The sequence below is a fragment of the Natrix helvetica genome, assembly GCF_964273705.1.
Source record: "Natrix helvetica genome assembly, chromosome: 5".
NCBI lineage: Eukaryota > Metazoa > Chordata > Lepidosauria > Squamata > Natricidae > Natrix > Natrix helvetica.
In genome coordinates this window covers 17,903,408-17,975,496 of record NC_138551.1, presented here as the reverse complement: position 1 = coordinate 17,975,496, position 72,089 = coordinate 17,903,408, and the positions used below count along the sequence as shown (strand labels likewise).

Here is a 72,089-nt window from a genome sequence, read left to right as displayed (position 1 = left end):
CAAAATAATGTCTATTTGAAAGACATTTCCTTTTAAAAACCCGATTGTCAACAAAGCCACTTTTTTGGCTTTCTCCACCATCCAGCTCTGAATACCCCTTATGCAAATTCAGTTTTTCTCTCATTTGGTGACTCACATGCCATTGAATCGTAATTTCCCTGTTTGTTTAGTCTGAACTGTTGAAATCCCAGCCACAACTAATATGAGGATTTTTTAAAAAAAATGATGGTATAGGTCAGTGAAAACTAACCTTTTCGGCACCGAGTGCGTGTGCGCATATGGGTGCACCGGAAAGCAGAAGAGCAGTTCCCTGGCACACATGCATGCACCAGAAACCAGCAACTCGGTTTCCCAGCATGCACATGCGCTCCGGGGTGCTGCTCTTGTAGTTTCCGGTGCTCCTGTGGGTGCAAAGACAAGTTGGGCCATGCGCATGCACGCACTGGAATCTGGAAGAGCAATAGGCAACGGCTGGTGTGTCCAGAGAGATGGCTCTGCGTGCCACATCCGGCACGTGTGCCATAGGTTTGCCATCACGGGTATAGGTAAATCTCTTAAGGGAGATGGACGATTTAGAAATATCGAATATACATAAATAAAAATAAAATGAAAAAACGCATCATGAAATTTTCTCATCATTGTTTCCTTAACTGGCTATGGACATAAGAAGCCATCTGTTCTCAGTAATTTTTGAATAAAAGGAGCAATTTATCCATTACATTAATACCCGATTTTCAAATTTGAGGCATATTAAATATGCATTTAGGGTATTCATCTTTGTAATTATGGCAATTTATGGATTACACATGCAAATTTCTAATTATTTGACTGCAGGGTGCTTATCTTATTTGAAGCATAAAACTATTATAATAGGATATGAGAGGAAAAGATCTAATAGTTTTGCTTTAGAGTCCCTATTTGTGATGTTGTGTTGTGTAGCTTAGAGCTGACAATTGTTTAATCACAGCAGACTAATGGAAAAAGATACTTTGTTCCGTTCTGTGCCAGAGTTTGATCACCATTATTGGACAATAATCTTTCCATCTGGCACAAAATAATTGACTCGCCTTTTGAAGTGTTTATTCTTTCTTCAGTACATTTCCACTATCACATTTTTACTTCAAACTTAAATGGTCGCTCCTGGGAGGTAGTCTTGGTTAAAATAAATTATTGGGTGCAGCACCCATAGCTTGGCTGCCAAAATTCAGAAGACCACTTGATGGCAGTTAAGAGTTAGGTTTTTCTATGTATCTCTCCTGCCACCTGGTGGTCATCCAGGTTTTGCACCCCAGTTCTGTCGGGTTGGGTTTGCAATGACAGAATCTTGGGTTTTAATTTTTATTTGCATTTCCAAGTGTATGTAAAATGTAAGTAGAATATAAAAAAGAGTGTTTGGTTCATAGCTAGGATGTAGAAAGAATGGTATTTATATGTATACTTTTTGCCTAATTTTATATTAGCTACATGTATTCAGGCAATTCATAATATGGAGCAGTGGTAGAAAACATACATCGCATTCCCATCTTACAAATGTTCCTCACTACTTAAGGAAAAAGAAATAGATGACAGTTTGGGATGTTATGTTGAGTAGTGACCTAGGCTGCATGCTGTATTGGAATTGTACTAACAAAAATTGCAATGGTATGTGGGAATGACCTTGGAAGACGGGGATGGGGTACACAGCCCACAACTACATAATGGTCAGAGAAAGAGACTTTGAAATGAACTTCCCTAACTTTTCATGCTGGGAAAAAAAGACAGTGGAAGATTTGCGCTATCATACTTGCAAGATTCTGTTAATCTAACCTTGAATATAGTTTAAATTACCATGTTTCCCCAAAAATAAGACAGGGTCTTATTTTCTTTTGACCCCCAAAATAAGCACTTGGCCTTATTTTTGGGGAGGTCTTATTATTTTTGAGGTGCAGGAGGCAGCGAGCGTGATCACCTCATGGCTGCTGCTGTGTTGTAATATTTTTGGGGAGGGCTTATTTTCAGGGAGGGTTTATTTTAGCGCATGCACTCAAAAGCCCTGGGCTTATTATCCAGGGAGGGCTTATTTTCAGGGAAACAGGGTACATGAAGTAAAATTTGCCCAACCGGTTGTATTTTCTGTCTACCAGGGAAAACTGTGATATTTGTATGGATACTATGATAGGATCAAACAATATTTAATAATTGTTACATTATACACTGCTTTGTCTTTGTTTTGTTTTGTTTTACTTGGAAATGGGAAGTTAAAATGTTTACAAATCTATGAAGATGGCAGAAATTATGTATTTTGCATTATATTTATTGCTTGTGTTTGTGTATAGAAAAATGCATATATTGTGTAATGTATGTGTAGAGAACAAGATAGTTGGAGTGAATATAGTCAGATCAAGAAACAATTAAGAATAATTAATTCTAAACAATTAAGAATAAAAGAGGGAAAGTGAAAATGAAGATGATGGAGATGACAATCAGAATAACAGAATTGGAAGGGACCTTGGAGGTCATCTAGTCCAACCCCCTGCTCAAGCAGAAAACCATTTTCAGACAAATGGCTGTCCAATCTCTTCTTTAAAATCTCCAATGTTGGAGTACCCACATTTTCATTTTGTCATGAAGCTAAACAAGGGGCCAGCAGCAGAGAAGTTAAAAATAGAAGTAATGACCAGATTTAGGATGCAAATGCTAGAAGGATAAGCTTTGTGAAAATGGTAACACTTAAATGGCAATGATCATGGTATGTTGAATTAAATTCTATATATCTTGGTGTCAAAGAAAAAAAATGAATGAGAAGAAAAGAATAAATGTTGAAAAATGGCAAGGCTGCAGGTGTAGCTGGTGTAGCTGGAGAAATGTTGAAATATGTACTGTGTGTATTTTTCTTTTCGAGTGGTTGTTCAGCAATGTGTGCAAAGAGTACCACCTACTACAACTTCTTCTGGAACAGGAGGCTCTCCTGAGAGTCATTCATGCCCTCTTGTTTGGAATATTGCAATGGGGCTGACCTTGAAGAGGTCATTTGGAAGATTAACCACTACATGATCTTTTAGTCCCAATTGTTGATACCTTTCCAACAAGTTCAAATAGTGCAGACTACTCTGTATTCCTTCTCTTAGGAAATGTCATCCCAGGACGAGGGAAGTAGGTCATCTCAGTAGCTGCCTCCCATGTCCCAAGAATCTCAATAGCTCCTACCCTGTTGGTTTTTAGGAAGATCGTAAAAACTTGGCAATAAAGCACTTCTCATGACTAGGACTACTCTGTCCGGTTATCAAATTCATTTTCCTGAAATGTTAACTTTTCTCTACAGATGTCTATGGACCTTCTCAGTCATCCAGGTCATGGTTGTCCCAAAGATGCTTTTCCAAAAGGCAACTGGACTTCCTTCGTTTTTCCTTGAAAACGTTTTTTTCTTCTCCCTTCAAGAAATTCGAAGCTGAAGAAGCTTCTTGGATGAGAAGCAAAACCTTATCAAGGAAAAACCAAGAAAGTCCATTTGCCTTTTGGAAAAAGCACCCTTGGGATTTTCTCTCTAGATGTTCTCTCTCTCTCCAGGTCACTTGGCAAACGTTGAGACAATGTGTGCTGCAATTTTAAGCAAAGCTCCTTCCCTTTTTGAAGAGTTTGACTTAAAGCTTCATAACAATTTCTTGTGCAACCTCTTAAGTTTTCTTTCCTTGCTTTTTGTTCCTTCAAGGTGTACAAGGGAGACGAGACAACGTACCAAATCTCAGGCCTTCAGGTGAATACAGATTATCGATTCCGAGTGTGTGTTTGCCGCCGATGCTTGGATACCTCACAAGAACTCAATGGACCTTTCAGCACTTCTGTTGCCTTTATTCTCCAGCGGAGTGAGCTCATGCTTACTGGGGAACTGGGAAGAACCGATGACCCCAAGACTAAATGTATGATGCCTTCTGATGAACAGTTTGCAGCCCTCTTAGTCCTTGGCTTTGCAAGCGTCTCCATCTTATTTGCTTTTATACTACAGTATTTGTTTATGAAGTAGAGAGTTCAACACAAGTATTTGAGGTATCGTTTTAATTAATGCTTCATACTATAATCAATATGTTTTATTCAGATAGTCCTCTTTATTTTTTCAGTGCATTTGTTTCTGGTTTATCGTTGTTTTTTTTTTAAAGGGTGACGGGGGATGGGAGGGAATGACAGTCCTATTTAGAAAATAAAAATCGACGTTCAGGTGCACCTTTTGGACATTCAAGGTTAGGAAATGGTTCAATATATCTAAGCCAGAGACCAAAACAAATATTTTAACATTTGGATGTTCTGTTCCCTGCTCCTATGATTTTATTCACTTACTCGTTTTTATTTTTAATTTTCGGAATGTAGAAATGTAACCAGTTTGCCTTCACGTTTTTGACTTAGTGCTAAACTTGTTGCAGTCTTTAAGTTGCAAGTTTATTACATTAGAGTAACCGCTTTAAGCTCCTCTGAATCTGCAAGATTTAACCATCATTATGTAGTAGCATTGCAGCTAAGCATTCCTCAATGCATTTGTTGCACAAGTCATTAATTATAAATATCACATACAATATTCACTACATGTATTTTCTCCTCAACCCTCATACCGCCAGTTTTGCATTGTTTTTGCGTTATCCCCATATGGGGAGGGGGAAAATTAATCTCAATTATGTAATCAACTATATTTTTAGCACATTTCAATCCCGATAATTTATCTTGCAACCTAAAGTCTTCTTTGAATTGTAAATGTTTTATTCAAGCTGTTTGCGCACTATAAATTCCTGTATATCAAATCTGATAGCCAGATAGCTTTTATCGATGGAAAAGCATTACCGTTTCTACCATTTTCTTTATTTTATAGCAGTAATTTTAAGAGGGCATTGTGCAATAGTTATTCCCCGTGTCCAGCTGTTTTTATTTTGTTTAAAGAAAAGCTGCTTTTAACTAGTTTGTTTGCCTTTGTATATAAACTTACTTTTTAATCCAATCACTAGATTTGTTATATTCATCGTGATCTTATGTGATTATAACTGGCAAAAGCTTGCTTGCCTTTGCTATTTAAATTAGAGTATTACCTTTTACCATAAGCAAACACTCAATCAGCCTTGTTAAGAAAAGGGTCCAACTGCATTTCAGTTTTGGAAAAAACATAGTAAACTCATACAGGCATCTCAGATGCTAAATACTGTAATTAGAGCTGATATGAAAAGGTGCCATTTCTTCCATCTCCTCCTCCTCCTCCTCCTCCTCCTTTCTTCTTAATGGCATCTCCTATTACAAACCATGTCATGTAATATCCATTCATTTCCCTCTTCAACTTCATTAGCTGCTGCCTTCAGAAGTGACGGTGGGAGGGAGACCATAGTTCACATGACAACACACTACGTGTACTGTCCTAACAAAGCAAAAGAAGCATAACGGTGCTGTGTTGCAAAGCATCAACCGCAAGCATTATTGATATTTCCAGCAATGCCTCTGAGACGTTCTCCAGAACTCCATTGACTGGCTGGTGGCTACTGTTGGCTTTATCTTCTGGCAATTGGACGTGTGTGAATGCCTTTTATTACACACTCAAAATTCCAGAAATGCTCACTAGCCCTCAAATTTTGGAGATTCCTGTCGTAGCCATAGCCAAAGGGGAAAAGACAAGGAGGAGATGTGGAGCAGCTGGTTTCAGCAGCAGCTGCAGTCTTGACAACCAGCTCTAGATTCAACTGTGTTCAGATCATAAGGGTAGGGTGGGGTCCATTGCAAACTTAGTGTTCTTCCTGAATGGGACGTTGCATGTGCTTTTACATCGATTGCCAAGGCACATTCATTCAGTCCATCAAAACCCTTGGTGGTTCTTGTTGATTTAAGGGGGAAAAAAACACCTTTGAATCATTGGGTTATTTTTATGACGTCTAAGTGCCTCAGGGATGTTGAGCAGGAGGTGTAAAGTAAATTCTACATAGAAATGCATAGAGCTGTAATCCACTAGGAATCTCTCCAAAATAGTGTTGTTACAATTGGTGAAGCATTGCTACATAACTCTGTTCACTTCAATCAAACAGAGGTGCACAACAATACGTTCCCAACCCACAAAGACTCATAAAAGCCCCCCCCCCCCTCCCCGGCAGATATTTTCAATGTTATTTTTTTAAGTACCAGAATGGGGAGGGACTGGGGAGTCGTCATATCAGCTCTATTTAATTTTTAAGTCAATTGAAATAAACCGTGCAGCCTTTCCTTAAAAGCCTGTGCAGGAAAAACAAAAATGCGAATCCATCGGTTCCTATTCTAGCTCTGCGTGAATTGGAAGAGTTCTCGTGAATTGTGTCCCAGACTTTGTGTACTCTTGCATTCAAACAAACAAATAGTTCTGTATATATTTTTTTAATCTTCTTTGGGTTTGGCTTGCATTGAACTTTTTTTTTTGGTCTTCTCTTTTGCTATGACACAAGGCAGCGCGATGGCTCAGTGGTTAAGATGCCGGGTTTGTTGGCTGGAAAGCCAACATTCCGGGTTTGAGACCCGAGCATCCCGCAACGGGGTGAGTACCCATCTTTGCCTGGCTCCTGCCCACCTAGCAGTTCGAAAGCCTGCAAATGCAAGTAGATAAATGGGTACCACTTCGGTGGGGAGGAAACGGTGCTCTGCGACGTCATGCTAACCGCATGACCGCGGAAATGTCTTCGGACAGCGCTGGCTCAACAGCCTTGAAACGGAGATAAGTACCACCCCCTATAGTTGGCAACAACTAGCAGAGTTAAAATCTGCAGGGACTGCTTTCCTTCCTTTCTTTGCTATGAGACAGTGTCCTGTATTATTCATTCATTCCCATAGCCAAAGTAATGGGGAAACCAATATTATTTTTGTTTTAGGATTATTTATACTATATACTGCATTCAGTACTTTAAAATGCCAATTAAAGTGCAATCTCATTATTTATTGTAAAATAAAAAATAAAAAGTGTACTTATGTACTAAATCTCTCCCCTTATCCCCCCTCTGACCCCCTAGCAGCATACTATTTTTTTTTTCCTATTTTGTTTTATGTAAGTATAATTTAGGTAAAATATTTTCATTCCCCAGCACCATTCCTAGTATTAACCTTCTTATAGTATATTGTATGTTTAAAAACGGGAGGTTTTATGAATTGCCAAAAAAGAAGAAGAAGAAATAAATGTACCCATTATTTCCTCCACGCAAATAAACAACCTTGCGGGGACCATATCCATTCCATCTACGGTACATTAAAAACAATCATCTTCAAAGTTTACATGTAGCCAAAAATAAATAAATCATAAGCATCTTTTGAAATAATAGTTTGAAACTGATTATTCTGTGTGCCTCCCTTGATGTAGCAAACTAGTACAAAGGTTCTCTTTTTTTTTTTTTTTTCCTAATGTTAGTATGCATATTTGCCTAGCAAACAAATGATATTGAGCTATTTTCTTCTTTTTTAAATCTCCTCTTCACGTTTTGGCTCCAGTTTTGGCCTTGACAAATGTGGTATTGTTGTCGTTGTTTAATTCAACTGTATTCCTTTTTATATAATACTTGGTTGACTTTAAATATAAAATTATTTTTTAAAAAACGCTGGCAAAATTTTAAAGAATGTAGATAGCATTAACTGGGCTTTGATCTCATTTCAATCATCGGGAACAATTAACTAGGAGTCATTGGAAACCTGTTAGTTGTCGTGGCTCTGAAATCCTTTTCATTTTTCTGGATTGGGGGCAATCCGTTTAGAAAGCCACACCTTTGTGAAACAGTTGTTGTCATTTGTACGGTGCCTTGTGATTATCAGCCGTCATAACAATTCCTACCATTTTTGACTTGAGCAGAAACTTACCGTATTTTTCGGACTATAAGACGCACCCTTTTCCCTCAAAAAAGAGGGTGAAAATCTTATACACTGAATACAGCATTTTTGCCTCCCCAAAACCTGCCCCCTTCACCAAAATGGCTGTGCATAGCTTTTAGGAGGCTTCCAGGGAGCTGGGGAAGGCAGAAATGAGCAAAAAACAGGCCGGTTTTTTTGCTCGTTTTTCCCCCCCAGCCTCGAGGAGCACTCTTCAAGCCTCCTAAAAGCTATTTGTGCCCCTTTTTTTGGGGAAAAAAAAAAAACGGGCCGGTTTTTGCAAAACATGGACCATTTTTGGGAGGTCTGCAGAGTGCAAAAACTTTTTTTTAATTTGCCTCTTCAAAATCTTGGTGCATCTTATACTCCGAAAAATACAGTACTTACTGCATATGCTCTCAAAGTTTGCAGGCAAAGTCAATCATGTTGACTGGTTGTTGAGCTCGTTAGTTGGAAGTTTTCCCACTGATTTCAGTCGGGCTAATAAGAGTTGAACATAAGTCTGTCTGCAGGAAATGGAGGGAGATCCCCATCAGAGCAAATTGGCTCCCCTCAACACTTTGGTTTCAAGATCAATATTTTCTCTCCCTTATTTTTAAGGGAGGGAGTTAATTACACCAGCTGATCACGGTTGGGTTTCAAAAAATTTTACTACCGGTTCTGTGGGCATGACTTATTTTAATGGCCGTGGCTTGGGAAATTTATGTTTCAGATTGGAGATGGGAAATAAAATATGCTGTAAAACTTTTGTTTTTTTAAAGGCCAAAGAAAGCAGCAACCCGAGCCACGCCGAGCTGAACGCAGGAGAGCGGGAGGGTCCGAAGAGTGCATGGTTTTGTTTACTGCCTGTGAACTCCAGGGAGGGAGGCAGCAGCCGAGTGAGGAAACCAGGAATCTGCTGGCTTCTGAGCACCATGCTCATGAGTAAACTGCAGAGTAGAGGCAGCCGGCAGATCATTGCATGCCTACTTGCCTGCTTGCTCCCTCCCTCCAGCTCACAGGCAGCAAACAAAACTGCCACCTCCTGCTTCCATGCATTGAGGAGGCAGGGAGGCTCGATCCCACTTAGGAGGTGGTAGTTGCAAAGCCTCGGGGCTCCCTGAGCAGCCCATGCTGCTTACCTGTGTGTAGGCTCTAGGAGGTAGCTGTGTGGATACATGTGGTAAAGACGCGGCAGGGCGAATGTCAGACAAGCTGGTTCGGGGGCGTGGCCAGCCAGCCATCACTACCGGTACGGCGACCCCTGCCTAATCACCACTAGCCATTCTCCCGAACCGGGAGCAACCCACTTCTGCAGCTGATGGATTAGAATAATTTCCTCTTTTGAGGTAAAGTGTAGTCCTGTTGGGCTTTCACTAGGTGATGAAGGCATAGGGAGAGGGGGTATTTGTTGGGAGCTCCCCCGTGGATGCATATGTCTAACAGGTTGTGTTTTTGTTGAGTCTCAACGTAGTTTAAGTTGACTTTGTTTTAATGTCATTTTTTTTTCACTGCCCAGAGTTCCTCAGATAGATGGATAGCTATATAAATCCAATGGATAAATAAAGGTGAGGGTGATCAGGTGTGACATCTGTCACCCCATTGATTAGCCGGTTTCATTTGGCTGATCTGTCTGGCTAGGTGAGTGTCCCCTTCCTTCCTCATCATTCCATGCCTCTCTTTCCTGAAGCTGTGCTGGGTGGAACAGGACAACCATCCAAGATAGGAGCGTATCATCTTCAGCCAATAAACAAGCAAGGAGAAGGCTAGGGACATGGAGACCTCCCTCATTGTGGTCTCAGGTTTTGGCAGGCACCAATCTTGGGGGGATCATTTTGATCCTACCCAGAGTAAATTTCTCTTAAAGGACATCACTCTCCCCAGCAATAAGAAAGTTCACCCAATTTCTAGTGCTGTTGTGAACAGTTGTGAGGAGAACATAGGATAGCTTGTTTAATCCAGAGCCAATTATTTGTGTGTTTAGACAAAGAATGTCATTTTTGTGCAAGATTGAAGAAAAGTGATCTGAAGAAAGGTCAGATGTGTTTCATATTTTTATTGTAGTTTCCACATCTCCCCCATTTGTGCATACTTACCCTACACATGCCAAGGCATTTTAATTGCCAAGTTAGATTGATATCAGATATCATTGGTTATCTTGTAGTTCCTTTCCATACAGGACAATTTCTAATGCAGCCATTCTGTAAAAGAGATAATTCCACTCATTCCTGTTTCAATTTACATAACTGTCCATTTATGGAAAGAAAGAAAAATGCTTTCTATTATCTTGTATGTCTTTTCTGGCCCAGCCCCAGTCAGTATCGGCTGTGTGAAATCAACTTCCCTTATCCCCAGTTTTGTGTAAAGAAATTGTAAAAAAAAAAATACAATATGGGGAAAGTATTTTAAGAAGTTATTTAAGAAGAAAAAGAAACATTTTTATATTATCTGCCTTTGTCCTTTATGAACTTGAAATGTTGTAGTTTTCTAATCATGTTTTGTCAGCAACAATAGATGAGTACTCTCTGTTAATCATTGAAAAGTGCCCTAAAATTGAATGTTTCTGAACATTATTCTTGCACAAGTTAAATTGAAAAAGAAAATTAAAAGTTGTTTTTTTCTTTTTGTTTTGTTTTTTACCTCACTTGTAGGACATACATTCCAAGCTTTTCAACTTTGAAATAAATAATCATAAGTTTTCTTGTAAATTTTAACTATTTCATACGCATTGTATTAAAACTGCCATATCAATTTTAATGTATAGATTTTTGCAGATATTACGCTATGTATGTAAACTGTTATCTGTAGTGTATATGTAATATATTTATGCCCAATAAATGTTTTAATTCTTTCTTGATGGCCGAAGTTCTTTCCATGAAAATCTTTGCCCCTATAGAGGCTCAATTGGAGGATGTGTAAGAATTGCAAATATCAAAATTCCTAGCTAGCAGGATAGCAATATTAGGCAAGGTTATAAGTAATTATTTTCTCTGTGTAATGGTTATGCCAAAACCCACTCACAGTTTTATCACAAGCACAACTGGGACCAGAATTTCCATTGCTAAGCAAAATGGTTGTTAAGTGAGTTGCACCCAATTTTATGACCTCTTTTCTTTCATTGTTAAGTGAATCACTTCAACTGTTAAGTGAGTCACGTGATCTTTAATTAAATCCAACTTCCTCCCTTGATTTTGCTTGTTGGGAAGGTTGCAAATGGCAGATATGTGACCCTAAGATGCCACATCTATTACAATGCAACTGTTTGGATGCCGTGCATCCAAATTTTGATGATGGAATTGTGGGGATGCTGCAACAGTTGTTAAGTGTGAGGATCAATCATAAGTTTTTTTCATTGCTTGTTGTAATTTTAAAACAGTTGTTAAAGAGATGGTTATAAGTCGAGGGCTACTTGTATTCATATTGCTTTTAGCTTCTCTTGTGGGTCAAAATTTCTTATGGCTTTTCTTTTCTTTCTGCAGATGTGAGGCAGATGCAGGCAAATTTCTCTTTATAAAGACTCCACAGTCCCATTTTTATTAATCTGTGAGGTTTATGACAGATGTTTTCACCCATGAATATCTGTGGAGAGGACTTGGAGTCTAGTTTTCTAGGTCTGATAGACGTGGGTCCTTGTGTCACATTCATCCGTCTCTCCATCTACTTCCATCTTCTGAGAGGATTTTTAGTGCTGCTGGCACCAAATCAAGAAGTTTTGCTTTTTTCTCTACCCAAGAATTGCAATTGAAGGTGTTATACTGGTGGCATTTCACCCCACCATTTGAAGCAATGGTGGGATTCAATTTTTTTTACTACCGGTTCTGTTGGTGTGGCTTTGTGGGTGTGGCATGGCTTTGTGGGCATGGCAGGGGAAGGACACTGTAAAATCTCCATTCTCTCTCTACTCCAGGGGAAGGTTACTGCAAAATCCCCATTTCCTCCCGATCAGCTGGGACTCGGGAGGCAGAGAATAGATGTGGGCGGGGCCAGCCAGAGGTGGTATTTACCGGTTCTCTGAACTACTCAAAATTTCTGCTACTGGTTCTCCAGAACTGGTCAGAACCTGCTGAATACCACTTGGCAATTAAGTCAAATGTATGACAGTTGCAGTGCCCTGGGGTTTGTGAGATCATTTTTGTGACCTTCTGACAAGTAAAGCCAATAAAGAAGCCAGATTCACTTAACAACCATGTTACTAACTTAACAACTGCAAGTGATTCTCTTAACAACTTTGGCAGGAAAGGTCTTCAGGCAAAAAGGCAAAACTCTCTTAACTGTCTTTCTTAGACACAGAAATTTTGGGCTCATTTGTGGTCATAAGTTGAGAACCATCTGTATTTTATACTATACTAGCTGATAACCTGGCGTTGCCTGGGTATTTATAGATGTCAAAGCATTTGTCTGACAGGGAGCCATTGCGAGGGGCCTTTCTTTCCCCCCCCCGCCCCCACCCCTCCGTGATCATCATCCCTGCTCTCTCCCTTTCCCCTCCCATGCGCTGTTTCCCGTCCTGTCTACAATCCTGGCACTTTGCCCCAAATCCATCAGGTGCTTCCCCATTGGTCCACTGGAGGGCGAATGTTACGACTGGATTTCCAGAGGAAGCTGCAAAGGAACTGACATCACAAACAATTGCCACTCTAGGATGCCGCAGTCGCTCTCCTTAACGGCCCAGGTGTTCCAGAGTTATGCTGGAACACACATACATACATACATACATACATACATACATACATACATACATACATACATACATACATACATACATCCTTTTCATTATACATAGATAGAAGAAAGATGGAAATTCTAAACAACTTTTAGACCATTTACTTTTTCCAACAAAAGGAAATGTCTATAGCTCAGGGTTGAACTGTAGCATTCTTGGTGTTTGGTCACAATATTATCTGGCTGAATAATGAAATGTCTACAAGCAAGCAACTATGCTAAGGGAGCACAAAGAAACTCCATGTTTGTATTTAAGTGCATTGCTTTTTGTACAATGCTCTTATATTGTTTACTTGGATTTCTTTCTTTCTTTGTGTAAACACTGTGTTCAATTATTATTTTTTTAAACCATTTCTAGGGCAAGAAAAGCTGATCTATTGTAATGCTTTCCCTTCCTAATCATCCATTTAAAGTCTATACAAAGTCTTCACCAAACGCACAATAGGGACTTGAGAATAAATGAGAATAAATTCCAATGCAACAATGCAGAAGCAGCCCAAAGTTTAATGTTTTGAAGAGCAGCAGATCATAGCAAACAAAAGCAAACCACAAATCGTATCCAGAATAAATCGAGCACAGTACTTGTCTTGAACAGTCTCGTCTTCTCAAATTTGACCCAACCAATTCTGTTGAACAGAAAAAAATCATAGTGATACGATTTACAGAGTAGACCCATGGATTTTACAAAAGAAAAACGGTATGAAAGTACCAGATTTTACAAATGCATCAAATGCTGATTTCATATTTTAAAGCCCTGAGATCATGTACATCATGGCATAACAGCTGGAAATATAAGTCACGTTGAGTAAATAATTTAAACAAAACCAAATACTTGTATCTCCGTGTGCTTGAAAGGATTAAATTTTGTGGACCTTGCTGTGCCTGTACAAACGTAAACACTAAGATGATTCTTGACTTGCGACCACAGTTCAAAGCAGAATTTCCACCACTAAGCAATGCAATGATAAGGAGAGATTTCACATCACTTAGTGACAGCATTTCTGGCACTTTGCTATTGTTAACTGGATATCCCCATTGCTATCGTTAACTGGATATCCCCATTGCTATCGTTAACTGGATATCCCATTGTTATTGTTAACTGGATATCGCAGGTCATTTTGCAAGTAATGACTTTTGTGAAGGAGACAATGGTTTTAGAATATGATACATAAAGAATAAAAATAAAGTGCCCACTCCAATCCAAGCTTTAGTAACTGGTTTCAACTCACTCCGCCCACCTTTTTCGTCCATCTATGTTCTTTTGGCCAATGCCACCCTGTGCTCTGTAGATCATCCTTGTCTTCTTGCTCCCATTGCTGATGAGACATGCCCAGCCTAGCCCTCACACCTGGATGCCCAGCTCCAGCTCAGAGCACCATAAGAATCAGAAGCAAGCAAGAAAGAAGTAACTCCAACTCTGTAGCCTATTAAGAAGAGCATCCACAGATCCATGGTGTACCAAGATGTCCAGTCCAAGCTCAATCCAGCAATGCAGCCCAAAGGGGCTTCTTGATGCAATGGGTCAGACCACATTTGCTTGGTCAATTGAAGCAAGAAGACACTGAAGGTCATCTGGGACCAAAAGGACATAGATAGAGACAATAGGCCCTAGATGGAGCCGAGTTGAAGCACCTGTGGGGACACTGCAATGGTTATAATTTTGGACATGGGTCAGGTCATTTTGTTCATTGACACTGTGACATTCAATCACCGAACAAACAGCCATAAGTCCAGGACTATTTGTATACCCCGTTAAAGATAGGTTGAAGTCAAGGATTTACTGCTTAACCTTTTCCTAAGATTCCATTTCAAATACCCAACCAGGACATCTGGACATAAATTAGGACTCCCACATTGGGGCTGCAAAATGTAGACCAGGGGTGTCAAACTCAAGGTCTGGAAGCTGGATCCGGCCCATGGGGTACTTAGATCTGGCCTGTGTGGCCACTCTGGAAACAGCAAAGGAGCTCTGCCAATGAAAACGGAACTCGAGAGGGAGATGCGTGGCCCTCCTGAGCTCCGTTTTCTCTAGCAGAGGGTTGCAGGAGGCCATCCCAGCCAAAAACGGAGCTTGCAAGTGTTTGTGGCCCTCCACGAGCTCCATTTTCATTGGCAGAGGGTTGCAGGAGATCATTGAAGCTGAAAACGGAGCTCAGGAGAGTTTTTGCTGGCAGGGCACTCAGGCCGCCAAAGGCGCACACACACCCCGACACAAGTGACCTGCTGGCCACACCCACCCCGGCCCCCTGAGGTCAAACCCAACCCTGATGCTGCCCTCAATGAAATTAAGCTTGACACCCCTGATCTAGACAACCATTAGATAGCAGCAAAGCCATACAACTCCCCAAACCATGTTATCATCTAATTGCCCTCTGATTAAACATAGTTTGAACATCAGAGTAAATGCCTACTCAGAGGCAAAGATATTTTCAAGGTAATTTAATGAAGACATTCCTTTGGACAGAAATCTGCATCTAATTTTAAGAACTCAAACTTTACCTCAGATGGTAGACCCAACTGGCAATAAGCACCATATTCTATGCTCCCATTAATTAAGCCTTGATGTAGTGAGTTTGTAGAGAATCATTCTCTTATGCTTCTGTATAGCATTGATGATCATAATAGTATCATTCTGTTCCATATCTTACCTCAGACATCCTCTTGAAGCTTAGATTTCTGCTAGATTTTGAGAACTGAAATGTTTAGCCGTGCCACGTTCTTTTAGAAAAATGAACTTCTCAAATGATGTTTGGTAGAGTTGATCTCATATTGAACAGCAAAAATAACAACTCAGTCCCACTCTTGTTATTAAGCTCTTGTACTCCACGCTTATAAGGCAGCTTCATCCCAAACTTTATAAGTAAGGCTGAATTGTTGTCTTAATTCTAGCTTGTAGATTCAACCAAGCATCCTATATCTGAGGTGACCCAAATTAACATTGTTATCCTTGATTGCAAGGGATTTATCTGGTTTTATCCCAGCAACATAAATTATTGATCCTGTCCCTGCACAAGTACAGTATATCTAATAATAAATTCCAACCACCACATTAATATATAAGAAGCCATTGCCATAGGAAAATTCATCAGAGTAACGTATTGCCTGAAACATCTACCAGTTTGTTTGTTTTTTAAAAAATAAATTGCATTTTTTTTGCATTCACATTTTTTAAAAAGCAAACTAGTAGATATCTTACTGATGCAACTAAATTAAAGTAAATTTCCAGTGTTTGATGAAAGCTATTTCACAATGAATCATAAGTCCATGTACTTGTGTTTATTTATCAGGAATACCCATGGTTTTTTTTTTTAATTGAGCAAGTGGATCTGACTATCAATATAATTAAATGTTGCAGGATCCAACTTGGGTCGGTCACTGGGACCAGAGGTTTAGGCTTCACAGTTTTGGGACTCGTGCTGGAGCCTGTTCTCAGGGAACTGCTCTCTAGCAGATACACTCACACACTACTAGACCAGGAGTGAGATTGAAAAATGTTAGCAACCGGTCCTTTCCCCGGTTGCTGGGTGGGCGTGGCCATGGAGGATGTGCCTACTCAGCCTCCTGCACCGTGGCAGGCAGGGGGGTATTTTCACCCTCTCCAAACTCCAGAGGCTTTCCTCAAGCCTCCAAGAGGGCGAAAATGGGCCCATTTCCAGACATCCGGGAGCCCTCCCCTCCCCCGAGCCTCCGCACAGACCTTGAACTTACCTGGCATGATGAACGGGCCATGTGGAGACTCCTGGGAGGGGCGGTGTGGGATGGGCGGGGCCAGGCAGTCCTTGCAACAACTGATTCGGTGAACCGGATGCAAAATGAATATCAGATTCGCCTGAACTGGCGCGAACTGGCTGAATCCCACTCCCGTACTAGACACACACACTCCGCTAGACATACTCACACACTCTACTCGAAAGAAGTTCCCTGAGGATGGGCTCCCAGCATGAGTCTGAAAGCTCGGAAGGCAAAACTTCTGGTGGGGTTGACCCAAATTGCGTCCTGCAATATTATCCTGAGACACATATATTCACCTTCATTCATAATTACATGTACCAGCTACCATTCCCTTTTTGTTGTTGTTGTTGTTGTTGTTGAAAGAATACAAATGAGCTAGCATTCTCCCTGGCACTACTTTAAAATTTGAGCATTCTCTCTGTGTGTTATACTTGAAGGCAGGAGCTCTCTAAAGAAGAGCATTCGTGCTCCTGTATCCAAAAGAGATATGTATGCTTGCTACGAAATGAAAATCGAATGTCAATCATCATTTGAATCCCTCAGTGTCCCTCTGATCATTGATATGTGCAAAGCTGGGTTTTGGCATTTTCAAAACAAGATAGGAAGGGGTTTGTGTGTGTGTGTGTGTGTGTGTTTGTGTGTGTGTGTTTCTCAAATTCTTCTACCACTTCCATTCTTCCATTCCATTTTCCAGATTTGGGCGGGGCCAGCCAGAGGTGGTATTTACCGGTTCTCTGAACTACTCAAAATTTCTGCTACCGGTTCTCCAGAACTGGTCAGAACCTGCTGAACACCACCTCTGATTTGAAGTCATCATTCTTCAAGACATTGGAGAAGCCTTGCACAAAGGATATGGGGATAGGCAGTATCTTTTGGGGGTGTTTGTTTGTTTAGGAAATTGGTACCCTCACAAAATAAAAAGTTGAGTGTACTTCAGAGTTAGTTTTTGTTACTTTTATTTATGTGATCCAAGCTTCTATTAAAAATAAGGAACCGATTGTCTAGTTACTTTGGCAGCAAAGCTGACTACTTCATAACCCTGAAAATTACTTGAAAATATAATGATTTGTGGATTGAAATAGTTTATTTGAGTGCCATATTAGAAAACATTTTTTAGAAAGAAGCCTGGAACAATGAAATTTCAGAGGGTTAGGGTTTATACATACAGCCTTCTCTGTATGCCATGATACACATCTTCCCATTGCCATTGGCCAGAAATGGATACCTTCTACTTGCAGGGGTGTTGAAAGCAAGGCCCAGGGGCCGCATCCAGCCTGCAGAGTGCTTACATCTGGCCTGCAGAGAAACAGTGAAGGACCGGCCCACAGTGCTTCTACCAGCGAAAACGGAGCTTGGGAGGGCTACATTTTCACTGGCAGAGGGTTATAGAAGGCTGTTGCAGCCAAAAATAAACCCTGGGAGGGTGGCGTGTGGACACACACCCCCAGCCAAAAACAGGAGCCCATTTTTGCTGGGAGAGCGCTCAGGCCACCATGGGAGCCCCGGACATGAGTGCTGTTGAGCTGGCCGTGCCCCCACTACCCCCCAAAGTCAAGCACAACACCGATGTGGGCCTCAATGAAATCAAGTTTGACACCCTTGTTCTAGTGGGTTTCTATCCCCTGGACCACCGCAATCCTCTCTTTGGGTCCCTTGTGTAGAAGGAGTCTTGATCCACTGCAGCTTGACTCATCACACTGATGAGGTGGCAATCAACCCATAGCAGGCTGGTGCATACTGTTCCCCAGGGACGAAGGAAACCATCCTTTCTGACCTCTAACTAAGGTCTTCCTGCCTACATAGGAGAGGGAAGTCTCCTTCCTTTTGATGACATTCCTTCCTTTAGCCAAAATCCATACAGATCCCACCTAATGGGGAAACCTTTTCAATGAGCTTCTGCATCACAGCTAGTTCCTCCCCTTTGTGCGGGGCTGCACAGCAGAAAGGCAGGTTCTCTCAGTTCCACGTTTATGCTTTATAAACATAAGACACCTCAGTTCCCATCTTTATGCATAGAATCATAGGCACTGGAAATGATTCAAAAGGAGAGCTGTTTCACCCACTGCTGATGAATATATTTACACAGAACACCTGTCGTAATATTCCTCGCAGCTCTGCATGGGGTTTTTTTTTAACCCCCTTTTCGTTTCCGTACCTGAGTTTTCAAATTGCAAGCCCTCCCAATCATGGAAAGAAAGAAACGTGCCATCTTTTAGCCAGCCTGAATATCTTTCCCCCCTTCTCTAGTGGCTTTTAGTGACACCTCGGTCCAACCTCTGCTGTCACGTCGCTGTGGTACTGGATTCTGTCCAAGTGTGGCATCTTCTCTCCGTCTTCGTCAACAGCTTTTTCTTCCTCGGCGGCTTCTTTCCAAAGAGCCTGTAAACGGCTTCTCGGTATTTCTTTGACATGATGTTGTACAGGATTGGGTTGATGGCAGCACTTAGGTAGAAGAGAACGAAGGAGACCACGTTGCAGTACTGGCTGATAACGACGATATCCAGGGATTCCCCCTCGAAGGATTTGGAAAAAAGATAACGTCCTAGATAGAAGGGCAGCCAGCAGAGGACAAAAGCCAAGACCACCACCACTAGTTAAAAGAGAGAAAGAGAGAAAGAGAGAGAGAAAGGGCAAGTGCATATGAAGGTGAATTAAAACATTTGCTAAGGTTTCTCTATTAAATTCAAGTTTCAAGGCACAGAAGAAAGAAAAACTAAATTGGATTTTGAGAGGGGAATCTGGACTTACCCATTTTGGAAGAAGAAGCAGGAGAAAAGGAATGCTTCAACTATTCTTCCTGTAACAAACGTCTTAGAATAATAACAGAGTTGGAAGGTACCTTGGAGGTCTTCTAGTTCAACCCCCTGCATAGGCAAGAAACCCTACACCGCTTCAGACAAAAAACTTCACGTATTGGAGCACTTACAACTTCTGGAGGCAAATTGTTCCACCGATTAATTGTTCTAGCTGTCAGGAAATTTCTCCTTAGTTCTAGGTTGCATCTCTCCTCCAGCTGTTCCTTGTTGTTCATCAAACAACACCTCTAGAGAACAGTGACTGCAACAGTCAGAACAAGAGGCCATTGGAGAAAGATGCAAAGAGAAACCAATGTTGGCCACTCCCTTTCTTCATCTCTCATCCATAAGCCTTGTACAGAACTTACTATTTATTTGGTTTTATGGAAAGGTTTCTGCCCTTGGGCAGCTGATAATCGGTCAACTTGTTATCAGCCTTATTACAAAAGATGGTGGTATCGTTTTTACTTACATCGTTTCTCCAAAATGTTACACAAAATACACAAAACCTCTTTGAACAGATGAGACAAAAGGGCACAAAAGAAGCATGGTGTGCTTTGCAGGTTCACCAATTTGCAACCCTGGCTCTTGTTGCTGATGTATTATCAAAATCCATTTTTCATGTCATTCCCCAACAATATTTCTACTCAAGGCTCCAAAAGATCAGCGATCACGTTGGTGGCTCATTTGCAGGACAAAGCCCTATGATCTCTTCTTTCCCCTACCATCATCTCATGTACCAAGCAATTCCCCCTCATTCTTTACAACAACTTCCCCGGGTATCCAAAGAGCTACAATAGAAAGGAGAAGTTCAAATAGTCCTGGTACATAATAGCAATAGTACTTAGACTTATATAGGAGTTGGATGTCCAAAGTGCTATGTAGGACACACCCTGATATCAAAGTTGGTTCTATAACTTATCTGGTTGGTCTCTCCAGGCACTTTCACAGAATTTGTCCTCTCAAAAAACCTCTCTACATTCAAAACAGGTAGGGAATTCCATGCCCGGCTGCAAGTAGCAATAGCACCTATTCTTATATACCGCTTTACAGTGCTTTACAGCCCTGTCTAAGCGGTTTACAGAGTCAGCCTATTGCCCCCAACAATCTGAGTTCTCATTTTACCCACCTCGGAAGGCTGGAAGGCTGAGTCAACCTTGAGCCTGGTGAGATTCGAACTGCCAAACTGCTGGCAGCCGGTGATCAGTGGAAGCAGCCTGTAGTACTGCACTCTAACCACTGCGCCACCATGCCACATAAACCAGGTAACATGCAAACTTCTATGGTCCAAGGTATAAACCAGGTAACATGCAAACTTCTATGGTCCAATAAGAGGGAGTCAAACTATTCTCCAAGGCACCTGAGGGTAGAACAAGAAGCAATGGGTGGAAACTAATCAAGGACAGAAGCAACTTAGAACTGAGGAGAAATTTCCTGACAGTTAGAACAATTAATCAGTGGAACAGCTTACCACCAGAAGTTGTGAATGCCCCAGCACTGGGAGTCTTTAAGAAGATGTTGGATAGCTATTTGTCTGAAACGGTATAGGGTTTCCAGGGGGTTGGACTAGAAGACCTCCAAGGTCCCTTCCAACTCTACTATTGTATTGTATTGTATTGTATTGTATTGTATTGTATTGTATTGTATTCAACCTTATTTTTTTTAAAAAAAAAACCAGTTACAACTAAGTCGTGTTTATTAACTGACACACGCTAACTTACTTCGTTGGTTTCAGCTGGATTTGGGATTATTTAGAATCAGATTTAGAAAGGAGATTTAGTAAAGAAAAATAATGTGGAAGTGCATAAAATTATGCACAGAACAGATAAAATGAGGAAGGGGAACTTAAGTTATCTTCAAGAACTGAGACACACAATGCTGGAAGTCAAGGATCTTGACAAGCAAAAATTATTATTATCCACCAAGTCACTTTTGTAATTCATCATAAGTGAGATCGCAGGTGGTTGCCACTTACAGGTGGAAAATAAGGTGAAAGATAGATACAAGCTAAAGCACCAATATATTATTTCAAGAGTCACAGGTAAGATATTGTTCAACACCAGCTTGTTCAGGCCTGGAAGCCATCTTTTGCATTGGGCCTTCTGGCCTGCCACATTTAATGCTGTGGGAAACTGGGAGGGGGGGATTATATGGAGTATGGAAGATATATAGTCAAAATAACTTTCCTTTCTCAGAGAGTCAAGGGACATCTTGCTCTGCACCTTGAGTGGGGTGACTGGGAGGCATCTCCAGTTGGGGCGGTGCCTGATTGGACTATGTGATGAACATGTGGGTGCTGGGCAGAGACTTGGGCTTCCATTTGGGTGGGGAAAACTTTCAGATTCGGGTTTTCCCAGATGTGCCAATATGACATCTCTAATAAAACGGAACTTTGGGGAACTGCAAGCCTCAGAGTCTTCTTTCGTTGGGGGTGTTACTTGGAACCCTGACACGTCTCTTATTACATAGGCTTCTTGCAGAAGTCTAGTTCCTGTGGAAAGTAGGATACATACTTGGGCCTGAGCTAGAAAGTTGATCCTATATTCTTCTAAGAAAAGAACTTCCCCTTGGATCCTGCCACAGAATATAGGTAAACACAGATGAAATTATTTCTTAGGGAGACCATGGAAGTTTTCAAATGAGTATGTTGTCTGCGGTTTCTTTGTCAGTGCTAATGGGCTTTATAGATCGATGATCTCATAACAATTCCAACTGAGAAAAGGAGATTTTCTCATTTGGGGTACAACTGTGTTTTCAGTTGTTGAAAATGAAAAGGGTGGGTTGTAAATCAGGGCAAAGAATAAGGTGATGATCAACCTGTTAAGAGTTGCCATGGACCCATAGGATTCATTGGTTACAGGAATAAATGTAATGTTAGTGGTTCCATTAGGTAGACCCAGATTTAAACCCATCCTCTAGATCTGTGATGGCGAACCCTCTCTGTGAGTATGCACAGCGCTCTCTGTGGGCACGAACAACATTGCCAGCTGCTCTTCAGGTTTTGGTGTGTGCATGCATGCCGGCCAGCTGATCTTCGCGTGTGCCTGAGCCCTGGAAACCCAAAGACCAGCTGGACGCTGCGCATGCGCGCACTGGACACCTGGCATTTAGATTTCCAACGCTCTGACACACGCAAAGACTAGTTGGCTGGCATGCATGCGCACACTGGAAACCTGAAGATCAGCTGGCCAGCACATGCATGCACACCAGTCAGCTGGTCTTTGGGTTTCTGGGGCTTGGGCGCATGCAAAGACCAGCTGGCTGGTGCACATGCACATGCGCATGTTAGAAACCAGAAGACTAGGTGGTCAGCATGCACATGTGCACCTGCCAGCTGGTCTTCAAGTTTCTGGGGCTGCGGCGCATTCCAGTTTGGACACCCGCTGCCAAAAAGATTCACCATCAGTGCTCTAGGTAGACATTTCATTGAATGATTGAACCAATCACTCTTTATCTCTGCCCACGCTACCCATAGGAATGATATCCTGATTTTAGCTGCCATGAGCCATTGAAAGAAAAGTAAATCTGGTAAATACATATGATATATCCTCGACCCTTTTGTTCCCTGAATCCATATAAAGTACATTAAAGTCACCTTCAAATTAAGCCCGGTTCCTGGTGACTTTCTGGATATAGCCATACAGTTCTTCCACTGATTTAACTTTGGAGGGCATATCAGTGGTCTCAAAACTTTACCTGTCCTAGTGATAATGGGAATAAACAATCAACAAATAAACCTGCCATTTTCTTCACTGTAATATCTCTTACCCAACTTGGATATCTCTACCTAAGGGAACCTTTTTACAGAAAAGCAGCAAATGTTCATCCCTCAATGAATGTTTGGGAGGATAAACAAGTCTTCATCTGCTATGGAAAGGAAAAAATACTATTGGTGGTCTAATTGATTGGGCTCTCGTGTTTCAGATTTGGAGTTTTGAGGAAGAGCAACAAAATTTGAGTTCCTTAATTTATTACTACAGTTTCACTTGCAACAATGAAGATGTCCTGAGATTTTCTGCCGGAATGTCAAAATAATTGGGCCACTTTAGAGTTCCTAAGGCTACTAACAGAGGAAACATCATTTGCTTGTTGGCCCAAAATGTTTGGAGTGGGAAACGGAGATGGACTAGGTCCCTTCCATTCTGTTAATCTGTTAAGATCTCAAGCAGTGAAATATCTGCAAAATGAGCCTGATGAGAGATGGCTAAAAGTTGGGTTACGTTTAGCCTACTAAGAGATTATTGAAGGGAAACATGATGTCGGTCTTGAAAATCCGAAGAGCTGTTCTACAAAAGAGGTGTGGACCTATTCTCCATTTTTACAGGTGAGAATCTTGTAACATCTTAAAATAATGACCTTCCAATAAAATGCCACAGAGAGAATTTATTGTAACTCTCAATGTGATTTATTGGGAAAAAAACCAAATTGCCATGTCTATCTTGAATGTTCTTCAGAAAAGAAATCAGAACTGGGAGAGCTGGGTGGGGGGTAGATGGCAACTGAGGGCAAACGATGTCAATTGAAAGGCAACAGATCCACCTGCAATCAGGACTATAACCACAAAGTACTCTAGGGATTCTTTTCCACTTAACTAAGAAATAAAATTCTACAGTAAGTCCACCAAAAGAAACAAGAATGACTAAAAGCCTACATTATTTCAAATTGACACTTTTTGTAGCTATTACCTTCCTCTTTGGATCACATTGAAAGAGTCTGGGAGAATACGGAGTCGATAACTATCTCTGGAGTTAACTGGCTTTATATTTTTTAAATAGTAAGGTGAAAAAGTCAAAACTCTTTTACTGTGGTTTGCAAAACCAATGACTTTTTATAGCAATACAGAAGGACCATTCCTTTTTCTTTTCCCCAACTATTTTGCCAAACATTTTTTTTCCTTTCTTAATCTAATAAAATGGTTGTTTCACACAATGTGTTTGACCAGGTCAAGTAATGTCCTTGCATAATTTGTTAAACATTTATTTACTTAGATGACAACCTAGCAATAACAATATATAAGGTAAAAGTTCCCCTTGCACATATGTGTTAGTCATTCCTGACTCTAGGGGGCAGTGCTCATCTCCGTTTCAAAGCCGAAGAGCCAGCGCTGTCCGAAGACGTCTCTGTGGTCATGTGGCTGGCATGATTAAATGCTGAAGGCGCACAGAACGCTGTTACCTTCCCACCAAAGGTGGTTCCTATTTTTTCTACTTAAATTTTTACATGCTTTCGAACTGCTAGGTGGGCAGAAGCTGGGACAAGTAATGGGAGCTCACTCCGTTACCCTGCGCTGGGGATTTGAACCGCCGAACTGCTGACCTTTCTGATCGACAAGTTCAGCGTCTTAGCCACTGAGCCATCGCGTCCCACAACTTAGCAATAACAATATTTATAACATATAGTTATATGTATATTGTTACTTAGCAATAACAATATACATATAACTATAAAAACAAAACAAAAAGCCAATACAAACTAAAATCTGGTGCTGCCACCATATTACACTGATGCAACCTATTTCATTTACGTATATCTTTGACCTCACTCTACTCCAGTATGTTGCGGCAGGGCTATGGCCTGAATGTAGAAAATTAAAATGATGCTGACTGTCAGATCTTCAGTAGTCTATAGGGCAGGGGCTGCTTCCAAGCTCCCCCAGTTCTGAAACTGGGTCTCTGGGTTGCTATCAGCAAACACAATGGAGGCAAAGTATGCATCACCACCCTTATCACAAGGTAAGTCCTAATAAAGAGTCTTACTGGTGCTTGGTCAACTTCTCTTTTGGTCTTCCCAACAAAAACACTTCTCAATAATCATCAAATCCTACCTACTGAGCCTTCCCAATTCACAGGACATCTGTTGGGGAAGGAGGCCCAAGAAGTCTATGTGATGGTCATTTAATCAAAGCACTGCCACCCTTTTACATGGGTTGAACATGAAAAGGGGTGAGGTTTTGACCATGCAATCATGGATTGACCTTTGGATATGACTATGCAGATGCTCCAATTGAGTTCATCCCTGAATGAGTGTGTTCATAGTTGCAACTACGCAAGTAAGTCTCCCTGCATTCTATAAAGCTTATTTAGTGTACAGGATTATGACAACAGTGTTAACTTTCTGGCTATGATGCGTTCATTTTCCTCCAATAGTAAGAAGCAGAAGTGCAAAACTTGCACTCCACAAGCCTTTGCAAAAGATGCTACTAAAACATAAATATTTTTAATGTGACTGAAGGAAAAAGCTATTAAATACATGAAGAGTGATCACTGTTATTTCTAGCAGTGTTATATGTTTAACTCTTTGTAATGTTTGTTAAATATGAATCACCAATTCCATGCAATCCAGTCCAGGGTGTATCTGGAAGCAAGTTATAACAATTACTCTTTGTCACAAAAAACTGTACCCTTCAGACTTGATTGATTTCCTCGCTCAGGCTTCAAAGTGCAGGATTGTGACCCAATCAGGTCTATCAAACTATCTTTTATCAGTTTCTCTAAGGGAAAATAAATCTGTAGATTCTGACCATCATGTCTGATCAGCAATGCTATATACATGATTGTCTTAAAAATCTATCCAACAAAATATTCAATCTGATCATTAAGGATCCAGTGGATATTCTTACCAGAGATGTTAAACTTGATAGCTTTAACCTGAGTTAGCTATGGCTCAGTCACAATTTGGTAAAGTTATGACTCCATATATTGCAGAATGCTAGAAAGTCGGTTAACCAAGTTACCGTATTTTTCGGACTATAAGATGCACCAGAGTGCAAGATGCGCCAGGATTTTGAAGAGGTAATGTTTTTTTAAAAAGTTTTTCCACTCTGCAGGCCTCCCAAACCCTCTGCATGCCCCATTTTTTGCAAAAAAACAGGACATGCATAGGCTTTGGGAGGCTTGTAGAGTGCTCCTGGGGGCTGGGAGGGGGCAAAAACGAGCAACAAACAGCCAATTTATTTGCTCATTTTTGCCCTCCCCAGCCCCCAGGAGCACTTTGTAGGCCTCCCAAACCCTCTGCACATCTATTTTTGCAAAAAACGGAGTGCAGGGGCAGGGTTTTGGGGGGCCAAAAATGCTGTATTCAGTGTATAAGACCCACCCAGATTTTCACCCTCTTTTGGGGGCGGGAAGGTGTGTCTTATACTCCCAAAAATATGGTAAGTGTTCTGCAAACTGAACCTTTAAATAATATGACGGTGTTTTATGACTTTTCCAAATCTGGAAGCCTTTCCTAGTTATTTCAAAGATGTTGGAAAGTCATAGCAGGAAGCGATGTGATCATCAGAGCCTTAAGCATCTCACTATCTGTATGAGGAACCAAACAGATATTTGACCTGACCTGACCTGTTGACTGAGGGTAGTGAAAAAGTACACCCTGCAGGAGCCCAGAGGCAATCATTATTTCATTTTTCTAGGTCTTCAGATCATGTCCTCAGGTTCTTTTTTACGTTTTATGAACATGCCAGTTCAGTTCAAAATGGTACACTTTTTAAAGTCATTTATTTGTTAAATGAATATCATGCTTGTCTTCTGGTAGCTCAAAATAGCATATCTCCACCACATTTTTTTGCGTCAACCACAGCAACAAGCTTATGAGTTAGGCTGGGCAGAGAGTAAATAGCTGGCTTGCAGTCATCTAGTCAACTTCCATGGCTGAGGATGGAGTTGAAGCTGGGTGTCCTCACTTCAAATCTAACTACACTTGACAACTCTACTACACTTGGAGGAATGGAAGCTAAAGTTGAGTGGAACTTTCTGATCAGTCCTCCTATCTACATATCCAGATGGATATGTTCTAGATCAGGGCCTCTTGGTCAAATGACAATCTGGAGAATCAGTGAAGAAGAATCAAACTTTTCATTATATACCAATGAAACATGCATAGCCAGTGCAACTAGAATATAACGCAACCTGCTAAAAAATGTAAGACTACGCAAGATATTTTAAGTTACATAGCATTCCTAATCAATCAATCCATCAATCAATCAATCAGAATAGAGCTGGAAGGAACCTTGGAGGTCTTCTAGTGCAACCCCCTGCTCAAGCAGGAGAACCTATACCATTTAAGACAAATGGTTGCTGGAATTGGGTATATCTAGTCTGATGAAAATAAGGCCTAGGGGTGACATGATAGCAGTGTTCCAATATCTCAGGGGTTGCCACAAAGAAGAGGGAGTCAAACTATTCTCCAAAGCACCTGAAAGCAGGACAAGAAGCAATGGATGGAAACTAATCAAGCAGAGAAGCAACCTACAACTAAGAAGAAATTTTCTGACAGAATAATTAACCAATGGAACAACTTGCCTCCAGAAACTGTGAATTTTCCAACATTGGAAGTATTTAAGAAGAGATTGGACAACCATTTGTCTGAAATGGTATAGGGCAGGGGTGTCCAAACTTGGGAACTTTAAGAATTCTGGGAGTTGAAGTCCACAAGTCTTAAAGTTCCCAAGTTTGGACATCTCTGATATAGGGTTTCCTGCCTGAGCAGGGGTTTGGACTAGAAGACCTCCAAGGTCGCTTCTAACTCTGTTATTCTATTCTAAATGGTTATCCAATCTCTTCTTAAATCTAATCTGAAGGACATGTTCCATGTTACTTAAAATGTTGCATGTTCCAACATGACTTTTAATTGATTCAATAGGCAATATTATGGATCTCACATCTTGGATTTACAGCATAAGCAGGCTTGTCTTGTGAAAAAAATAGATCAGGTACCTTACCTAGCATTTTTATTGTCTGTCTGTTGTACTTGTCCCTGATGGAGGTCTTTGGCCCAATATTTTTCTTCTTTCGCTTCCAAAGCTTTCTCACAATGAGGCTGTAGAGAACGGTCAAGCAAAAAACGGGCAGAAAAAAGAAGACACTTGAGGTCCACACCATAATGTTCAGCAAACCTGAATGAATGGCATACTCTGTGATTCGACATTCATTGGTATCCAAGGGATTTGTCCCATTCTCATGCGCAACTCCAACCAGAACAAAGATAGGCCCAGCACTGACGAAAGATATTACCCAGAGCACGAGAATAAGGAGTTTGACTTTGGTCTTGGTGATCATCGCCTTCGCCTTGAGTGGAAAGCAGACTGCAAAGTATCTCTCGGCGCTCAAGGCTGTGATGTTGAGTATGGTTGAGTATGTGCAACACTCACTGACAAATTGGAAGAGCTTGCAGAGAAGATCCCCAAAATTCCAGGGCCGATACTGCCAGAGGCGGAAGAGGTCTAGGGGCATGCAAAGGAAGATCAAGAGATCTGAGAAAGCCATGCTGGAGAGGTACAAGTTGGTGGTTGTCCTCATATCCTGGAACTTAAAGACCACCAGCATTGTCATCATGTTTCCAAGAATCCCAGTCGTGAAGAACAGCAAACAAATGACAGTGACACCTGTGAGGAGAGGTACAGGGAACAGGTAGGAATCTTCAGTCTGGGTGTTGTTGTCATAATCCATGATGAGCAGCAAGTTGCGCTTGTTATCCATTCAGTCAGTGTTTGTTGAGCTGAAGGGACTATCTCAGCTGCTTCCTCATATCTGAGAAGAACGAGGCTCTGATGATGGCAAAAAAAAAAATTGTTGAGAGAAGCTAAATGAAAGCAAACAAGCCAGGAAAGCAGGACATGGATTGGAAGGGGAGGAGAAGGAGGAAATTCAATCTAATTTGAAAACTGTCCAGTCTCTTCATGAGATTCAGCTCCCTCTAACAAAGTAACTCATCTACCATATTTGTTGTTTTGCTTCAGCATTAATCATGAGCTGATTCACGTGTCTATCTCGTCATTGGAGTTCTCTCGGTAGAAGGAAGGCTGCTGAAAATGGGAGTGTCTACCTTGAAAATATGTGGTTCTTTTCTCCAGAGGGACCTACTCATATCCATTTTTGGATGGAAGCTGCAGTCACTGACTAAAAAGCATGCCTGGAGGAACCAGAATATAGAAGCAACACTCTGAAAGAAACCAAGCTGAGCTGCTGCTTCCATCCCTTTTAACCAATTATGACCCTTTGTGTCAATATCACTTCCACTTCTGACACCAAAGTGTTTGTGAAACCTTTTCCACCAACAGGCATTCTTTTGCATTATTTACCTGGATTATCAAAGGTCACTGTGGTATAATGAGAAGCTCAACCTGTGAATTTGATAGTACCAAGACATCTGGAGGGCATCAGTTCAGGGAAGGATCAATTATTATGCAGTGAAATCAGCATTCAAGAACTAGTTGACCTATCAAACTCAATTGGTATATTTCAGGACTTCTAAGCTGCATTCAAACAAGAAACCCATTTTCTAATCTATTACGTTAAGCATTAAACTCCTAAACAAGTCCACGATAAAATAATCCAAGAATAACAATGGACAAATTTAACAAGACCAATTTCTAAATCTTTCATTGACTTAGTTGTGTGAATTCAGCTTTATTCTCTTATCCTAGCCTAACCTGCAGCATTTTTACAGGAATAAATTTTATCTAAGGCAAATGAAGCTCTGTGAAAAAAAATGGTTTGTTGTTCAGCAAGAGTAAATACCTAGATATTTAGTTTATCGTGCTTTCAGTCCACATAAATGGTATCTTTTTCAAATAACTGATGAAAATTAATAAAATATAACGTAATAGTATAGTCTTTATTGTCATTGTACCAAATAAATACAACGAAACTGAATAAATGAATACAACTGATGAAATATAACAAACTATAAACTCACTGTGAAGCTTGCACTTTTCAAAAGTGCTGAAAGGAGAGGGGGATATCTTACAGTTTGTCTGTCCTTCTATCCATCCATCCATCCATCCATCCATCCATCCATCCATGGTGCTACCTTAGTCAGATGCAAATCACCAATCACTCTCAATCTGGAGCAATGACAAGATCCTGACATATTCCACTGGATTCTGCTTGTATGTGTCTCAACCTCGTTGTTTTATTTCCTTTTTATTGCGGAGCATTTGGATTCAATCCCATTTGATGAATTATTCTCATTCTCTCTCTCTCTCTCTCTCTCTCTCTCTCTCTCTCTCTCTCTCTCTCTCTCTCTCTCTCTCTCTCTCTCTCTCTCTCTCTCTCTCTCTCTCTTCCTCTTCCTCTCTCTCTCTCTTTTTACAAAAATTGCGCACCGTTCAGGAGAGCCGAACAGAGTCAAAGTAGACTTAAGGTAGGAGAACTCTTCCAATGGCTATAGAATTCCAGGGGGAACGTGCCAACCTGTCATCTATTACTATTTTTAGGCAGCATTCTTAACAATACTATTAATAGTATTCCTATATTGTTATTGGGCAAGAAACCCCCCTTCCCCCTGAATTTCAGGTAGGTGGTCTGCAGGAGGCACCTAAAAGATCAAGAGGGCACCTCCTGCGCTTCAAAGGGGTCCGTTATGAGAGGTGAGAGTCCCCTGAAGAAAAAAAGACCCCCTTTCCTGGAACAGCCCCACCACCACGACCCACCCGCCGCCGGCTTACCTGGCCCGCTTCCACGGCCAACTTTTCTCCTTCTGCTCGCGCGGGGCGAGCAGGAACAGCAGGGACGGGCGAGGCGGAGAGGCAGGGTCGGCACGCCCAGCCGGCTACGCGGCCCCCCGGAGAGGAAGCCGAAGACGCCCCTCTGCTCCCCGGCTGCAGAGAGCGCGCCGGCGAGGGGCTCTGAGCAGGGCAGAGCGCAGGGAAATTAGTATTGTTATTCGGGACGATTGTTGCACCGTATCCCATCCGAGCGTGGAATCGACCGTCCCCAGGAAAGATCGACCTTCGGGAGCGTCTGCATCAGCGCCTCGGCTCCGCTCTCCGCCTCCCCCCGCCCTTCCTCCCCGACGGACACAGCAGTCCCCAGCAAAGAGCCCGATCCGGCGGGGAGTGCCCCCCTAGGGGGGTGAAGGTGAGTCTGGCCAACGCGCACATCCAAAGGTCCCCCGTGTCCTTTGCTCCTGTCGAGCAAAAAGGACGGATCCCAAGGGCTGGATCGGGAGGCGAGAGGACGGCGAGAGATAAATAAATGGAAGCGTGATTGGGAAGAAGAGGGTGCGGGCGGGCTCGAGCGGACGCATCCCCGCGGACATGGTTCCGCTCTCAGCGGCCGGATCGACCCCCATCGACGCATTACTCCGTAATCTACCGAGACATGAATTAACTGAGCTGGTCAGGTTCGAAGAAAAAGCTTAAACCACAAAGCATCGTTAAACCAAACCAAGTTTAAGTCAGAACGCAGCTGCAAAGACTTCGCCACTTGGTTAAGTGCATTAGGTGAGCTCTGCCCCTAGCTGAGTTCCATCGTCATTAAGTCCTGATCTGTCTCGCTTGGGTTGGTTTCAGTGGAGTCGGTGGACCTGGAAGTTTTCAATTGCAAACCATGCTTTATTAAAGTTGCTTTTTGTACCAAGCAATGGGTCTGTCTAACCCAGGGGTTGGCATCCTTAAACTAGATAAAGTAGAAAAATGTGGGTTAGACAGCATCACCACCAGAGGGATTCGTAACTGGCTGTCCACTGCACTCAACGTGTAGTCCTCAATGGAACTGCATCTACATGGAGGGAGGTATGCAGTGGAGTACCCCAAGGCTCTGTTTTGGGCCCAGTACTCTTCAACATCTTCATCAATGATTTGGATGAGGGAATAAATGGGGAACTCATCAAATTTGCAGATGACACCAAGCTGGCAGGAATAGCCAACACTCTAGAAGATAGGCTTAAGATACAGAAGGATCTTGACAAACTTGAATATTGGGCGCTATCTAATAAAATGAAATTCAATGGTGAAAAGAGTAAGGTTCTACATTTAGGCAATAAAAACGAAATGCACAGGTACAGTATATGTGGTACCTTGCTCGATAGAAGTAATGTGAGAGGGATCTTGGAATCCTAGTGGTCAACCATTTAAATATGAGCCCGCAGTGTGCAGCAGCTGCCAAAAAAGCCAACACAGTTCTAGGCTACATAAACAGAGGGATAGAATCAAGCAGGGGGTTGGACTAGAAGACCTCCAAGGTCCCTTCCAACTCTGCTATTGTATTGTATAAACATTCAAAGGGCCACAAAGGTCCTAACTGGAAGCCCCACTCCCTTCAATTCTGGAGCTGACAGGAAGCCCGGTTCCCCCACCATAGAGTCTCCTCCTAGCGTGGTGTCCTTTTTCCTCTACCTGTCCTAACCAAAAGCCCTATCAATTGTGGAGCCGACCAGTGACAGGGAGCCGCAGCAGAGGGATGAAAGAGCCACATGTGGCTCCAGAGCCGCAGGTTGCTGACCCCTGGTCTAGCCTATGACCATTCCTCTGCTTCATAAATAATGGCACCATTTCAGGTAGAGAGCTTTCTCTGCTACCAATATTCTTTATAAACAGGAGAAATTAGAATTTTCAGCACACTAAGTGTGTGAGTTTGGTTGTTCAATGATTCAGTCTTTGTCAGTGGGCCACAATTCCACCAGAATTAATTGTGAGAAACTGCTATTATAGCCTTGTATTTCTGCCATTGCCAACATTTTGTCTTCTCTTGTTCTCCTCTTCAATTGCCTTACATTTCCCCAAAATTTAGAATCTTTCCAATGACTTTTTTGCCACATGTGTCCAATTATCTGAGCTTTGCCATCATTATTAGAGCTTCCAATCAGCACCCTGGTTTCAGTTCACCTAATTTCTCCTTGGGGGAAGGAAATGTGCTAGGACTGAGTCACACCCTCTGTGTTTAAAGCTTTGGTAGCAATAGCATTTAGACTTAGATACTGCTTTACAGTGCTTTACAGGCCTCTCTAAGCAGTTTACAGAGTCAGCATATTGCCCCCAACAATCTGGGTCCTCATTTTACCCACCTCAGAAGGATGGAAGGCTGAGTCAACCTTGAGCCTGGTGAGATTTGAACTGCCAAATTGCAGGCATCCAGTAGTCAGCAGAAGTAGCCTGCAGTACTGCACTCTAACCACTGTGCCACCATGGCTCATCTTCCAATTGGATGGAATGGTGTTGTAATTGCAGCCAAGATCTCTCAAAGTTAGAATTATACTCCAAGACTTACAAATAATAGCTTGCTTTTTTACCCACTCACCATTACAATTTCACTACATACCTCTTACTTGCTGGGATAATACCTACATCAAAGTCTGTCATCAGCAGCAGATTTTAACCGCTGGCAGGCGTCCATTCAATAGTGATTTGAAATGTGCAGAAGTTAATAGTGTCAAATTAAGACACTGTACTGCACTATAAGAAAAATCAAATCTAGTTCATGAAAAAGAGACAGCAGGACCATGGACAGCTCCAAGTGAGCCTCGTTGGTCCCCTTCTCTCCCATTATTAGGACAATGGAAGGAAATTGATTGAGTACCCAACTGATTTTTTTTTAGCAGCCCTTAAATGTAGTGTTCTGTAATCTACGCATTCTCTGTGGAGGAAGGATTTGGAATTTTGCATTCCCAAATTTCTGTAAGGCTACAGAGATGGAGAAGGTGCTGGTGAAATACTGGCATTGAGACAGCAGATTGTGAATGTGGATTAAATTGTCTTTCTTTCAAAAGTCTATCAATTTGACTAGGACATTTGAAATTTGTTCAATATATCTACAGGGCGCCACGATAGGGAAAAGTTTTATTATCCCCTTCTATTACCCTGTCAGAAGTATAAGAATTTAAGACACATCCTTGTATTACTTGGTTGGTTGTTTCCACCTAGCAAGTTGATTGAACCAACTCCTCATTTCAGCATATTTAGGTCTACTAGTTACTTGAGACAGAGAGATTGTATGAATATTATATATAAACTATAAACAATTTTTGACAAGCTCACATGTAAAAGGAAAGCATGTAATTGAAAGAAGAAAAATGGATCAATCACCCCAACTGCTTAGCTCTCAAGAGGTTGGTTTTAGTCCCTAACAGTGTCACATTTATTTAGGACTAAACTAATCCCTATTATGTGTAGTCTGAAAGGTTCCTGTGACTTTTGTGACAAGGTTGAGGTTCCGCAAAAAAATAAGAAGCTCCATACAGCTGTTTTGGTCTTTACCGTACAGGAGATAATGAAAAAGAAACAAGTGGAAGAGCACGATAAGACTTCCTGTGTATGGTGGCACCAATGTTAATCACATCACTAACTTTTTTTTAATCCACTAGAGGGGGGAAACATTAAAAGATGGAAGTTGGAAAGGCTCCTCCCAGCTTCTTTTGGGTTGGCTAAAATCTAGAAAATGGCCAAGGGGCAACCAAGCTTGCACTCAACCAAACAGAAGCACATCAGCTGGCTAAGGGAAGAAATGTGTTGCTTAGTTCTTACTTTCTGACTGGATCCTATTCATTGATGTAATGTTCATACAGAATACCTACATCACAGCTGTTATTAATCCACTGTTAAGAGCATTCGCCGATGTTCCACTCCATCTCAGACCTGTGATGATTCTAAGAGGCTGAAGCAAAATGATATGAATACTAGTTCCTTTCTAATGGTCGTGTAATATTAACATCACTTCCTAAAAAAAAAAAAAAAGTTCTGAACTATACAATGGGAAATGGAATAAATTACCAAACTGGTGAGATTTTTTTTTTTAAAAAAAAAATTAAATTTGCATCCAGTTTTGCTTGCCGTGATCTAAAGATGTTGAGACTCTAGAAAGAGTGCAGAGAGCAACGAAGATGATTAGGGGACTAGAGCTTGAAACATATGGAGAAAGGTTGCAGGAATCTAATTCAATGAAAAGAATTATGGAGTGACACGATAGCATTGTTCTAATATTTGAAGGGCTGCTAGAAAGAAGAGGGAGTCAACCTACTCTCCAAAACACCCGAAGGCAGGGAAAGAATCAATGGTTGGAAACTAATCAAGGAGAAAACCAGCCTAGAACTAAGGAGAAATTTCCTGACACTTAGAACAATGAATCAGTGGAATGGTTTTCCTTCAGAAATTGGGGATGCTCCAACACTGGAAATTTTTAAGAGATTGGACAACTATTTGTCTGAAATGGTATAGGGTTTCCTGCTTGAATATGGAGTTGGACTAGAGGACCTCCAAGGTCCTTTCCACCTCTGTTATTCTATATATTGCATATAGAGTATGTAGAGAATGTAATTCTCTCAATGCACCCTGAAAAAAACCCTTCAAGATTTTCCCCTCTCTTCCACTATACCAGGGGTCGGCAATCTTAAACATTCAAAGAGCCATTTGGACCCGTTTCTCACAGAAAAGAAACCTCAGGGAGCTACAAAATCCTTCCCATACCTGACTATTTCCGGAGCAGCCACAAAACTAGCATATGTAGTTGAATTAAACGTTCTGTTTACTTCTGAAACTTTTCTTTTCTTGGATTTATTCATGGTTGGCCTTCTGGGGTCAAAGAGCTCAATAAATCACGTTCTGGCGGGTGTCGCACATTGACAGTTGTGCCACATATTTTGAATGACAGGGAGCCGCAGCAGAGGGATGAAAGAGCCACATGTGGCTCCAGAGCCGCAGTTTGCTCACCCCCTGCACTTTACCGCAACCCTTTTTAACGTATTGCACAGCATGGGAGTGATGAAAACAAAACTGTGAGTCTGCAAAAAGAATGCAAATCGAAGGAAGACCTCATTTTACTGCAAACGTCTTAGCAGAGCAAGATAAACAGTTGACAGCTCTTGAAATTGCTTTCTGTTAATTCCTGAGGCATTTCTCAACAGCTGGTCTGTGCTGGGAAGACATCCTGTCTAACATGATGGCACTTCAAAAACACTGGCTGCAGATGGAAGACACGCTACGACGACCAACTAAAGATGGAGGCAAAATGGCCGACCTTCTGTTACACACTCTAATATGAAGAGGCTTAGGGAAATAGCTAAGAGAACTATACTAGAAAAAAGATTATTACTTGATGTCTTATGAAGGACTGGATTTAAGTACTATTTATCCATTTCAAAAGGCCATGTTTCCTATTAATACACACACACACACCCAATCCCAAGGCACATTGTTTTCCTAAGGCATAGATTTCCTATTTCTCCAGAAACAGGCAATTTTGAGGTAAAGATTAAGTCCTCAACCTACGACCGCAATTGAGCCCAAAATTTATGTTGCTAAGGGAGAACTTTAAGTGAGCTTTGCCTCATTTTACAACTTTTCTTACCACTTTGAAGTGAATCACTGCAGCTATTAAATTAATAACATTGTCATTAAGTGAAATCAGGTCTTATTGAATTTGCTTGCCAGAATGTGGCAAAAGATAACCCTGGGACACTGCAACCGTCATAAATGTGAGTCAGTTGTAAAGCATCCAAATGTAAATCGCGTGACGATGGGGATGCTGCAAGTCATAAATGTGAAAAATGGCCATGAGGTCACTTTTTCCAGTGCTGTTTTAACTTGGGTCACCAAGCAAACTATTGTAAATGGAATATTATCTGTAATTTCATATTTTAAATATGTAGGTTTAAAGGTTTATATTAAGTTTTAGCTTTAAGAATGATACGCTTATTTTCTTTTGTGGTTTTCCTCCTCCTATTCGTTCCATTAATATAACAAATAATTTTATTATGTTGGTCATTCCTGTTTTCCATCTTTTTCTTTTGAATGATTTTTGTGCATTTCCTTTAATGCTTGCAATAGAAATATGGCAGGAAAACAACACACAGGGGAAAAAATGAGTGCCCTTCAAAACAGCCGGCCGGTATTTTAGTCCTATGCATTTAAAAAAAAAACTTTTTGCAGCTATGCCTTGCTGCAGTTTGAGCCTGTTTGCCCAACACAAAACCAGTAACTTGATCTATTGCTGTTATTCTTCCTGTTTTTTTGCCATGCTATGGCTTCCTTCTCTTTCTGGAGACTGTGGTTCTGCCTTGTTGGCAAAATTCCCAAGAATTCCCATCCGGAGGCTACTAAACAGCTTGCCAAGGTTTTTGTTCAGATGAAAGGAGGTGTGACAAGAAAAAATGAGCCCATAATTAATTCTGAACTTTTTATTAAAAATGAAAGTATAAAAAAATCAGGAATCATTCAATAAGAAAATTGTACACTTAAAAATGAAAATATAGTACAGAAATTGCATCACTTTGTCATTGGTTGGATTTTCAAGCCTGCTGAAGAGAGAAACTTTATATAAGCATTTTGTATCATGTGCAAAAAGGGTTCATTGCTTGTTTTTAAGATTCTTAGCTTTTTAAATTGTCTTTCATTTGCGAAGTGTGTGTGTGGATGTGATTTACCTCTAATAAATCACCATTACATATGATCAGCTGCAAAAACTAAAAGAACCACAAGATGGCAGCAAGGAGACACAATAATGTGGCAGGTTTTGTCGCCATCTACTGGTGGTCTAGATTTGCCTGCCTGTAAACAAATTGCCTTGCTTACAGTTCAACCTAAAAATGACTAGTCAAAAAGTTTGGCAATCTTCTCCTTTTTCCCTGTTCAAGTATTACCTGTTTCTTCTGATTGTTTGAGGCAGTCAGAATAAGCCCATTTTTTTAACAACAACAACCAAAAAAACACAATATACCACATGTGACAGTATTTTTGATATCCATACTACTGCTTAAAAAAACCCAAAGGATAGTAAAGAGCTTGCCATCACATTCTCTGCATCCATTTTATAAACCAACTTTAATAAAGATAAAACTATCTAGCTACTTGGTGCTTTACTTCACAGTATAACCAACCATACTTGGGCTGCCAAATGTCAACTATCCCAACAGAGTTTCGCTACCCATTAATGGTCATTCGGATTTCTGTCCCTCAGATTTGCTTAGTTCACAGGAATAGGCCGCGGAGGCTTTATCTCCATGGCCTTTCCAATTCTTTCTTCTGGAATATCACCATGAGTGTGACAGTTGAGGTATGAGGGCGGCCATGTTTTTACATATTTGCTAGTAACCAGGCAAAATCTCCCAATATTATTTCAACACAACTCCTTGGGCTTATTCTCCCAAATTGGAGACCATCAAACTGGATTGACTCGGCTCAGAATTAAGGACTGTATGCTTTACAGTGGTGTGAACAAAGGGTGATGATCCTAAAATGGGATGACATTAATGTCAATGCTACATATTTACACCTCAACATTTGACACAGTATGTAACTTCATTATCTCTCTTCTGAAGATGCAGTTGCTCTATGTTTCTATCTATCTCTGTTAAACATATGCTGCCAAGAATATTAGGGTAGAATAATCCCATTGTCCAAAATTGTAGTTATGGTGGGATTTTTCTTCTACAGTAGCAGTTGGTCTACATTTCTCTCTCTTTTAAACATACGCTATATTGCCAAAAGTATTCTCTCACACAACTGAGTCTGATTATGTGGAAGGGTGAGCGAATACTTTTGACAATATAGTGTGTGTGGACGACAGAGTACAACGATCCCATTGTGCAAAATTGTAGTTATGGAGGGATTTTCCTCTTAGTCTACACTAGAAAGAGACAGGAAGTCCTTAGAGGATTTGTGCTAATGGATCACATGCAAAACTACACCAATAACTGCAAAGAAATTTTCAGGGGTTCACAACAGAGCAATGGAAAATGGTATTTGCTAAGATGCGTACATCAAGGGGGTGTACTGTAGAAGCCGGAGAAACAACTGGCAACTCTTTTGTCAATCACAATGCAAAAACCATGCTGCAGGTGAAGATTTTCATAGCATTTCAATAACAATATTGCCACGGGGCGAATGCTACTAAATACCAATTTGGCATTACAGAAATAAATGGGTTTTTACCCAGTATTAAAGAGTTATGCGATTCCAATTCTAAATGAAGTGTGAGCTTCTTTGACCATCACTTACCTTTCTGGAATAAAACACTACATTCTCAGAAACATTTAACTGCTTTCACAGAAACTGCGGTTAAAAGTTACTTACTTTTTTTTTTTTTAAAAAGTGTCTTCAGCAGTAGTCTACAGGTGATAATATTAATTCTCACAAGAACAAAAGGCACTGTTTATTGATTTGCTCAAGCTCCTCTAAATTACATCCATCGCTTCAGTTTGTATCTTATTGCATCCGGACCTTTGCCAAAAAAAAAGAAAATGCTTTGATTGTCCTGATTTTTGTTAGCGTGCTATTTTTTTTGTTTTTTGTTTTAAAAAAGCTCAAACCCTAAAAATAAATCTTTGCGTACAAAAACTGTTCCTGCATTAAAAGGAGGGACTCAACTAATCTGAAGCCTGTTTCCGGCCTCAGAGTAATCAGACTTTTATCCGTTTGGCCCAATTAGAACATGAAACAAATCCTGTTTTTCCCAAATGGGATTCACTTTTTTTTCATTCTCACAAAAGGAACAGCTTGTTTGGAGTTACTGCGTGGTACAGCCTACTCAGGACTGTACCATTTCAAGCTGCGTGAAGGGGTGCAGGTATACGAATGCTCCCCTCGATGGAAGCGGGTTTAGGGTGCAGCTTTCCAATAGGGGATTTTTCTTCGCCTGCAATCAGAGATGGCACTTTTTTGGATGGATCTTCCAGGTGCTATGCTAAGTGTACAACTCAGCTGTCACCATCCTGATGTGAAAAAAAGGAAACAGTCTTAACTTAGGGAATCTATTTTGCTTTCTCCTTTACACTCTTGTTGTCAGAGTCGGTTCAGCAAATGCAACCCACACCAGAGTGACAACACCCACAGGACAGCACAGGTTGAATCACTTGTTACATGTCTTCTTAGGTGCATGGATTCCATGCATATATGACCAACAGAAATTTGCCGAAACAAATGAAATGCAACTCTCCCATTTCCAAACCCAAACCAAAAATCCCTGGAAGATTGTTCACGGACCCACAACAGCTTCTTAGCTTTCCTGTTATCTGTAGCACGCGCCATTGTGGGATTTGGATAATGGGACCTTGAACTGGTCTCAGTGGTGGTTAACAGAGAAACTAAATACTTCATCCAATTCTGTGGATAGTGCAACTACTTCTTACTGTACTTCAAAAGCAGAATTTCCCAGGTCTTCCACAACTTCTTTTTATGGATGTCCATAATGATTCTCCCATCCTCTTCTTTTGTTTAAGAGACCAGAAAGGCTCCAAAGAAACTGGCTTCTTTATCCATGTCCACCAATTCCTCATAGCTGATGGAGACAAAAATCCTATCATTCCTCCTTAACTGAAACACTCCCCCCTGGTATATGGAATACAGTCCATATTCTGCTTGTTTAGACCAACAACTGGTTCTTGCACTTTTCATTAGCAGAATGGCTTCTGGGTAATAATCTGTAAATTTGGAAATGTACTGAACCATCTGCTTTGGATTCCTAACGTTCTCCGAGGAAGGATCTGCATTGGGTTCAACGCCTTCCGATTCCCGGAAGCGAAAATAAGTCTGTGCGTAAATGTAATAAAATCCAGGTTGCTGTATGATAAGTTCTCCATTTTTCAGCAATATGTTGTGAAGAAAGGAAGGGTACATCGAAGATTGCCAAGAGATTATTTTAAATCCCAAATTGTTTCTGATAGGGGTACCTGTGATAGATTGAAAAAAAGGCAGAAAATAGTTTAGGCGTGTAAAACACTAAATGAATCCCACTTCTTTTTTAAAAAGGTAAATGATGCAAATTTTGCATTTTCTTAGCAGATTTTATTCCAATATCATCATCATCATCATCATCATCATCATCATCATCTCGATGACCCCATAATCCTTTGTGGGGTGGAGTCTGGGCAACTGAATGGAGCTGAGTGTGTACTGGCCGGATGCCCTACCTGTCACCAATGCGGAGTTTTGTTCAGCAGATATATTCTCATTATGCCCAGAGAGAGAAATATCTTCCGTTACCTAGGATTGAACTCACATCTTCCTGATTGTGAGGCAAGAGCTCCACCTCTAGGACACCACACCACTCAGCTTTTATTTCAATATATACGTCCTAAATCCCAATGCCCATACCGTATTTTTCAGAGTATATGACGCAGCAAGGTTTTGAAGAGGAAAATTATTTTTTAAAAAAGTTTTTCTACTCTGAAAACCTCCCAAAAATGGTCCGTTTTTTGTGAAAATGGGCCTGTTTTTTTTTTAAATTTAAAAAAAGGGTATGAATAGCCTTTAGGAAGCTTATAGAGTGCCGCTGGGGGCTGCAGGGGCAAAAAACGGCTCATTTTTCGTTCATTTCTGCCCTCCCCAACCCCTAGGAGCTCTCTGAAAGCCTCATACAGGCTCTGCATGGCCATTTTGGTGAAGGGGGCGGAGTTTCGGGAGGCAAAAAAATGCTATATTCATGTATAAGACACACCCAGATTTTCAGCCTCTTTTTTGAGGGAAAAAAGTGCGTCCTATACTCCGAAAAATATGGTATATGTATGATCACCATTCATATGAATTAAGGAAAGTGACCCATGTTACTGTTGTCATACAGGTTGCAAAATGGAAAGTTTTATCAAGGCTTTGGACCAGTTCTCTTCCAAGACTCTACAAGAAGTCCTCAGCTTGTAACAGCTCACTCAAGTGATCATTCAAAGTTACAACGGCATTGAGAAAAGGGACTTATGACAATTTTTCGCGCTTAGAATTGTTACAGCATCCGTTTGCTCACCTGATCAAAATCCAGACTCTTGGCAACCAGTTCATATTTATGACGGTTGCAGTGTCCTGGGGTCATATGATCTCCTTTTGTGACCTTCTGACAAGCAAAGTCAATAGGGAAGCCAAATTCACTTCACAACCTCAGTTACTAATTTAACAACTGCAATAATTCACTTAACTGTGGCAAGAAAGCTCGCAAAATGGGGCAAAACTCAATAAACGTCAATTTGGGACTCAGTTGTGGTCATTAAGGTGAGGGCTACTTGTATTTGCAGACTTTCCCAATGTGGTGTTCTGAAGATGCGTTGGAACTTCAACTCCCAGAATTCCCTGCCCCCATGGCCATCGGTCACAACGCAAGCCATCAGAGGGGGAAAAGGCAACAAACAGTCCATTTTTTGCTTATTTTTGCCCTCCCCAGCCCCCCCAGGAGCACTCTAGAAGTCTCCTAAAGGCTATGCATGGCCATTTTTGCAAAGGGGGTAGGGTTTTGGGAGTCCAAAAATGCTGTATTCATTGTATAAGATGCACCGATTTTCACCCTCTTTTTTGAGAGAAAAAGGTGTGTCTTATACTCTGAAAAATACGGTAATTTGGGTTAGGTTACATGCAGAGAACACAAGTGCTTTTTGAAAAATAGTGTATCTATAGGCCACGTAGAAGATTTGGCTTTACTTAAAAATGCAATGCAAGTAGCCTCTTGATTATACATCAAGAACATGTATAATAATGTCTACACATGTATTTGGGGAAGGAATATTAAATAATTAACAGTATCCAGCAAAAGATTATGATGGGCTAAGACCTAAACTTTCGTATTTACCACTTGATCAAGTGAAATCATTACAACTTAAAGCAGGGATAATTAACTTCCACTCCACTGATTTTAATGCAAATTGATTTAACTGAAATAATTACCTTCAGCTCTCATGAATCCAGTGTCTTTTTCCCCACTTGGAACTGAACGCAGATGGATATTTCTTCCAACATCCCAAAGGTACTTTTATTTTCAAAAAGTAACTGGATTTTCTTGTCGCCCCCACCCCTCCCTGAAAACATTTGGCTTCTCATCCAAGAAGCTTCATCACTTCTAACTGACTGGTGGGGGAACCGGAAGGATTTATATTCTTTGCAGTTTTCTGGTGATTATCTGGTCATTAGCTCACTCTCTGAGAGTTGTTGAGGCTAGCAGTCCCAAGAAGTTTCCATACTTGTTTACAATCTGATTCTGGTGTGTCTCAGGATACAAATAAACCCCCAAATAGCCTCAAGGACCTTCTCAGAATGCTAATGACCAGAGTTCTTCAAAGAATATAAACTTTCCATTCCCCGCAGCTCTGTTAGAACTGAAGAAGCTTCTTGGATGAGAAGTAAAATGTGTTTCAAGGTGAGGGACAGGGACTAAGAAAGTCCAGTTACTTTTTAGAAATAAAAGTGTTGTGGCCCACCCGTGGAGCTGGCAACAGAACTGGGGAGGTTGTAGAGGAACATGGGCCAGTCCTGGAGGCTGAGGAAGGTTCGGACAAGGGTTCTGCATCAGAGGCAGAGACGGGGCCGAGGCTGTCTGGCAGTGATCAGGTGCCTACGGAGCTAGAGAGCAGTGAGGCAGAGGAACAGCTGGAGCCTGTTCCCAGTGTGCGCATGCGCAGAGCTGCCAGAAGAAAAGAACAACTCAGAAATCAAGGTAGACTTGGTAGTAAGGTCACAGGTGGAAGGTAATTGGCCCCTCCCATAGGAAATAAAAGAGGAGTGAAAGGGGAGTTGAAACAATTCGTTCAGTCAGTCATTAGATTCGTTTCAGGAGTGTGAAGATCTGTCCAAGAATCTCAGAGACTCTGTGCCCAGTCTTTCCTTGCACAGCACCTCATTTGGAAAATATTTATATGGCAAGCTTTCCAAGATAGATAAGGCCTACAGTCATAAATATTCCTTTGAAAGACTGTTTGCCAGGCCTTGCTGAATGTGAACGAGAGGAATTCACATTCGTTCAATAAAAGGGGATTTGTTGGGACCAGGACTCTTGTCTCGTGCTTTTTGGGGAAGCCTAACAAAAAGCACCTTTGGGGTGTACTGTAACGATTAACAATGAAATGGGCCAACTTGGAGAAAGTGTCCAAAATCTCAGTGAAATTAAGATTTGGCAAATTTTATAAAACATTTTATCACAAACAATAGAACACGGAGTATTTTATGACATAATATGGATAGGATTTACGTTTCTACCTGGGAAAAGGCCACCATTTTGGGGGTGTGGGCCTGCCTGATAATAGCTTCCTACCCCATACATCCCTGCGACCAATTCGCTCTCACAGGGAGGGACTCCTCCGGGTGCCGTCCACCAAGCAATGCCAACGGGCGGCGCCCAGGAGTAGGGCCTTCTCTGTGATGGGCCCAACCCTCTGGAATGACCTCCCCCCCGACATCAGAACCACTATTGACCTCCGCTCCTTCCGTAAGAAACTCAAGACCCACCTGTTCCAATTAGCCGGCCTAGCCCATCTATAGTTCTATTCTTATCCTCCTGGCAGTTATTTTTAATTATTTTAATTATGGGATAGTTTTTTAGGGGTGATTTTTAACGTTGTTCTTAATTGCATTTTACTGTACAGTTTGTATATTGCCTCCTCTATCTATATGTAGGTATGGTGTTTTTTTACCTTGACTGTACACCGCCCCGAGTCCCTTGGGGAGAGGGAGCGGTTTATAAATTTAAATAAAGTTAAAGTTAAAGCTTTGCTTTCATTTTCTGGATTCATTTTTACAAAAAAAACAAGGATTTAAGGGTTGCTATGTAATTATCAGCTTCTTCTCTTTCTTATAAGGCAAAAGGTACTGTCAAATTTGATTCCTGGTATTTGTATGGATACAATAAAGCAGCTTTGTTGTGTCTGTGTAAATGTGGAAATGGTTCCCGCTGCCTTTGCCTGAAATCTATTTTGATTTCAGCCTACAACAATGGGAAAGGTACTTACCTGAAATCTCCCATTCAACCATTAACCAGGCTCTACCCTGTTTAGTTTCCAAGCTCAGGCAAATGCTGCCATCTATCTATAAAATAAATACCGTATTTTTCGAAGTATAAGACACACATTTTCCCCCCTAAAAGAGGGTGAAAATTTGGCTGCGTCTTATACACCGAATGTAGCCCCGCCCACCCCCACCCTTTGGCTTCTGCCTCCCAGTTATTTGCCTTCTTGCAGCAAACAGCCTGTTTCAGTTTCAGCACAGCCTGATTAGCAGCTGTTTGTCAGTTGGATCGACCCCCCGACCATCAGCTGTTTCAGGCTACAGGGATTGCCATTTCCTATTGCCGTCTCCATGCACCCCATTTTTGGCCTCCACATCCCATTTTTGGCCTCTGTGCTTTGGCCCCACTTTCTGCCCATTCCAATCCCCGCTGCCCGGAATGGGTAGAAAATGGGGTGTGGGGAGGACAAAAACGGGATGCAGAGGAGGCGGCAATAGGCAATGGCAACCCCTGCAGCCTGAAACAGCTGATCGTCAGGAGGCCCATCCAACCGAAAATCAGTTGCTTGTGCTAATCAGGCTATACTGAAGCTGAAATGGGTTGTTTGCTGTTTACTGCAAGGAGAAAAATTGCTGAGAGGCAGAGGCAGATTTTTCTCCTCAAAAGCTAGGTGCGTCTTATACTTCGGAGTGTCTTATACTCTGAAAAATACAGTAAACCTATTCAGCTCAACACTAGAAGTCTTCAAGATGTTGGATAGCCATTTGTCTGAAACGGTATAGAGTTTCCTGCCTAAGCAGGGGGTTGGACTAGAAGACCTCCAAGGTCCCTTCCAACTCTACTATTGTATTGTATTGTATTATAAACCTGATGAGAAGGTAATAATTGCCAGAAGATATAATTGACTTATTGAAAAAGCTAAGCTAAACAGTAGCCACTTTCCCCAGAATAAGGCAACGTCTTACTTTGTACAAATAAAGTTCTCCTTGCATTTCTGCTTGAAGTGAGATGAGCTGCGACTCGGGGGTTCCTTGGTACATCTCTTGCAACGGTATCTAAAGAAATATTGTCTAGATAGAAAGAAATGCCAACATTTTATTTCCTATCAGGAACTCTTTTTAAAGTCTATGTTAACCTTCGTTTTATCATACCCAGAAACATCCATGCCACCCACATCTCAGATCGTGTCAGATCGTGTCCTATTTCTCAGCAACCCCCCGTCTTTCATCCAACCTAAATAGCAAGCTGCAAAACATAATTGTATAACTGGTAAACCCAATCTTCTTTGTTCCTTTGCATTTTGTAACGCCTTATTTAGTTGTCGTAGTCATTTCCCCTTGCCATACACATTTAGATGTGTACTACATGTTACAGGAAAGGATGAAACAGATACATGGATGTCTGTAGAGATTCTCAGTCATCCAGGTCATGGTTGTCCCAAAGGTGCTTTTTCAGGAGGCAAATGGACTTCCTTGCTTTTTTCTTTTGAAGACGATTTGCTTCTCATCCAAGAAGCTTCTTCAGCTCTGACAGGATAGTGAGGAATGGAAGGAGACCCTCTAAAAGGATGCAAATTACCAGCTGTCTGCAAGGAATATAAATCCTTTCATTCCCCACTATCCTGTCAGAGCTGAAGAAGCTTCTTGGATAAGAAGCAAATGGTCTTCAAAAGAAAAAAAACAAGAAAGTCCATTTGCCTCCTGAAAAAGCACCTTTGGGACAACCATGACCTGAATGACTGAGAATCTCTACAGACTTTTAGCTATACAAATTGGGGTGAACACCCTTTAAATGGTGTGGGAGTAGGAATGGATTTCCAGAGGAAAAACTGTAGACTGCAAAAACAGCTAAATCTCCAAGCGCTTCAATGACTCTCAAAAAGGATGCAAATGATCAGCTGTCTGCAAGGTATATAAATCCTTCCATTCCCCACTATCCTGTCAGAGCTGAAGAAGCTATTTTTGGATAAGGAAATGTCTTTAAAAAACAACAAGGAAGTCCAGTTGCCTCCTGTAAAAGCACCTTTGGGAGATATATGGATGCTGATACCATCATATATGGGAAGGAATGTTAGGAAGCTCTCTTAGATAGGTCAAGCTGTAAGAGGCTATAGTACTAATACTGCAGTATAAAAAAGGTATAAGTCCAAAACAAAAATGCAACATGGATGGTGTAAAAAAATGAGGTATGCCTAGCACTTTAGGGAACTAGTTAAAATGGAAACAATTGAAGAACTCAATAGAATTGTTCTTTCAGCAGAGGTGATGGCTTGGTCCTTCTTTCCATCTTCCCCACTACTGTAGTTGAGGTAAAATGTCCACATATTTATTCAGCATCTCTCGGGATCACTGGCAAAAGTTTTGTCCATGGCTTACAGGAAGACTGAACTTCAGACCTTCTGCAAAATAAACTTCTGCTTGACTGTGGCCTCCATAAATGGTATTATCTCCTTATCCACTTACGGATAATGCAGGAAGGACCAGTTCAATTTAATCGTTTTTTTAAGACACAGAAGTGCCTCCTAGAGCAGAGTGCCCCACGTTCAGCTTCTTTGAATAATCTCGATTACATCATAATCTGTCTTTGAATGAATATCTCATTCATTTCCTCAGTGCAACAATGCAGCCATTCATGAATCATTAATCATAAACTTTCTTAACCTTGCGTTGAAGCTGATGTTCCTTCTTCTGCACGACTCTTGGCCACCATCTGCAATTGCAAATTACAATTACAAATATAATTTATTATCTTTTTTTCCTCCTGATCGCAAATCCTAACACTGGATTTATATCCTTTCATCTCCCCCGAAATATTTTTGGAATATTCTAAGGAACCTTCTTCTGTAAAAGGTGTATGGAGATGAAGCCAGTATTGTTGATATATATACACATACACACACACACTATATTGCCAAAAGTATTCGCTCACCTGCCTTTACTCGCATATGAACTTACTGTAAGTGACATCCCATTCCTAATCCATAGGGTTCAATATGACGTCGGTCCACCCTTTGCAGCTATAACAGCTTCAACTCTTCTGTCCACAAGGTTCAGGAGTGCATTTATGGGAATTTTTGACCATTCTTCCAGAAGCGCATTTGTGAGGTCACACACTGATGTTGGACGAGTTTACGTGGCCTACCACTTCGTGGCTGAGTTGCTGTCGTTCCCAAACACTTCCACGTTCTAATAATACAGCTGACAGTTGACTGTGGAATATTTGGGAGCAAGGAAATTTCACGACTGGATTTGTTGCACAGGTGGCATCCTATCACAGTTCCACGCTGGAATTCACTGAGCTCCTGAGAGTGACCCATTCTTTCACCAATGTTTGTAAAAACACTCTGCATGCCTAGGTACTTGATTTTATACACCTGTGGCCATGGAGGTGATTGGAACACCTGATTCTGATTATTTGGATGGGTGAGCGAATACTTTTGGCAATATAGTGTATCTGGTTCTTATTTATGACAGTAACCTTCTGATAAACTGTTGTGGCATGTTGGCTGCTGGCCCCTCCAACAGCCGAATCAGAGGAGGAGGAGGAAAGTCAGGGTCGGCATCAAGGCACCCTGAGAGCTCCGAGGGGTAAGAGGAAATGGAACTGGCAGAGAAAGAAACAAAGGCAGAACCTGGCTGTCCGTCAGTCCTCAGAGGGAGAATCAACAGCCCCCAGGTCTGGAGGTGGCTGATGAGGAAGAGGAGGAACAGCTGGGTCCAGTGCCTGACACGCGGATGCGCAGAAGGCAGAGGAGAGGAGAACAGGGGAAATCCGTGGGCCGATCCTTGGTACAGAAGAGCCACTGCTGTTAGAGAAACCCCACCCTAGCTCTGGAGATGAATAGATGTGGCAGACAATTATTTATCTTCCTGCCGGGCAGACTTGTTAATCTTCAGTGAGAAAGTAGCTTTTTGCCAGGGCTGCTGGCGCTCCTAATAAAGGAATCTTTGAGTTAACTTCAGAGGGTTTGTTGTGTTTAGGGAGGTGGGTCAGAACATAAGCAAAGTCAACGGGGAAGCCAGATTCACTTAACAAGTGTGTTACTACCTTAATAACTGAGGCGATTTATTTAATAAATATTGCAAGAAAAATGGGGCAAAACTCATTTAACATCTTTCTTGCTCAGCAAAGAAAAATGTGATGGTTAAAGTCGAAAACTTTTTTTTAAAAAGGGGGGGGAGGGGATACCATGCACACACAACCTTAACTAGTTCTCTGGAGAAGCTCAAGTCAGCAACAGAAAGAAACACATCACCTAGAAAAGTTTTTACAGATGCCCCTTTCCCTCTCAAAATACCTCCCATGAGCATCTAAGTTTGACAATTTGGAATATTTGATTGCATCTGTTTCTCCTTCTATCGGCATTTTAGAATTTTGAGTGCATACCCCAGAAAGTTCAGACGTATCCTATTAAAGCTGTTGTGGCCCGCCAGCACAGCTGGCAACTGACTCAGACAGTGAGGAGGTTGGGGAGGAACATGGACCAGTCCTGGAGTCTGGGGAAGGCTCTGTGTCGGAGGCAGAGAGCGGGCCAGGGCTGTCAGAGAGTGATCAGCTGCCTTTGGAGTTCGAGATAAGTGGAGCAGAAGAATGGCTGGAGCCTATTCCCGATGTGCGCATGCAGAGCTGTCAGAAGAGAACATTTAAGGAAAATGGGTTGACTCGGGAGGAAAGGTGCAAGTGGACAATGAATGGCCACTCCCATAGGGAAAGGGCAGCAAAAGGGGAGTGGTGTTTGCAGGAGACAATTAATTTGTTTATTAGTGTGAAGATTTGCATATCTGAGTTCGTGCCTCACAGAGACTCCTTGCCAAGTATTTCATTTGCACAACGTTGCACTCTCGGCCTGGCAACTATCCAAGAACTGATAAGGTCTGTTTTTGCAATTAAACCTTGAAAGGCTTATTGCCGGGACTTTGCTGGCTGTGAATGCAAGGAATTCACATTAGCCAAATAAAAACGGGATAAGGAGCCTATTTCGTGATTCTGTTAAGCCTAGGTCAGAACAAAAGCAAACACTGTAAACCAGAGGTCTTCAAATTTGGCAACTTTAAGACTTGTGGACTTCAACTCCCAGAATTCTGGGAATTGAAGTCCACAAGTCTTAAAGTTGCCAAGTTTGGGGGCCCTTGCTGTAAATCTTAGAAAGGAGTAAAATCCACATCCCCTGATTTCCATTTGGCACAAGACTGATGGGTATTTTTTTTAAAAAAGGAGTACCTTTCTAATGAGTCTCGACAGCTGCCATTTGACCTCCCAACAAGGATCGCCATCTTCTTTATCATTTGGATCCACATCTTCTAGGAAAAAATGTTCCCTGGTGAAGCAAGCAATGCTACTCTTTGCGTAGGTGTCTCGGAGCTGTGTTAGAAAAATGGGGGAAGCCAAGTGTTAATTTCAATGAACACACCTGTGGAGGCAGGAACACATACAGTAGGAATAGCACAGTAACTGAACATCAGCAATGTTTCTTTGGATACATTTAGGCACAAAAAAACTTCCATTTTTGTTATTGGTGTTGAGCTGCTAGAGAATCCCAGCTTACACTTTAAATGTATTTCATGATCTTAATTCTTTTTATCAGGCCCCTGATACCGATAACAGGAAGCTACTATCAACCCAGTTCCATCTGTTCAGTCTAGCACAGAGACTTTGTTTCCCCTTCTGCAAATTTCAAACGTCAACTATGAGATGCATTCATTCACAATCCTTTGGGTGGGGATTTTAGCAGTTTTATCATTAATCCTCACCGTTGATTTTGCTGAAATTCCCAGGTTGTAAAGCTCTCAGCCATTATTTGATTTTCCAGGCAGGCTGACACATATCTGGTCAAAAGCAAACCATACTATATTAAATCAGGCTTGTCATCACAGGTAAGAATGTGAAAACTAACTAGAAAGCTGATTAAATTAAGTAGGTGACCCAGGAGTTTCCATTTGATTTAAAATGCCAATTGCCATTAATTCAAGCCTCGGCCACAATGGCAAAGATTCAGAGAATTGGAAGTCCAAAACTATAGACCTGCCCTAATAATTCCTTTGAATTATAGTTCCTTTGATCTATGGTGCTGGAGAAGACTCCTGCAAGTCCCTTGGACTGCAGATCAACCCTGACTGCTCTTTAGAAGGCCAGATCCTGAAAAGGAAACTCAAGTGCTTTGGCCTAATGAGAAGGAAGGACTCAATGGAGAAGAGCCTAATGCTGGGAAAGATTGAGGGCAAAAGAAGAAGGGGACGACAGAGAATGAGGTGGCTGGATGGAGTCACCAAAGCAGTAAGCGTGAACTTAAATGGACTCCAGAGGACGGTAGAGGACAGGAAGGCCTGGAGGAAGGTTGTCTATAGGGTCACGATGGGTCGAACACAACTGCGCAACTAACAATTCCCACTGGAAGAGGAATTTGGAACAGACTTCCTTCAGATTGCAGTCTTTCTGTATTGATGCTTTTAGGGGCTTTCCCATAATAGTGTCAAATCTATCTGAAAAATAATTGACAAAATATATACATTTTTTTATTTACATAACTTTATTAATCCACCTTAAAGATACAAAAGAAGCAAAAAAAATCAGGAAAGAAAGAAAATGGGGTATTATAAGATACAGCAGAATGGGAACCTCCCTCCCAAAAGGTCTTCACAAATGAAAAGCAAATTTATTCGTAGGACACGATCATTATAATGCAACTGAACAAAAACAGTGTGGTCCAAAACAAGGAACCCAATGAAAAACAAAAACAAGTTGAACAAAACAAGGAGGTCTTATTTTCATTCCATCTGCCATTCCCCTCCACCCCACAACCATCTCAGAATGACAAATGGGTTTCACAGAAGATTAGCCATCTTTATAAATAGTTACTGGACCACAGAATTCTCTCTTGCAGGACAGCAGCATCAACCTCCCATGGATTTCTACAAGATGAGCCTTTGAAATATCTTGATATGCAGTTTGATCACGAAGTCCAAGCCTCAAACCCATCAAACTGTCTTCATGGACAAATTATTGAATTTATGAGGAAATTTAGACCTCGGTCAAAGAAGGACAGCTGGTAAACTGTGAGTGGCTCCTGCAATAACTTTCTGCAGATCTAGTTCAGTTTCTTGTTGAATTTGGCATCCTAGGTTTTCTCCTGAAATTGACTGGGAAAATGCTACTTTAAGAACTGGAACATTTAAGGTGAGAGTAGGCTAAAAATCTGTTTTTCTCCCTTGCCTATTTTTCCCATCCCGATCCTGCCTACTATTTAGCGGTATGTTAAACATTTTGAGTTTGCAACAGCTGTCCCAAAATTACTGGATGCACTGTGCCCATTTTGGAAAATATTCTAAATTCCAAATAGATTCTAAATTCCAAATAGAACAGAAGTATTGAAATACTTCTAATAAGCTCAAAGCAGTATGTCTTCATCTCAAGACAACTGTTTGAAACTTAAAATGTTTTGCACACTTTTTTTCTCTTTTAGAGCAGAGCTGGCAGACCATTTAAATTTTAGCTCTTGATCTTAATAGTATGTTTAAATCTATTTTAAAAGGGAAATCAAAGGAAAAAAAATACATTCAGGGGTATGATTATCATGCAATCATGACAGGTATTCTACTGTATATGATTTGGCCTCCTGCACTAAGCAAAATACAGAATTTATGACATGCAGACTTTTGAGACTTGAATATCCCAAAATTCCATTTTCTGAGTTCTGTTTGAGATTCACGCAGAAGAAAAAAAAATCCAACACAAATGTTTTTCAATTGTGATTTTTTTGATTGGGCCTAATAAAGGTCCCAAAGCTATTTCAGCCTGATAAGCTACTCTTTTGTTCCAAGACCAACCCAGGAAGAACCCAAAATGTTTATCTAGAACTGGACTTTATCTCTGCTTTAAAAGCCCACTAATGTTATTCTTTATTTGTAAATGCACTACTCACCTTCCACTGGCACTTATTATTTACAGAAATTATTCCTGCTTCAATGCAAACTATTTGAATTCCATATCTCACTGAGTCCCTTAGACTGCAAGGCGATTAAAATGGTCAGTCGTAGAGGAAATCAACCCTGATTGCTCTTTAGAAGGTCAGATCCTGAAGATGAAACTCAAATACTTTGGCCACCTAAGGAGAAGGAAGGACTCACTGGAGAAGAGCCTAAAGACTGAGGGCAAAAGAAGAACTGGACGACAGAGAATGAGGTGGCTGGATGGAGTCACTGAAGCAGTAGGCATGAACTTAAATGGACTCCAGAGGATGGTAGAGGACAGGAAGGCCTAGAGGAACGTTGTCCATGGGTTCGCAATGGGTTGGACATGACTTCGCAACTAACAACAACAAACTCACAGAGAGTGAGAGGAAGGGTAGCTGGACCCTAGCATGGGCTTCTAGAGCACAGCCTTTCTACAGATGCTACTATGAGGAATATGACAATGACCTATTAATGTTTTTGGGGTGTTACCAGCAGAAAATATTTATAAACTGCTAAGTTAGATTACTTTGTTCAGGAAATTCAAATAAGCAAAACAGCCAAGTTATTACAAAAAAGAAATAAGTGAAAACTTTATTCATCAAAGTTACAAGGGAAAAAAACAAAACAACTATTTGTAACAACCCGTTTATGTCTTCTACCCAAAACTGTAAAAAAAATCATGGATATTCATAGAGAACCTTGAAAATACTGGATAATGGAACTTTGCCCAGCTTTTGAAGGAAGCTGAAGCCTTCATGTTAAGTTGCTTGTAGATCTTCAGTTCAACTTCACGGTGGCTTTCCATCTGCTCTCCTGTTTTCATCTGGTGACTAATCTGTATAAAACAAATTTGACAGTATGTTTAGTTTGGTATTTATTTGCCTACTCTACAAATTCCCCTCTTATTATCCTCCCAATATAAATTCTAAAGCATTCCTCAAAACTGATGTCCTAAAATAACAAGGTAATTGATTACATGTTCTTCCTTTTTTGCTACTTAAAAGAGATAACATTTGTAAATTCTTCACATGGAAACTCTACCTCCATCTTTACCCTAAGCTAGCTTTTTCTTGTCCCAACCAACCTCATGTAATTCATCCTCACACATGTACATACCTATGCATAAATCAATGAAAGGCGTCATCTTTGCTTCATCGACAGGGTTCACGGTTTTTCCATGCTTTCCCAGTAACATTCTATCATTATCCATAACTTTCATTCTCCTGCTGTTTCCATCGTTCCATTTCTATTTTCATTTTATTGCTCGGAGAATTTTAATGCAATCCAAATCTCTGCTTTATCGGTTATCCAGAAATAATCCCTGACCTCCGGTCCTTCCGACGCGCCCTAAAAAGTTGGCTTTTCCAGCAAGCCGGCCTGGCCTGTTAATGTTAATTTATTTTAAATGTACTGTTTCTTTTTTAAAAAAAAATCGGTTTGGTCTTTTTGGAATTGGGTTTAATCTTTTTTTAACTTTTGTGATGTGTGTTTTTAATGTTGTACGCCGCCCTGAGTCCTTTGGAGAAGAGCGGCATATAAATCCAAATAAACCTTAAACCTTAAATAAGAGTTACGGTGGCCATCAACGACAGAAAAAAATTCCTTGTTCATAACTCACAAAGTGATACGTGTACATGGTCCATGATGGTCCACTCACCGCCATATGATCAAGTTTCAAACACAAGGGTAAAAAATCTATACAGGTAGTCCTTGAGGTAAGACCACAATTAAAGTGAAATTTCTGTTGCTAAGAGATAGTTGTTAAGTGAATTTTGCTGTTTTAATGCCTTTCTTGCCGCATTTGTTAAGTGAATCACTACAGTTGTTAAGTTAGTTATAAGGCTTTTAAGTGACTCTCGTGTCCCCACTGACTTTGCTTGTCAGAAGGCGTCCTGACCTAGGCTGCCCAAGAGCATGAAGCAACTCCTTGTCCCGACAAAAATCCCTTTTATTAATTTACTGTGAATTCTGCTCATTCACATCCAGCAAAGTCTTAAGGGAGGATTTACAGTCACAGACCTTATCTGGCTTGGAGAGCTGACAGGCCGATATCAGCAAAACTTGGCAAGGAGTCTCGGAGAGTCACGAAGCAATTAAGCGAACTAATTGTCTCCTGCAAACTCCACTCCCCTTTCGCTCCTCTTTGATTTCCTTCTGGGAGAGGCCATTCGTCATCTGGCCTTACTTCCAAGTCGACCCCTGTTCTTTAGCTGTTCCCTTTGGCAACTCTGCGCATGCGCAGATTGGGAACAGGCTCCAGCTGTTTGCCTGCCTCACTGATGTCTGACTCTGAAGGCAGCTGGTAACTTGACCTACAGCTCTGGCCTCCTCTGCCTCTGACAGACTCCAGGACTGGCCCCTGTTCTTCCCCAACCTCCTCACTGTCCAAATCTGCTGCCAGCTTTGCTGGCCGCTGGTGGACCACAACAGAAGATGATCACCTGACCTAGGACACAGCAACCATTATAAATATGAATTAATTGCCAAACATCTGGATTTTGATCACGTGACCATGGGGAAGCTGCAATGGTCGTAAGTGTGAAAAATGGGCCCAAGTCATTTTTTTTTCATGCCTTCGAAAAGTCAGTAAAAGAACTGTTTTAAGTCAAGGACTATCTGTACAAGTATGGGGGCTTCTCACCACGAAACAAGAAGATGGCACAAATTGCTTTTCTGAACAATGTCAAACGTTTCTTGGACGTGTAATGAAGCCTCTTCAAGGTAGATAATTAGATATGAAATGTTCAGAGGATAATCTATAAAATCAAAAAAACCCATCAAACTTCTTCTCAAAGTTGACCAAGATTGAGTCTTCCTTTCTGAGCCACAAATAGCAGACAAAACCACTTCTCGCCTAAATTCATCCTTTACTGTCACTTCAAGGCAGACTGAAAAAGGAAACTCTACTTTGAGTAGAATAACTTGAGGGAGAAAATATGACTCTACAAAATGGAGAGGAACAGATGTTGGTTTGCTTTCAACTTTAGTCTTGAAAGCACCTCTTTGTGCAACATTTTGAATGCCCTCTACTCAAGTGAAGAGCCCCTAGAAAATACAAAAGGAGAAAAGCAAAAGAACAAAACCATTGCTTCAATATCTTTCTTCATATTTTCTCCCATTAGGCTATTAAATAAATTCCAAACTCTAAGTCACTGCTATAATTAAATTCAACAATAAATCATTGCTATAGTCAAATTCAACAATAACAGATGTCTACAAGGTAGTCTTAGGTATCTAATCTTTCCTCCTCAATATTTGATCTCAATAACTGGAAATCAAATATTTTCAATTTAGTTTTACAGACGCTGAAAAACACTGTCCTATGTCACTTCAGGGCTTCCAGAACTTCCATTGCCTTTTCAACTCTGGGAAATGGAAGTGACTGATGAAGGGAAAGGAAGTGAGAGAGGAGGATGAAGATGGAGACAGAAGTAGGAAATTTCAGGTCCTGATGATCTTCACACTTTCCAGATCTTAAGTATATTTTGGAAGACTCCCAATTCTAATCAGCTATGCTCTTCTCAAATACCATATTTTTCGGAGTATAAGATGCACCTTTTTCCCTCAAAAAAAGAGGCTGAAAATCTGGGTGCATCTTATACACTGAATACAGCATTTTTGCCTCCTGAAACCCTGCCCCCTTCACCAAAATGGTCGTGCATAGCCTTTAGGAGGCTTCTAGGGTGCTTGCGGGGCTGGGGAGGGCAAAAATGAGCAAAAAATGGACCACTTTTTGCTCAATTCCCCCTCCCCCCCCCATTCCCCAGGAGCACTCTATAAGCCTCCTAAAGGCTATTCATGCCTTTGGGGGGGGGGGAAGGTGAGTTTTTGCAAAAAACGGGCCATTTTTGGGAGGTCTGCAGAGTGCAAAAACCTTTTTTTTTAAATTGCCTCTTCAAAATCTTGGTACGTCTTATACTCCAGTGCGTCTTATACTCCGAAAAATATGGTACCTCCACAAGGTTAATGTCCAGGTTGGAATTATCAGAGACCTGTCAAAACCTATAATATTAGATGGGGACACTCATAACAGCCCACGGACTTATATTCGGTCTTTATCATTGGCTCCTTGGCCTTCTCCCTAGGGAGAAGCAGAAGGCGCCAGTCTCTTTGCTGAATGACTTTCTGTCTGAGAAGCAAGAAGGTGGGAAGTAAGATAAAAGGAAGCCAAGCAGGTAGCAACAGGGTTGGGCCAGTGAAAGTATCCGGCTTGAGGGCCTTCAAAAGCTGACATCAGAGGTAGTCACTGCTGACTTGCCTGCTTCAGATTTCTGTTTCGGCTTGTCCTGATTTAAGGTGCAATCTTCCCTCACTGTCAGTTGCCAGAATCCCTATTCAACCTTGGGTGAATAGGATGCATGCCTTTTTGTCATAACTACTGCCAGATCCAAATATTTGCTAGGTCTGACTTTGATCTAAAAATTAGAAGGGAACATTTTCCTGGCTCTAGTTTGGCAAATGGAGAAACCATTTATGATCATGCTTTATACGGATGCCTTAAAAAAACACAGAATGAAGAGCAACCAAAGAATTCATGAATTAGAGAAGCTTTCCCTTTAGAAGAAAGACTATATAGAAAGTGGATTGTGCAGCTTAGACTTCCAGTAGACTTAGACCAGGGAGACTCCAGTAGACCTGGGAGGCTCCATGGAGTGTATAAGCATGAAGTAAAAGAGGAAGATTAAAAGTTTTCCTTCTCTGTCACCATACTTCTCTCAAATAATTAGTCATTAAGGAGCTGGAGTAGGCGTGAGTAAACCTGTTCTGGCTGAGTCTTCCCAAGAGCATGAAACGAACTCCTTGTCCCGGCAAAAACCCCTTTTATTAATTTGCTGTGAATTCTGCTCATTCACCGTCGGCAACGTCTTTCAAAGGAGGATTTACAGCCACAGACCTTATCTGGCTGGGAGAACTAACAGGCCAATATCCGCAGAATTTGGCAAGGAGTCTCCGAGAGTCGCGAACAAATTAATTGTCTCCTGCAAACTCCACTTCTCTTTCGCTCCTCTTTTATTTCCTCCGAGAGGGGCCATTCATCGTCTAACCTTACTCCCAAGTCGACCCCTGTTCTTTAGTTGTTCCTGCTCTGTGCATGTGCACCCTGGAAACAAGCTCCAGCTGTTCGTCTGCCTCACTGATGTCTGACTCTGAAGGCAGCTGGTAGCTGGCATATGGCTCTGGCCCCCTCTCTGCTCCCAACACAGAGCCCTCATCAGAGCCTTCCCCAGACTCCAGGACTGGCCCATGTTCCTCCCCAACCTCCTCACTCTCCAAATCTGCTGCCAGCTCTGCTGGTTGCTGGCAGGCCACAACAAAACCCAGGTTCTGCTCCATGTTCACCCATGAAATCTTACTCTGGGTAATTTTGGACCAGTCCCACTCAATCCAATCCACCCACATTGTTGATGTGTAAAGGGAAAAAGAGGAGGGGGAAGTATTATGTGCCCCATTCAGTGCTCCTGAATGAAAAGCAAAGTATAAATTAAATAAATAACCAACCAACCAACCAGGAAAGAGAATTGCTGCCTTCCTATCTCTAAGCTTCTTAGATATATCCACATCATCACCATATGATGCAGAAAGCTGAAGTGGATCCAAGCCTCATCTAGCAGAGTTGTAAATCACAAAAATCTAGCAGATGTCCCTAATTTACATACGGTGGTTTACTAATATTCTTTTGGCCTGATCACTTCCCTGTTGCAATGCTGCAGGCCTTTGTTTTGATCCCACGGTATTAGGGCCACCTTGAAAATACACAGACCTATTTATCTTGTGACGAATGGGCAGCTGCTTCAGACAACTGTGTAAGAGAAATAAATTATACAAGGTTATATACACTACTTACGTTTCTGTTGGCAGAACAGGCTTATGCAAAAGGGGGAAGTTGTCGTTGGAATCAGAAACGGAAAAAGACAGTTGTGTGCATCGTCTATTTGTTTCATCATCCTGTTTTTTTTCTAACATCATGCAGGAAAAAACCCCTTGTGAGAAACTCTTTTAACCCTCTATTGGAAACCATCAGCCCTGAAGATAGGAAAAAGCCTATCTAGCAGAAAAAGGCCCAAATGTAAATAAACAGAAGAATAAATTGACAGGCCACCCTGCAGGAACCATCACCCAAGGTTACGACTTCAATCCTTCAAGATTACAATACCCATCACCCTCTGACAGCCCAGGAAATGCAATTCTTCACCTCTGGTGTAGATTCTTCCCCATTCACTTATTTGTTTAACCCGGCATACTGCTTACTACCCAAAACGTTCAGCCGCTTGCAATGAAATCTAAAACCCAAACGTTAGAAACAGATGGAATAACAAGACACAAACACAAGTAGAAATGGGTACAGTTTGTAATTAAAAAATAATAATAACAGTGGAAATTAGGGGTGCAAAGAACGTGTTTTAAGGAACTTTTTCCTGACACCCATGAATTCTGCAGTTTCTTCTCCAGCTAGTCCAGAGAAGCAGACGACCACAGGAAGACACGGTTCCAAGTGACTGAGAGATGAATTTGTGGAAATTATGGGAACCTATCTCCCCCATTGGCTCAATAAGCTTGGAAATTCAAAGAGAAGTATTCTCATAAGACCGTGATGGTAAAGCTATGGCATGCGTGCCACAGGTGGCACCTAGAGCCCTATCCGTGGGCATGCAAGCCACTGCCCCAACTCCGCTGCGCATGTCCTCTCAGCAGCCAGCTGTTTTTTGGGTCTCTGCCACGCATGCGCAGGGGGCCAGGGCGCATGCCCGGGGTGCAAATGGGGGGTGGCATCTGTATACCTGAAGTGGGGGTGCACAAAGCAGGGGTGTCACACGTGCATGTGCATTGCATTATGGGTGTGTCGTGTGTGCATTGTATTATGGCTGTGTGCGCGCACACTTTTGGCACAAAATGCCGAAAAGGTTAGTCATCACTGTCATAAGAGGTAAGGGAAGACACCTACAGTGGGGAGTTTCCCCCATAAAGATTAACGGCACTGAAGTATCATTTCTAGACTGAAAGTTAAGGTGCTGTTTTTGCTGGGTATTTCCAGGGCTATTTTCGTTTCGCAAAAGACAAAACTTGCCATTAGCTGAAAGGTTCTATGTGGGAGGTAGGATAGCTCATCCTTTCTGGTTATCTTCTGTGGTCTCATTGTCTGAACCGGCCATAGACAATTCTAAGAAAAGAAACATCTGGGGGAGATCTATATAAAGTTGCATTATCCAAATGTTTTCACTATAAATGAAGATAGACAACAATTCTAGCAATTAACAAGTAGATGGAAAGGGGGAGTGAGAAAGCATGGGGAAAGAGAAGCACAGGAAGGGGTCCACAAGCCGCAGCATTAGGAACTAAGATCAAATACTATTCCTACCAAAGATAGATCCTCCATAAAGGTGAAACGTCTTTTTTTTTCTTATAACCAAGGCTTCTTGTTTCGAAAACAAGAGAACATAGGAGCGCTTAAGTAAGGTATTGTCTAGCAATAAAACTATACCCATGTAGGGAGTAAATAACCAGAAGCATTGGCTGAATGCAGACCATAGAAGAGTTGAAGAATTCTATTTTAATGTATGCCAATTAGTGTACATTTAAAGTGACAATGAAATTACTCCAATACTCGGGAAACTGTCACGTCTGGCAATGCATATTTGTCTAGAGTAGTTCCATGCCAAAATAGGCAGCAAATGAATTTAACAATAACAACAACAATAAGACAGGCACCTGCCACATAACTCCTCAGACCTAACAATTGTCTTTAAGAAAGACAAAAAAAGTCTGGATAGCGTATGTGGCAGTGCCTGGAGACAGCAGAAGAGAAAGAACTGGAGAAGATAACAAAATACAAAGACCTACAAATAGAAATAGAATGACTGTGGCAAAGGCAAAGAAGGACAGGGTGCAATCCCAAAGCAACTGGAGCGCCACTTGAACACCATTGGCATTGACAAATTCACCATCAGTCAACTGCAGAAGGCACCTTCGCTTGGAACAGCTTCCATCCTGCAACAATATCCGTAACACCATCAAACATCCAGATCTGTCTATCCCAAGCCCTAGGTAAGGACTAGGTAGACAAAAATGCCAAACCCAGTCTGAACATCTGGCTGATTGAACGATGGTCAATAGCAATAGTACTTAAACTTATATTCCGCTTCACAGTGCTTTACAGCCGTCTCTAAACGGTTTACAGAGTCAGCATATTGACCCCAACAATCTGGGTCATCATTTTATCGACCTCAGAAGGATAGAAGGCTCAGTCAACTTTGAGCCGGTGAGACTCGAACTGCTAAACTGCCGGCAGTAGCCGCCTGCAGTACTGCATTCTAACCATTGTGCCACCACAGCTCCTAGATACATATAACTCCTATATAGTAGTTATATACTATTATTTAATACTTCCTCCTTGGACATTTTTTTTCTTCTTTCTTAAGAAATGCTGGGTTTATATAATTGTACTCCGGCACTCACAAAGTTCCCCAAAAACTGCATTTTGGGAAGTAGTAGAAGTTAGTCACACAGCATAAAGCATTGCAAATATGATCTAGCTGAGTTTTTGCTTCTGCCTAGACAATTCAGCAATTATTATTTCGGGAAATAGATGTCAAGAAAGGAAAACGGGGAGATCAGGAGAGTCAACTGTGTGATGAAGGGATATGTAGGCTTCAGGACAAACTTAACTTTAACTTCCACCACTCGGAACGGCAACAATTCAGTTAAATTCCACCTCCCATTTTGGCCACGGGGAGAGGTTATGAAAATCCCAGTCTAACATCTGGAGGAACACAAATAATAGAACTGGCATGTCTGAAGAATTTTTTAGAAACAGCAATAGATTCCCTGGTTCTTGCTCAATTATTTTAATAATGTAAGGATTGTTTCTATTTTTTTTTCTTATTGATTTCATATTTAATTTAAAATACCCTATTTTCTAATCCCTTCTATGCAGGTAGTGAAAAGCGTTAAAAACAGAACAGTCACAGGAAATTTTAACTTCCCCATCCCACTCCCAGGCTTCAAGAGCAGAGGTGTATAGAAGTCTAAGTGCTAAAAGCAAAGTACTAAATGAAACAGGGAGGTTGACCGAGGGTTAGTCTAGAAGACCTCCAATGTCCCTCCCTGTTCCGTTCGATTGAATCTTCTGATTGTTTGAAACAAGAGTACTATGAAGTAAAGTCCCATTTTACTACTGGATGCACTTTAAAATTGTTCCCCTTGGAAAACATTACAGCCTGAAAAATTAATCTTTTAAAGAAAAATTGCCACCAAAGCTACGATAATTCCCAGGATGCCTCCAATGCAGTGAGAGATGGATCAATTATGTTCAGACAATAATGACTTCCATTCAACAAAATTGATTTCGCTGGAAAATGTATGAAGCAGAAGTGGACTTTTAGACAGCTTCTTAAATGAGACCACATCCCTTTATTTGGCTGATACGGAATAAAAAATGCATTAACCAAAGCAAATAATCAATGCTCATCTATTATGCAAATGCATGCCTGTCATATTCGCCTCCTTTTTTAAAACATATAAATATCAGTGCTTGTCTTTTTCTAGATCTAAGTGTGTCTGCGTGTGTTACTATGAGAGAAGGCAAACCCTAACAGTATATATTGAATAATAAACACCGAAGTGAGCCTGGGTTATTTGCTTTGGGCCCTGTTTTTCTTTAATTCCACATCAATCAAAGAAAAGTAGGTGTTACCTGTATTTTATTTCATAGAGAGAACTATGGAAATAGACCACAAACTTGATTGAAGTAACCTTGGTAGGATAAATAATCCTTTTTTTTCCCTTCTGAAAGTCAATCTTCTTGTTTCTCCCCACCCAGATCTAGTTTTACAGCTCTCCTGCATAACAAGGTTTTTATTACTCTACATCAATTCATGCAAACGAACAATAAGTAATTTGAGCCTATATTGTTAATCACACATCTATGTTGTTAAACACATCCTGGAATTCACCAGATCAATTTCTATTACCAAGCACAAAAGCTGCATCGACAGTATTTGTGCTGCAAGACACTGCATTTTGCAGCAGTCGTTCTCTCGTTAGGATTCGATTGAAGTTAAACTGCAAGCAAACGTAATTTACCACATTTTAGCCTCCAGTGTTGGGCAAGTACAGACTACATTGGTTAGCCTCTGAACCAGTGAAAATCCTGGATATTGTGTTATTTCAGTAACCTCTGGTTTAGTTAAGCATGAATAAAGGTGCTGCGTTTGCACCCAACCTCTCTGCCTCTGGCAAAGTCTCAAAACAATCTTTCAAATCATAACAGGAACCTGGACATGGAGCATAGTCCACTCCAGAGCATTTTGTTTCAGCAGAGTAATAACCATCCAGTGTTTAGAAAGCAAAGGCTAAAGACATGTTTGCAATAATCTTGCTGACCAAAGGTTAGGCAGGTTGTCCAGTGTTGAAAAGTGTACATAAGGCAAAAACAAGGAATACCTGTTTTCATCCCTGGAGGAATAAGGTGTACGCACCTTTTGTTCATTAGGGTACTAGTTCTCTCCAAACAAGAAATGCATCATTCTTGTGTTGGCCACCAAGGTAACAAGTATCACACAATACCTTGAATTTCTTCCCATTGTCTTGGAGCCAAATATATAGGACAGTTTTATTTAATCTGCTCAGCGACTCGGGTAAGTAGGTAGATAGGTAGTTGTGATCTACTAGAAGTTTGTGGTGGAGACAGATGGGATCATGGAGCTTTGGCAACATTGGGTGATTGATGTGCTAGTTTTTCCTGGGTTTGGAAGAGTCAGCTTTGTTCTTTTTAAAAGGCATTATGTAAAACTGGTTTTTAGCAGAATAAAAGTGCTATTTCCTGCTCCCAATTCTTCAGCATTTGTGACTGCAATGGCCCCTGAATGCCAAGGAAAAGGGGGGGGGGGGCTGAGGCTTCAAGCTGCATCCCCCCTCCCCATTTGCTTCTCAGTGGGCTGAATAAGAGATCCCACTATTTTTTTATCTCCAACACTGGGTGTGGGCAAATACCCTTTATACTTGAGCATCCAGAGTACCATGTTCTCCTGTCTTCTTCAACAAGCCAGGATCCAGAAAAACAAAAGTAATGTGTGAATCCAGCCTACGGTTTAGAAAACCACTGAGAAAAGCATGGAAGTAGGCAGGATGGGCAACTCCCTTGCTCTTCCTGCTCAGCTGGTTGCAGGAAATGTGTTTGAATTGTAGAAATGTGTGAAAGGAAGAAGTCAAATGCAACCTTAGCCCCCTTCCCCTTGCCTAAACAACAGAATGGGCTTGCATGCAAGGCTGTTATTCATCTGTATTGTTCCTCTGGAAATAGCCCCGCAGGAGTTAAATAGCAAATTTTTAAACCATTTTTTTCCTTTTTAAACTTTTCCATGCAGTAATATTAATATATTAAAAAGCTCACTTTCTGCTTAGGTTAGTAATCGTTTATTTTTCAAAGTGGAGAAGTGAAACACTCAACATTCCCCCATAGAAACCCAGAACTGTGCAAGATAATTTAGACCAGCAATAACACATGTGCAATACAACACATTTTGAAAACTTTTGAAAGTTGAATGTTGCAAGACGAGACTGGAACTGCTTCAGGAAAATTCAGTTAGGACCGGTTGGTACGAAGAAATTAACTGTATACTGCCTATTGCAGAAATAGAAATCTTATCTCGTTGGAATGCCCAAATGGGTAGATACCATTCTCCCAGCTTTTGTTTCTTGTTTTTGAAAAGAAAACCCACTAAGAAAACACACCAAAGCCACAGAGATTGCACCCTAAGTGCTGACTAGGCACCATACCAGCGTTTTTCAAACTTGTTTCTCAAAACTTTCCCAACACGCAGTTGGGGCGGCCAAGTGTAGCAAACGCAACCCAGCCCAACGCAAACTCAAATGGTTCTGTAAAGGGTTCAAATCTCACAACAGAGGCTAATAATGTATGGCAGAAAACCCCGGCAGGCTCTGACAAAGGGAGCCCGCTTTTAAAACTGAGGTAAACAAAGGCCGATCGTTTTGCAACCTTTGGTGAAGTTTTTAACCATCTCAAGGGTTGGGGGAAGAAATGGCTCCCTGTTCTTGCTTTAAACATGGATAGCTCTGAATCACATTTTTTAAAGCCGTTCTTTAATGCACGATTAATTTAAACACAGGATAGGAGGCAGCAGGCGCGGCGTATTTATTTGGAGTATAGGGCTTGCAGGGGCTGCACGTCTCTTTGCAAGTAAGTACAGTAACCCGAGACAGCAAACCTTTCTTAGTTAGCTCAGTCCCGCTAAAACCAAGACCATCTCCCGCCATTGACTTGTCTCCCCCTTCCTCTACAAAAGAAAAAGCAACCTACAAAGGATTTCCGCCTGCTTGCACCGCAGCCATGAACGTTTCTTGCCAATTTAATCCCTCTGGGTTTTTATGGGCCTTACTTTAGGGTAAGCAAGCTTGATCATTTTGGGTAAGGAATGAAAAGGGGCGATTGGCGGATTCGGTGGGCCCCGAAGCAACTTTTCTATTTGGCTAAAACAAAAGCACAGGGGGTGGGGATGGGGGATTGGGGGGGAAGCGGCTAATCGGTGGGGCGAATAGGCCTGATTGGAGAGAAGAGCCAGAAAGTTGGGAGAACTCGGGATACGAAAAAGCAGCCGAGAAATTAAAAAAAAAAAGTATTCGCGATGCATTTCAGCGAGTGACCCTTACCAACGCGAGCTTTGTTTGAGTAGCCGATCCAGGGACCTACATTGCAAAGGGAGAGAGGGGGTGGGTGGTGGGTGAAGAGATTGGGCCGTGCGTTTTACAGCAAATCCGATGGGAGTTGCAAAGGACGTTGTTGCAAATCCGATGGGAGTTGCAAACGTAAAGTGGGAAGGGGGGGACGGGGATTGAAGAATCCCCCCCTTTCTTTTTTGCAATAAGTAAAACCTTCCCTTCTCTCTCCCACCTCGCTCCGCCAGACGAAACCCACGAACGTTGCACCGACCTGTTGCAGCTCGTTGGTGAAATAAAGGAAAGTGATCGCCACGCAGATGGATTGCAAGAGCACGGCGAAAATCAGGATGAGCCCGCAGGTCTGGCCGGTGCTGGGCCCGCCGGATGCCACCATGGTGGTCGCTGGCGGACACACACACACACACAAAATGGGTTTCGCACGAGCGGACGGGCGATGGGAGATTCTGTCCCTATCTGGAGGGAGAGGCCTGCCGGACTCGGATTGGGGTGGTTAAGGTGGAGCCACGCCCGGGCTTCGGCTTTCAAAGCCCGCTTTGCTCCTCCTCTTTTTCCTTTCTCTTTTCCAAGCGCCGGCTTGGCACTTTTGGGAAGTTTTTGGGAAGTTGGAAAAAGATCCCGGAATGCAGAGAAAGAAAGAAAGAAAGAGAAGGAAGGAAGGGGAAAAAAGAAAAGAAAGACAAAAAAACAAGGGCGGGCAAGCAGGGAGGAGAGAAGGAAGGAAGAGCAAGCAGGAAGGAAGGAAGGAAGGAAGGGGGGGAGAGAGAGAGAGAGAAAGAAAGAAAAGGAAGGGGAAAAAGAAAGAGAAAAAAAGAATGGTTGGCAAGCAGGGAGGAGGGAAGGAAGGAAGAGCAAGCAGGGAGGGCGTGAGGAGTGGGAGAGAGAGAGAAAAAGAAAGGAAAGAAAGAAGGGAGGGAGGGAGGAAGGAAAGAAGGAAATTCTCAAATCATCCAGGGTCAGGGTTGTACCAAAGGTACTTGTTCCAAAAGGAAACTGAAAAAGCTTCTTGGATGAGAAGCGAAACATTTTTTAAAAAACGCCTAAGAAAAGTCCAGTTGGTTTTTGGGGTGGGTGGGTGTGGAGGCAGCACCTTTGGAACAGCTGAATGGCTCACATCGCGGCGTGTAGGTGAATTCAAGCTTACGTGGCACCTTCACACAGAACATGTCTATAGAGATTCTCAGTCATCCAGCTCCTGGTTATCCCAAAGGTGCCTTTTCAAAAGGCAACTGAACTAATGGATGGAAACTGAACAAGGAGAAATTCAACCTGGAAATAAGGAGGAATTTTCTGACCCAGAGAATAATCAACCAATGGAACAGAAGCTGCCTTCAGAAGTTGTGGGAACTTCATCACTGGAAGCTTTCAAGAAGAGACTGGACTGCCATCTGTCAAAAAGGGTGTAGGCAGGGTGTGCTTGGGGGGTGGACTAGATGACCTCCCTTCCAACTCTGTTAACCTGTACCTTTATCTAATCTTCTCATTCAAGAAGCTTTCTCAGAGCTGAAGAAGCTTCTGGGATGAGAAGCGAAACGAATCCAAGAAAAACCAGAAACCTCAGTTGCCCCTTGAAAAAGCACTTTTGGGACTTCGCACACAACATGTTAAACCCCGAACGAACCCGTTTCCTAGACTTTGCAGGAGACCTTGAACCATCAAGGCTGGGTATACACAGGGCAGGACCGCCCAAAAAACCAGAGATCAGCGCTAAGCAAATTTGGCAGTTTATACCACTGCTGCTGCATTGCATTCCAAGTTAAATCAACTGTAAAGTTAAATCAACTGAATCAGATAAAGGGTACTGTGAGAAGCGATCCCGTTGAGTTATTTCATACTTTAATTTGTAGCAGTGTCTACATCTAGAAAACATGTTCATTTAATGACCTGTTAAAATGTGTTGTGTGAATGCAGTTACACTGTGTAACTGATCAAGGAAATAAGCAACTTAGAACTGAGGAGAAATTTCCTGACAGTTAGAACAATTAATCAGTGGAACAACTTGCCTCCAGAAGTTGTGAATGCCCCAACACTGGAAGTCTTTAAGAAGATGTTGGATAGCCATTTGTCTGAAACAGTATAGGGTTTCCTGCCTAGATGGGGTTGGACTACAAGACCTCCAAGGTCCCTTCCAACTCTGCTATTGTATTGTATTGTATTTAATCCTTCATTTGGCTAATTCTTTCCATTCTGGCCTTTTGACATTCAGAGTCAAACTACACAACTGAGGAGGAGAAAATTGAACTGTTGGGTTTGTGCATTTAAAAGGCAAAAAATGTATTATATTAATAATCATAATGGCCAGGAAAGTTGCAGTATTTATCTGAGCTTGAAAAACTAAGTATGGTTGGATGAAATACACTAGGAAAGGAGTGTCAAATTCAAGGGCCATATCCGGCCCATACAGTACTTAGATCTGGGCCGCAGGACCACTCTGGAAATAGCAATGAACTGGCCCACGGGGCCTCTGCCAGCGAAAACGGAGCTTCGCTAGCAGAGCGCTTGGGCCACCACAGGCGCCCCTGGCATGAGTGACATCAAGCTCGTCACATCCACCCTGGCCACACCCACCTCCCCCCCCCCAGGTCAAACAACACCTTGATGCGGCCCTCAATGAAACCGAGTTTGACACCCACTAGGAAATCTAAGCCTGTCTGATAAATCAGCTATAAATCTGGGAGAAGGCAGTGTTGTGACCCGTCAGCGTGGCAAGAAAAGCTGGCAGTAGATTCAAAAGCTGAGTTTGGGGAGGAACATGGGCCAATCTTGGAGTCTGAGGGCTCTGTGTCAGAGGCAGAGAGGAGGCCAGAGCCATACGCCAGTTATCAGCTGCTTTCAGAGTCAGACTGGAGCTTATTCCCGGTGTGTACATGCACAGAGTTGCCAGATGAAGGGGAGCTCTAAACAACGGGTTGCCTTGGGAATAAGGCCACTGGTGGACGATGAATGGCCCCTCCAAGAGGAAATAAAAGAGGAGCGAAAGGGGAGTGGAGTTTGCAGGAGACAATTAGTTTGCTTAATGGGTTTGTGACTCTCCGAGACTCCTTGCCAAGTTTTGCAGATATCCGCCTGCCAGCTCTCCAAGCCAGATAAGGTCTGTGACTGTAAATCCTCCCTTGAAAGACTTTGCTGGATGTGAATCAGCAGAATTCACAGTAAATTAATAAAAGGGGTCGGGACAAGGAATTGCTTCATGCTCTTGGGAAGCCTCAGTCAGAACAGGCAGTGGTAAACCACACTGATATTTTTGTCAAGAAGACCTCAAGGTTTAATGGAAGAAAATGTTATCTACTAAAAATTATATATTTTTCCATGGTGGATGGGTGTAGGGAATACCATCCAAAGTTCTGATTCACTACCTGAAGTTGGTTTTTCTAGCAAGAATTCAGACCTACAACCACAACTGAGTGCAAAATTTCTGCTGCTAAGCGAGCTAGTTTAATGGGTTTTGCCCCTTTGTATGAGCTTCTTGCCACAGTTGTTATGTGAATCACTACAGTTGTTAAATTAGTAACACGGTTATGAAATAACTCTGGCTTCCCATTAACTTTGCTTGTCAGAGGATTGCAAAATGATGATCACATGACCCCAGGACACTACAATTGTGATAAATATGAACCAGTTGCCAACTATCTGAATTTTGATCATGTCATCATGGGGATACTGCAACAGCCAGGTGTGAAAATGGCCATAAGTCACTTTTTTCAGTCCTTTTTTCAGTACCTGTGCAGTCACTATGCAAATGGTTATAAATTGAGGATTACCTGTACAACCTTCTGACCCAGCCTTAGCAGAAACAAGAAACAGACTCCTTGTTATGAAAAAAAAACCCTCTTTATTTATCTCCTGTGAATTAATGGCATTCACACACCGAAAAGTCCAGGTAATAGTCCTTCAAAGAATTAACTGCAGTAACAGACGTTATCAGTTCCTTGCGATAATTGCCAGACTGTGAATTCCCAGTGGAAAGGCTACAAATTAAGTTCTGGCAAGCAGTCTCTGTGGCAGGAAACACGATGAGAAAATCGCCAGAAATCCGAACTTGTCTCCTACAACAACCACTCCCCTTTCCTTCTATTTATTCCCCAGCCAGGGAGGGACCATTCAGCGTCCACATGTGCCTTGCTTCCCAAGTCGACTCCATGTTCTCCATTGTTCTCCTCTCCTAACAGCTCTGCACATACAGTATGTGCATCTGGAACAGGCCCCAGCTGTTCTTCAGCTGCCTCTTCAGTGCCTGGGAAATGTCTGATGGACTTGACTCTATCTCAGTGTCTGATGTTGAGCATCCATCAGAGCCTTCCCCAGAACTGGCCCAAGTTCTTCCCCAACCTCCACATCATTCGAGTCTGGCGGGCTGCAACTTACATTAAAAAGCAACTTCAAGAAGTATCCAAATGTCTTCATCCATTCCTCTACATCACAAGTGTCAAACTCACATTGCTGTCCCGTGACATTTTGAGATGTTTTTCCCCTTCGTGGAGCTGGGGTGGGTGTGGCCTGTGGGCCGCCAATTTGACACCCCTGCTCTACACTGTCCCACGGACATTTTATCAGATGGGTTATTTCCAGTAAGCATCCAATAGGACAGACTAGCAATTCCCCTACCCATAAGAAACAAGCCCTTTGACAAGCAAAAGAACATCACTAGAAACACAAAGCAAAATTCCCTCCCAACACATAACACACTTTTTGTCTAGGACAGAATTGAGGTCTTTCTTAACACTCCATGACTGACAGCAGCTCAGAAATGGTGTCAGTGGTGGGGTTTTGCAAGCACCTTCGCTGGTAGTCCCAGAATTTTGCCACTTGCAGAAGTGATGATAATTGCAGATAGACTTCAGGATAATTGATAGAGATGGAGGAGTGGAATTGACAGCAAGGAAAAGAAATTTGCAAATGAAATGATATGAACTCTCGTGGGCAATGCAAAATGCACCAGGACAATGCGAAAACCATTGAGTACCAATCCCAAGAAAAATAGATTGGAGTAGTGGTGTGCTGGGGTAGAAGTCAGGAGACGGTGAGTTCTAGTTCTGTCTTAGGTGTGGAAGTCAACTGGATGACTTTAGGCCAATCTCTCTCAGTCCTAAAAAAAAAAAAAGAAGAAGAAGAAGGAAGGCCGAGAGGAAGTGACTTTTGAACATTTAGCCAAGAAAGCATTCTTAGAAGTCAGGAAGATGCAACACCCCGCCCCACAGAAAGAGGTTTTTGACTTCCGGTTCCGGCTGCAGATCGAGACGGGCATGCTTTGCTCACCCCATGCGCTCCTGGTGGGCTCCCCCTTGATTGGGGGGGCACAGGAAGCCCCGTAGAGGCTCCTGCCGAGGGGGCGGCTTAGCGAGGACCCCCTGTGTCGGTGGCGGCCGGGGGGGGGCTCCCTGCATCGCCCTAGGCATCGGGAGGCAAAGGGGAGGTGCCTCTGCGCCTTCTCGTTGAGGCAGCTGGGCGAGACTGACGATTCGAAGGACGCAGCTGCAATGCGGTGAGATGGAATTTCCCCCCACTCCCTCTTCTGACTAAAGGAAAAACAAAAAGACTGTCAGCTTTTAAAAAAAAACTTTCAACCCCCTTCCCGGGAAGTGTGACTGGAGGGAGGGGGATTCCCCCCCCTTGGATAAGCGGCTCTAAACTACTCTCTGCCCCCAGAGGAGGAGGAGGGGGTGAGCTTTGGAATGAAGTCACGCTCATAACAAACAGCAGATTTATTTTACTGCGATTGTGAAAATGAGGTGATGATCTGGTTTTTTTCTGAAAACTTTGAAAACTTTTGGTATGCTGCCTTCTGATCCCGGAGCTGGCAGGGCAAGATGGCACACTTCCGTTGTCTTCATGTACTTTGAAACTTGACTCCACCCACAGAAACTGCTGGCACTTTGTCCTTGTCTCCGTGACACTCAGAGATATCTCTTGTTACACTTCATCCTGGACTTGGAACAATGGATTTTATTCCTTGGACTTAGAATTTAGAAAAGGTCTTCACTTGTCTGGACTGCCTGTCTCGCGATCTCTCTCGGCTATACAGTCTCCTCTGAGCTCTTCTTACTACAATGCCACCCAAAAGACCACCACCGGGGAAACTGGGTTTTGCTGGCTCCGCCCCAGCATCTTCAACGTCCAGCCCCAGTGGACAACAGACATTAACATCTTTGTTTCAGCCTAAGCCCTTGGAGGTGGACTTCCAACAGATGTTTCAGCAACTCTTAAAGGGGCAGGAGGACTTGAAAAATCAATTGAAAGAAATGAACGAACAACTCAGAGAGAACCAAAACCGAACAATCCAAAATTCACAGAGACTGGAACTTTTGGAGGAGGGGACGGCTGAGATGAGGGGGGAGGTGAAAGGGGTTCAGAGAGGAAATCAAGAACTTGAGAACCATCAGATAAAAATGGAATTTGAAAGAATGTCTTTTTTCCTTAGATTTCAAAATGTAATTGAGGCTGATGATGAAGATCTGAGGGATATTATGACAAATCTACTGGCTGAATACATTCAAAAAGACAGACAACAGTGGGGTGGGATATTGACCTGGTTTATAGAGTAAACTCAGCATATGCCAGAACACATAACATTCCAAGGGAGGTCCACATTAAATTTCTCAGAAAGACTACAAGAGATGAGATTCTGAGTGCACAAAGGGGGCAAGTATTAAAATACAAGGATAGAGAAATAGCCATTCTGAAACAAATCCCAAAGAAAGTTAGAGATAAAAGAAAAAAAATATCCGCTTCTAGCGAAGAAATTATACCAGAAAGGGGTGTGGTTTTGATGGCTTATGCCAGAAGGTATGCTAATATTCTGGGAGGACACTAGAGTTAGAATCAACACAACTATGGAGGCTGAGGCCTTCATGGAAAAAAACAAAGTCCTCCTAGATAAATCTGATGACACTACAATGGACACACAGGACACGGGAGGTGCCGGAGCCCTGCTGGAGGGGGGAGAAGAGGCAACACCAAGAAAACTCAGATCACAAAAATGAACTGAAAATCTGTTTGAT

General features: G+C 41.8%; 3 protein-coding genes across 3 annotated transcripts in view; 1 reads left to right on the top strand and 2 right to left on the bottom strand.

Annotated features, from left to right (window-relative positions):
* The window catches only part of FNDC3B (fibronectin type III domain containing 3B), a 310,175-nt gene extending 299,527 nt beyond the window's left edge, over nt 1-10,648 (top strand). Inside the window, 1 exon segment of the mRNA XM_081953443.1 lies at nt 3,689-10,648. Within this exon segment, the coding sequence (XP_081809569.1) occupies nt 3,689-4,000 (312 nt within the window). The 3' untranslated portion in view covers nt 4,001-10,648.
* A 7,855-nt stretch (nt 10,649-18,503) lies between these two features.
* GHSR (growth hormone secretagogue receptor) lies at nt 18,504-28,522 on the bottom strand (the record flags this gene model as incomplete). Its single annotated transcript, XM_081956306.1, has 2 exons — nt 18,504-18,841; nt 27,766-28,522. 2 exons carry the CDS (start codon nt 28,520-28,522, stop codon nt 18,534-18,536), a joined length of 1,065 nt encoding a protein of 354 aa, XP_081812432.1. The 3' UTR covers nt 18,504-18,533.
* Nucleotides 28,523-36,920: 8,398 nt separating this feature from the next.
* On the bottom strand, nt 36,921-65,741 carry TNFSF10 (TNF superfamily member 10). Its single transcript, XM_081953465.1, has 5 exons — nt 65,345-65,741; nt 49,670-49,810; nt 47,110-47,158; nt 45,415-45,519; nt 36,921-40,424 (listed from the first exon to the last, which is right to left on the bottom strand). The coding sequence occupies exons 1-5, from the start codon at nt 65,465-65,467 to the stop codon at nt 39,970-39,972; spliced, it is 873 nt and encodes a 290-aa protein (XP_081809591.1). The 5' UTR covers nt 65,468-65,741; the 3' UTR covers nt 36,921-39,969.
* Between the last annotated feature and the right edge of the window lie 6,348 nt (nt 65,742-72,089).

Bases quoted from the DNA above. Each gene is read 5' to 3' on its own strand.
- TNFSF10 (XM_081953465.1), bottom strand. From the start codon at position 65,467: ATGGTGGCATCCGGCGGGCCCAGCACCGGCCAGACCTGCGGGCTCATC. The intron at 47,159-49,669 runs GTACTCCTTTTT...TTGCAATTGCAG, and splicing joins TGTCGAGACTCATTAGAAAG to ATGGTGGCCAAGAGTCGTGC. The intron at 45,520-47,109 runs GTTAAGAAAGTT...CTTTCTATCTAG, and splicing joins AACATCAGCTTCAACGCAAG to ACAATATTTCTTTAGATACC.